Source organism: Pseudorasbora parva, chromosome 5, assembly GCF_024679245.1.
Source record: "Pseudorasbora parva isolate DD20220531a chromosome 5, ASM2467924v1, whole genome shotgun sequence".
Taxonomy (NCBI): Eukaryota; Metazoa; Chordata; class Actinopteri; order Cypriniformes; family Gobionidae; genus Pseudorasbora; species Pseudorasbora parva.
In genome coordinates this window covers 31,570,024-31,641,079 of record NC_090176.1, presented here as the reverse complement: position 1 = coordinate 31,641,079, position 71,056 = coordinate 31,570,024, and the positions used below count along the sequence as shown (strand labels likewise).

The 71,056-nt window shown below is 37.1% G+C and overlaps 6 protein-coding genes and 1 long non-coding RNA gene across 9 annotated transcripts; 5 read left to right on the top strand and 2 right to left on the bottom strand.

Moving 5' to 3' along the window:
- The first annotated feature begins 185 nt into the window (after positions 1-185).
- dbr1 (debranching RNA lariats 1) lies at positions 186-6,654 on the top strand. Of its 2 annotated transcripts, XM_067445025.1 has the most exons (8): positions 186-542; positions 772-896; positions 2,982-3,062; positions 3,134-3,219; positions 3,374-3,598; positions 4,011-4,088; positions 4,220-4,365; positions 5,664-6,654. In XM_067445025.1, the coding sequence occupies exons 1-8, from the start codon at positions 346-348 to the stop codon at positions 6,430-6,432; spliced, it is 1,707 nt and encodes a 568-aa protein (XP_067301126.1). In that variant the 5' UTR covers positions 186-345; the 3' UTR covers positions 6,433-6,654. The 2 variants fall into 2 exon arrangements, with proteins under 2 accessions (XP_067301126.1, XP_067301127.1); XM_067445026.1 differs by lacking the exons at positions 186-542; positions 772-896 and adding an exon at positions 2,373-2,562.
- Positions 6,655-8,616: 1,962 nt separating this feature from the next.
- Positions 8,617-19,783, bottom strand: rab5b (RAB5B, member RAS oncogene family). Its single transcript, XM_067443868.1, has 6 exons — positions 19,682-19,783; positions 16,225-16,515; positions 13,294-13,445; positions 13,077-13,199; positions 10,813-10,906; positions 8,617-10,322 (listed from the first exon to the last, which is right to left on the bottom strand). Exons 2-6 carry the CDS (start codon positions 16,385-16,387, stop codon positions 10,210-10,212), a joined length of 645 nt encoding a protein of 214 aa, XP_067299969.1. The 5' UTR covers positions 16,388-16,515; positions 19,682-19,783; the 3' UTR covers positions 8,617-10,209.
- Positions 19,784-20,373: 590 nt separating this feature from the next.
- tbccd1 (TBCC domain containing 1) lies at positions 20,374-27,825 on the top strand. The gene is made up of 7 exons (XM_067443867.1): positions 20,374-20,760; positions 21,819-22,150; positions 22,232-22,393; positions 24,329-24,695; positions 24,856-25,042; positions 25,591-26,094; positions 26,901-27,825. The coding sequence occupies exons 2-7, from the start codon at positions 21,821-21,823 to the stop codon at positions 27,121-27,123; spliced, it is 1,773 nt and encodes a 590-aa protein (XP_067299968.1). The 5' UTR covers positions 20,374-20,760; positions 21,819-21,820; the 3' UTR covers positions 27,124-27,825.
- A 4,780-nt stretch (positions 27,826-32,605) lies between these two features.
- On the top strand, positions 32,606-35,639 carry LOC137076086 (uncharacterized). The gene is made up of 4 exons (XR_010905193.1): positions 32,606-32,866; positions 32,975-33,032; positions 33,142-33,279; positions 33,456-35,639. It is a non-coding gene; the product is annotated as an uncharacterized lncRNA (long non-coding RNA).
- A 5,143-nt stretch (positions 35,640-40,782) lies between these two features.
- Positions 40,783-42,872, top strand: crygs2 (crystallin, gamma S2). Of its 2 annotated transcripts, none has more exons than XM_067443865.1 (3): positions 40,783-40,818; positions 41,592-41,834; positions 42,600-42,872. In XM_067443865.1, the coding sequence occupies exons 1-3, from the start codon at positions 40,810-40,812 to the stop codon at positions 42,870-42,872; spliced, it is 525 nt and encodes a 174-aa protein (XP_067299966.1). In that variant the 5' UTR covers positions 40,783-40,809. The 2 variants fall into 2 exon arrangements, with proteins under 2 accessions (XP_067299966.1, XP_067299967.1); XM_067443866.1 differs by having other exon boundaries at positions 40,810-40,825; positions 41,587-41,834.
- A 96-nt stretch (positions 42,873-42,968) lies between these two features.
- lcmt2 (leucine carboxyl methyltransferase 2) lies at positions 42,969-50,549 on the bottom strand. The gene is made up of 14 exons (XM_067443864.1): positions 50,373-50,549; positions 49,956-50,080; positions 49,781-49,862; positions 49,508-49,697; positions 49,192-49,345; positions 48,787-48,976; positions 48,032-48,139; positions 47,844-47,931; positions 47,530-47,766; positions 46,833-47,054; positions 46,659-46,756; positions 44,727-44,914; positions 43,836-43,971; positions 42,969-43,142 (listed from the first exon to the last, which is right to left on the bottom strand). Exons 1-14 carry the CDS (start codon positions 50,412-50,414, stop codon positions 42,969-42,971), a joined length of 2,034 nt encoding a protein of 677 aa, XP_067299965.1. The 5' UTR covers positions 50,415-50,549.
- A 209-nt stretch (positions 50,550-50,758) lies between these two features.
- Positions 50,759-68,950, top strand: gtf2e1 (general transcription factor IIE, polypeptide 1, alpha). The gene is made up of 5 exons (XM_067443863.1): positions 50,759-50,857; positions 51,780-52,422; positions 65,601-65,802; positions 66,025-66,254; positions 67,717-68,950. The coding sequence occupies exons 2-5, from the start codon at positions 51,975-51,977 to the stop codon at positions 68,172-68,174; spliced, it is 1,338 nt and encodes a 445-aa protein (XP_067299964.1). The 5' UTR covers positions 50,759-50,857; positions 51,780-51,974; the 3' UTR covers positions 68,175-68,950.
- Positions 68,951-71,056: the final 2,106 nt, after the last annotated feature.

Below are 71,056 nucleotides of genomic sequence, written 5' to 3'. Positions count from 1 at the left end.
ACAAAATTATTTTACATTTTATATCAATGTTCCACATCTATCTCAAAAATGTACTTGTTAACGTGCAACAACAAACGTCCCTGCAACCAAGCTTGTAAAGGTTTTATGTAAAACGAAGCGAACGAAGAACGAATATAATTTACGGAAAGTGTGGATGAGGAATAAAAATGCATTTAGTGCACTGGTCACATGATCGTTCTGCGCATGAGCAGAGTAGCATGTGTGTGCAGGGAGGCAAAGCTACTACTGGAATAATCATGTCAAACTACTAAAATGCTCAGGCTGATCGATGGGTAACGTGTTTTGTCATCTTTGATTGTAACGCTGTAGATCAGAGAAATAAGGATGAAGGTGGCAGTTGAAGGCTGTTGTCATGGAGAGCTAGATAAGATATACGAGAGCATCAGTTACCTGGAGAATAAAGAAGGTGTAAAGGTGGACCTGCTTCTGTGCTGCGGTGACTTCCAGGCTGTCAGAAATGAAGGAGACATGAAGTGCATGGCGGTGCCTGCCAAATACAGACACATGCAAACGTTTTACAAGTAAGGAAACACCTGAAATCGTTCTCTAGATAAACAGATAGATAACGTTAGCTATTATCAATCAGTTCAATGAGAAAAATTAAGTCTACTAAAGAGACACAATATATACAGTGGCTGCATATTTATGGATATGATGAATAAAATATTTTGAGTTGATTAGAAGTTTTATATTGTGTTGGTGATATTGGTCGACGATTGTTTCTCATGTCATGACAATTGGTTTTTCAAGGTACTACTCTGGTGAGAAGAAGGCTCCTGTCCTGACTATTTTCATTGGTGGAAACCATGAAGCATCAAACCATCTGCAGGAGCTTCCGTACGGAGGCTGGGTGGCTCCCAACATCTATTACCTGGGTAAGATCTTCGGCTCATTCGCACAAATGTATATATATATATATATATATATATATATATATATATATATATATATATATATATATATATATATTTACTTTAAAGGAGGCTTTTTATGCCCATTTTTACAAGATGTAAATTAAGCCTCATGTGCCCCCAGAATGTGTCTCTGAAGTTTTAGCTTAAATACCTCACAGACAATTTATAATGCTGCCTTTACTTGCTCTATGAATTATTATAACTACGAGTTTCCCAGGTGAAATTTGCACATGATCAACCCATTATGAAATCGAGTCATAATCACAACTTCAGAAGTGGGAATTAACAAATCTCAGATAGCTAGTTAAGGCAGCATTAACCCATGTTGTAAAAGTCCATTTCTGACTACAGTCAAGAACAGGCTGTTTTCGTGCACGTGCCTTTAAATGCAAATGAGCTGCTGCATGTTAACCAAATACTAAGAATACATCGTGGTTTTGATTAGGGGTCCCCAATAGTGATGTTCGGTTCTTGTACGAATCGTTCTTTTGAGCCGGTTCTCAGCAAGTAACCGGTCGAGCCGGTTCACAGTCGAACTGAATCGAACTGTAGTTCCGTGTTTATGACGCAAGACGCAAAAGCCGAAGTAGCATGCCCGACTGAAAAAGAACAAATTGAGGCGGTTCAAAAATCTGTCGAAGTTTGCCGAGGATTTCCAAGGCGAGCTGATTGATTTGACGACGCAAGTCTTGAGGCACGTAGACTACTGGAAAATGCTTATTATGATGACTATTGTTATTAAATAACATTTTATTAAAACATGCAAAAACCATACATTTTACTGTAATTTCTTATGCATGCAGATTATTGTAAAGCAAAGTGTATAAGTTTATAAGACTGGTTTATTCTTTCTATAGCCTATAGCTACTTTAGACATGTAACATATTCGCATTTGTTGATCAGTGCATGTAAATATAGAGGCTGTTGCGCAATTTTCAGTTGAATCCGACGTGAAGGATAAATTAATGAACTGACCACAACACAAACACCATTAAGTGAATGAAAGGCAATAATCAGAAAACACACTCACGCAAATAACTACTTGATTATTTCAGTATGCATTTATACAGATTATTATTTGAATGTTCCCTTTATATAATATGACACAGAGAAATGTATTAAAAAGCATGAAAAATGCATAGTGTTTCCATGATGAGGTCAGGAACCTATGAATCGGCTTTTTGAATCATTGAGCCAAACTGTCTGAGAAGAACCGGTTAGCGGAAATGAATCGGACTTTGCATCACTAGTCCCCAAACTTTGTCCTGGAGGGCCGCTGTCTTGCAGAGTTTAGCTCCAACCCCAATCAAACACACCTGAAACAGCTAATCAATTCCTTTTTAGGACCTAGTAAGACATTGATTAGCTGTTTCAGGTGTGTTTGATTGGGGTTGGAGCTAAACTCTGGAGGACAGTGGCCCTCCAGGACCGAGTCTGGGGATGCCTGGTTTTGATCATCATCTATAACGTGATCACTCTCACGGATAGCATAGTTCTTCTTTCATCATTAAAGTTTTTTATTTCCAGGCGTTTTAAAGTTATATTAGTTTAAACTTCTAATGGATAGTTTCTAAGCGCACTTATCTGAAGCACACACACGCAGACTGGATGTTGGACGTCAAGTCCCGTTAGTAACTACTTTTACATTTTTTGTTATGTTTAAACTGGAAAATAGACACAAGGGTCTTGTTCACCGTTGTCGATTTTGAAAACAAAAAAAACGTTGCCTCTGTGGGTGGAAACGTGCAGATTAAGGGGCGGTAATATTATAATAAGATCCTCTTCCTATGTCAGAAGGGGAGAGAAATCTGAGCGGCTCATTTTTCCACATGCTTGTAGAGAAAGGCTTACTAAAATAAAGTTACAGGGTTGTCCTTTTTCATGTCTTCTGAGTTGGTAGATGCAATGGGGACCCGATCATAGCACTTAAAAATGGAAAAAGTCAGATTTTCATGATATGTTTCAGTGTTAATATTCTCATGGTTTCTTGAAAGTGCTTTGCTTAAATAGCAATTCTCAATAGATTTATTGTTCCTCATTACACAGGTTATGCTGGCGTCGTACGCTTTAGAGGTGTAAGGATTGGCGGTCTTTCTGGAATATTTAAATCCCACGATTACAAGAAAGGTGAGTTTTAACAATTACAAATCAATTGTGTTATAAGACCCACAATTTTTTAAATTTTTATGCAATTTCAGGACACTTTGAGTTCCCTCCATACAACCCTGAAACCTTGCGAAGCGTTTACCACATACGAAACATTGACATCTTCAAGCTTAAACAGGTAAATCTTTGTCATGTGAAATGCATCCATAGACATCTTATACATTCAGTAATAAGGATGCAGATTCGGGATTTATATGCATCAAGAAAAATTAGGAAATTAATTTTTAGCTAAATAGTATTTGCATGTATATTTTCTCACCTCGCTCCTCAAGATCAAAATGCCCATAGACGTCTTCATGACGCATGATTGGCCGAGAGGCATTTATCACTACGGCGACACAAATCAGCTTCTGCGCAAGAAGAAGTTCCTCAGACAGGAAGTGGAGAGCGGCACCCTGGGCAGCCCTGCTGCTGCAGAGCTTCTAGACCACCTGCAGCCCAGCTATTGGTTCTCAGCTCACCTGCACGTGAAGTTTGCTGCACTGATGCAGCACGAGGTGGGTCAGTGGTTTTGACAGATACAAGCTTCCTCTTACCGTTGTAGAGATGACACTATTGCAGATACTCTAGATTTAAGCCCCTTTCACATATCTTACTAATATATTAACAATCGTTTGCAGGCAATGTAAAATGAATAAGAGCTTGAATATGTTAATGTAATTTGTATTCAATCCACTATATGCAAACAGCTAAACATATTAAGATATCTATTTTATATATCATGATGTATATTTTTATTTTATTTATGACAACAAGTTCAACATGTCTTATGAAAAAACTTCTGGAATATCTCTTATTACTTTTATATATCTTGCAGTTACATGCTACAGACATGGATAGGCCTAAGATAAGATGTAGATATCAGAGTTCATTATTTATTTAAAAGTATTTGTTATTTTGTCACATCAGGCTAAGAGCAATGCTGGCCCGAAGATCACCAAGTTTCTCTCACTTGACAAGTGTCTTCCACATCGAGACTTCCTTCAGGTAATGATCATGCAGTTTCCATCAACAAGCATATTTTAGGATTCACTTTGACCAAATATTGTGGGATCCAAGTAGTGACTCTAGTAGTAGACTAAGTAGATCTCTGTGAGTGAAAGGTTTTGATATTGCAGATCGTGGAGGTAGCAGACAGACCGGGCTCCTCAGAGCACCTTGAGTATGACCCAGAGTGGCTGGCCATCTTGAAAGCGACAGACAGACTTCAGAAACCATCCCACAATTTTTGGAACCCCCCGCAAGACAATGGACTGCACACCCGGTACAGCCCACATTATGATGATAACCACATGCACGTCATTATTTGATTACTTGTTATGGCTTCCTTCTATTTGCATATTCCAGTAATCAGCATATTTCAGAATAAATTCTGATTTTTTTTTTTACCACTAGTCTCCTGTGGAAATTCTGGATATGCGCTTTGATAGGTTGAATTATTATAGCTGCCTGTGTCCCTTATATAGTTCATATTCACCTTTGTCACAATTACCCATACTTTAGTTAATTTAGTTTGAATGTGTAATTGAATATTCCAAAATAAAGGTGTTTACAAGACAGAAGTAATGTTTTTGAAAGACGTCTCTTATGCTCACCAAGGATGCATTTTTCAAAAGTACAGGTAAATATACAATTTAACATTTTATGTATTCCTGTAATGGCAAAGCTGAATTTTCAGCATCATTACTTCTATTAACATTTCCTACATTTGAATTTTTTTCCCCTTGTGATAAGTCATTCCAAAAATCATGGTGACGGATGTCGTTAGGTTTACGTATATCGCAGACCCTGCACTAGTCATTATTTTTATTCAAAGGAGGCGTTAGGTGTGTTTTTCAAGCATTATGGGTAAGGAAAGCCCCTTTATACTTGGGAGCTGCAACATGAGGTTTTTCTATGCAATTTCACAGAGGAACTGTTGATTCATGCCACATGAAATGTAAATTTCATTGCAGTTTTTATTTATATTCCTTTTTCGAATTGCCTGAAAACACCTCATGCAAGTGTAAACTTTGAGTTTTTGTGAAAATGACGTGTTTCCATTGGCTGTACTTTCAATTTGTGCAATTAGAAGGGTAATGGAAATGCAGCTAGTGTCAAATGATCCTGCAGAAATCATTCTAATGTGCTGATTTGGTGCTTATTATTATCACCAATGTTAAAAACAGTTATTGATGTTATTAACAGATATTAAGTGCTGCTTTAATATCTTTCTGAGATCCATGATACATTTTTTTTCCTTCTTTTTTTTTCTTTCTTTTAAGGAAATCTTTTATAACACTATGAATTAACCGTCACTTTTGGTGAATTAAATGCTGAATGAAAGTATTAGTTTACTTTTTTATATATAAAGTTCTGACCCCAAATTTTTGGTGTCAGTTTAGTGTAATTACAGCTAATAATATAGCCATATATCATTTTGAAAACTTGGCATAGCTTGTTTATGACAATCGGTTAACACATTCACATCACATGCATATGTAATCAGAACAATTCCAATATTAATTAGAAATTTGGAGCACATAAATAATATCTAAATATTTTTTATTCTGCTTCTTTCAGGTGGGATTTCAGTGCGTCAGAAGAAGCTATGATGGAGGTTGTGAGCGATTTGAGCGGCGACCTTTGCATCCCTGAAAATTTCAGCCTGACGGTGCCCGCCTATGACCCCAGTCGCCCTCTACCCAATTCCCACCCAGCCTACTCTACCAACCCCCAAACCACAGAGCTGTGTGCCACCCTCGGCCTGACGGACATCTACATCCTGGCTGGGCAAAACGGGCAGGCTTATGGGGAGGAGGGCACCAAAGTTGCGACTGAAGAGGAGGAGGATGAGGACAGCACTGGGAGCATAGATGAACCCAGTGAATACCCCACCGACACCTCCGGTCTCTCCAGCTCCTACAACCCTGATGAAATCACCATCGAGGACGAATGGGAGGAGGAAGAGGACAACGGAGTAGGATGTGCCGAGGAGAAGGGAACAGACGCAGTGGTTCCAGAAGGGCAGATGGGGAGCCAGGACAGCGATAGAGACAGCAGCCCCCAGCGAGAGACAGCTAATAGACTGATCTTACCGCCCCCATGTGCTGCACCTGAGACAGAGGCTCCATTACACTCCTCACGGCCTCTTTCTCTTCCCCCTCCTTCAGCATCCCTCTCTCAGGGTAGTTCAGAAGAGGAGGGGGGGTTCACATTAGCCAGGGTCCCCAAACGCACCAGTGGTGAGACAGCACAGGGGTCCGTTAGTCACACGGGCGGCACACCTCAAATAAAACGGAGAAACCAGAGTATCTACGCAGCAGTAGAGGATGAAGAAAGTGAGGGCTAGATGATTGCAATTCAATTTTTAGATCAGCAAATGACATATACCAATAATGATTGTCCAGATAGTTTGCTGTCTCTTTGATTTTTATTACTATTATTTTTTTATGTGTATAAAGTAATGCCACAGCCATTTATACATTTTATCTTGTATTTGTCATTTTTGATGGGTTTTAATGATTGGTTTCCTTCAGATTTTTTTTAGCCAAATATATCACATCACACTCAATTGTTTGCTCTCTGTCTTGGCTGTTATTTTATTAGTTATGTGGTTGAGCTGGCTTTACTATTATATTTTAAATACATCAATGTTCAAATATAAAGTGATCCTCATTTATTGCATTTTGAAATTGCATTAACTTTCATCAAACAAACAACCTTTCTTTTTTTGCTGACCAGTGTCACCGAGCTCCATTTTTTTCCCTAACGCAACATTCCAGGTGATGTTGGAGCTGGGGATAGAATGCTGCAAGGATGACATTTTTGTTGGCCGGCCCAAAAGTTAGCATTACCCTGGTTTATGCTACAAAATACAATTCAAATTAACATAATGATAACAGATTTTGGGGTTATCAAGATTGTCTTTTGTGAGAAGAAATAGTTGTGAAAACAAAACGTAAACATTTTTAAACGTAAAAACAATTGCCAAAAGTAACAAAGCTATTAGCTATAAACGGACAACAAATTTGGTTGACAAGGCTGTAAAAGCAGACTTGCAAGTAGGTGAGTGTTCATGTTCAGCATGCTTAAAAGTAGATTCAAAAATAAATTCTGTCTTCATTTACTCACCCTCAAGTTGTTCAAAACCTGTATGAATTTCTTCTGTTGAACACAAAAGATATTTTGAAGAATGTTGGTCACCAGACAGTTGACGGTAGTTATTTTTTTTTCCTATTATGGTAGTCAGTGTCTACCGTCAGCTGGTTACCAACATTCTTCAAAATCTCTTCTTTGGTGCTCAACAGAAGAAAAATATTCACACCGGTTTGGAACAACTTAAGGACAAGTATATAACAGAATTCTCCTTTTTGGTTGAACTATCCCTTTAATGCCCCTGTAGTTCCATTTAGCCTCAGCAAACACCTTTTTCCAACACACATAAAAGGTAAATTAGAAAGTGGTTCATTACTGATGTATTTTTCCCCCCAGTTTCACAGAGAAGGCTTAAGTCTTAGACTAAAACTCATGTTTTGTGGTGTTTGAACTGAAAGCACCTTGTACTAACATATCTTAAAATACGTCTGTGTTTTGTCTCAAGATGCACAAGTAATGTTTTTTTCTAAGGCATTTTTGAACTTGTGTCTAATCTTGACTTAATCTAAGCCCTGTCTGTGAAACTAGGCCTTTATGTCAAAGAATGAAATGTTGAAATATCTCTTGTTCGTGTTAAAGACGGACCTTATTTCAAGCGTTTAAAGGGATAGTTCACTTTGAAATGAAAATTCTGTCATCCTTTACTCACCCTCAAGTTGTTTCTAACCTGTATGAATTTCTTTCTTCAGCTGAACACAAGGGAAGATATTTTGAATAATGTCAGAAACCAAACAGTTAACTGGAGCCATTGACTTCCATAGTATTTTTTTTTCCTACTATGGAAGTCAATGGCTCCAGTTAACTTTTTGGTTACTGACATTCTTCAAAATGTCTTCCCTTGTGTTCAGCTGAAGAAAGAATGCATTCAGGTTTGAAATAACTTGAGGGTGAGTAAAGGATGACAGAATTTTCATTTTAAAGTGAACTATCCCTTTAACTTCAGGACAATAGAACCGGAAGTGCAAATATGCGCATTCATTTCTGGGTTTTGGACTCATTCCTGCAAAATATTTTAATCGAAATTTCCCAATTCTGATCGCAAATAATTCCAGTCATGCTGTGCACTCCACACAAATCGTGTTCTCCCATCTCATTGAAAATAACCAATGGACGGCCACTTTAATCATGTATCTTGAGAATTTCAAATCACAATATACCCAAAAGAGCCATTTATTTGCATGCAGCACTAGAAGTGTTTGGGTAAATTTGTTTGGTCATTATTTTGCCATTTTGTTTGGTGCTAGTCTATTTTGAAATTTGACACTGTAACTTTAAGGGTAAATCACATGGGTGCAGATAACAGTTGAATGCCGGTTCCTCATAAATGACTTGACTGAGGTTTAGATTAAGGCTAGTCAAAAAGCCACAGAAACCAAAGTCACATTTCATTCATAGCAGAACAGCACAGCTTTATTTAACATTTCAGTTCACAGAGGTGTTAACAGGAGATCAGATCTATTCCACAAAAAAGGTGGACCTGAAGACACATGACAAATGACTTCTAGCTGTGACATCTTATCATGATACCTAATTCATTCCCTAAATGATTGGTAACCCATTAAATTACTGACTAAAATCAATTTAAATAAAACTTTTTTTTATACACATCAACAAACAGCATCCATAAAACAAAACATCATAAATGACTCCTGTTACTAACAAGCTCAACTGATTTTTTTTTTACAGGTTATTGCCTGTACACTTTGGGCCAACATCTCGAAAACGCTACTTTTCTGGTGGTCTGTCGACCTCGAACAAGCCCAAAACAAAGAACACGGAAAAAACTGAGTAGGCACTTCTGTTTTTTTCCACTTTTCAGGGGCTTTGTGGGCAAAAATTTCCCTTGCTGCTATTTTCCGTCCCACTGTATTGCACAGCATCAGTTGCTAAGTCATTCACGTTGTTGATTTGTGAGTGCTTCAATATTTTTGTTGCTTTTTCTTAACATACTGAGACATTGGCCTGGTATTTCATGACTTCCTGGTTCAAACGAATCAATGTGCGGTGTTCTGCAGTTACTCGTGAAGCGAAATGCTTTCCGACCAGTCATCTGGTTGGTGCCAATACGTTGTAAATGATTTGTCGATAGTTTCTCAAACAGTAGTTTACACAAAGCGACGAGAACGTAGAGAAGGCATCGTAGAGCTTGCTGTTGTTTAGTGAACTTCCAACACTGAACTTCAAGATCAATGGGGTCGGGAGAAGGAAATGGGAAGACAACATGGATGTTCTTCAATACTTTTTGGGTCTAAGATGAATGATGAGCTACGTAAGGGAGACCAGTTCAAAAAAAGCTAATAAATAAAGCTGGAGGCTGAAAAAAAACAAGCTCAGAGTGAATGAATCATTACTGCTTCAGTGTTGCATTCGTAGTTTTAAAAATTTAGTAGATGCGGCTCATGGTTGAATAATTGTAAGGGATAGTTTTGGGGTAAGGTGCTGACTTCCTTCCAGTGTTAGAGTTGGGATCAAAATGGGGGAGCCCAGAGCACACGGAATTACGGATACTTTGTGTAGATTTCGCTTGTAGACTTCCGGATGTTTTATGGGGGCATTATGGATCATCTCGGTTCATTTCAGAACTGAGAATGGGAAGATTTGTTGCTGAAATAATTCTTCAGTTCATCCTGTTTCTTCTGTGTTCCTCTATCTTTTTGGGTGACACCTTAGTGCTTGTAAATCAAAAATAACAAAGGCAAAAATAATTGTTGACTTAAAATAACACAGAATCCATGTATACTGCCAGATATGACAGAGCCCATCGTCCGTTCACTCTCTGCCCAGTCCATCAGAAGTCTTCCTTGAAAAATCTCTTTATGGCATCAGAGGGATTCGCCTCAATCTCTTCCTGTTATTCCTCTCTCTTTCTATCTCTTTCCGTATCCGTTTTGGGAGGTGAAAGGGTGAAGGGTGGGATTTTGGGAAGAAGGAGGTGTCGGTGTTCTCCCGTTTATGGAGTGTTGACAGAACTTTAGTTCCCACAGCAGCTTCGGGTGGACTGTGCATCTGGGTCCTGTAGGTTTACCCCCCTGTGTCGGGCAGCATGCGTGGGGTTTTGGGTGTCTGTTTTTGGCATCTTTTTTGCTATGGATAAATAAAGAAGAGTTATATTAAAAAATAAAATTTTAAAATAATCAGGAGTCTGAAAATTCGTATTATTGTTAATCATTTGTTTAAATTTGTTTAAAAATGAAAATTCACTATTTTCTATTTATTTTTAAAAGATCAATGTTACTGCAAACGGTTCATCCATGCATACATTTTCTTTTTTCTCAATCAAAATGTCTACCTCCATAATTAGATCTACCAGTGAAACAACACTTCTTCTGGTGACAAATGCCGGACTGATGCACTCCAATTATATAGAATCTGTTTAAACCCCACCTTTTAATCTTAGTCGTCCACAGTAAATATATTTTGTTACTAAAATGTTACAACCTGACATTTCTAATCCTTCGATTCCTTATTTTATGACACTTATATACCACTTTTCCCCCACAGTATTGTAGTAACTATTGTAGTAACAATAACAGTGTTCAGAAGAGAACACACTTGTAAGAACTTTAACACTTACCAATGGCCAGGAATAACTCATTTACATTCATTGCAGTCTTGGCAGAAGTTTCCATGAAAAGCAAGCCTGTGTCTTCTGCATATGTCTGGGCTTCCTGTACAGAAATATAAAATTAATGTCTGGGTTACTGCACACAAGACAAAAAAAAAAAAAAAACAGTTCAAATTTTTTTTTTTAATACAGTGCATCCTGGAAGTATCAAAGCGCTTCACTTTTTCCAAACTTTATGTTACAGCATTATTCCAAAATTTATTAGATTAAATTCATTATTTTTCTCAAACAATGCACCATAATGAAAACATGAAAGCAGTTTGTTTGAAATCTTTGTAAATGTATCTATAAAAATTTTTTTTTTAAATCACATTCATAGCCTTTGCAATGAGACTCAAAATTGAGCTCAGGCGCATCCTGTTTCCACTGATCATCCTTGCTGTTTCTAAAACTTGATTGGAGTCCACCTGTGGTGAATTCAGTTGATTGGGCATGATTTAGAAAGGCACACACCTGTCTATATAAGGTCCCATAGTTAACAGTCCATGTCAGAGCAAAAACCAAGCCATGAAGTCCAAGGAATTGACTAGACCGCCAAGACAGGATTGTATTACATCACAGATCTGGGAAAGGGTACAGAAACATTTCTACAGCATTGAATGTCCAAATGAGCACAGTGGCCTCCATCATCCATAAATGGAAGAAGTTTGGAACCAACAGGACTCTTCCTAGAGCTGGACACCCGGCCAAACAGAGCGATCAAGGGAGAAGGGCCTTAGTCAGGGAGATGAACAAGAACTGACGGTCACTCTGACAGAGCTCTAGTGTTTCTCGGTGGAGAGAAGAGAACCTTCCAGAAGAACAACCATCTCTGCAGCACTCCACCAATCAGGCCTGTATGGGAGAGTGGCCAAACAGAAGCCACTCCTCAGTAAAAGGCACATGGCAGCCCTTCTCAGAAGGACTTTCGGGCCATTAGAAAAAAATGTAACTCTTTGGCCTGAATGGCAAGCGTCATGTCAGGAGGAAACAAGGCACCCCATATCACCTGGCTTATACTGTTCTTACAGTGAAGCATGGTGGTGGCAGCATCGTGCTATGGGGATGTTTTCAGTGGCAGGAACTGGGAGACTAGTCAGGGACAAGGGAAAGATGAATACAGCAATGTGCAGACACATCTTTGATGAAAACCTGCTCCATAGTGCTCTGGACCTCAGGCTGGGGTGAAAGTTCAACTTCCAACAGGACAATGACCCTAAGCACACTGCCCAGATAACAAAGGAGTGGCTATCAATGGGACAACTCTGTGAATGTCCTTGAGTGGCCCAACCACAGCCCAGACTTGAACCGATTTAACATCTCTGGAGAGATCTGAAAATGGCTGTGCACCGACGCTCCCCACAAAACCTGATGCAGCTTGAAAAGAAACTGCCCAAATATAGCTGTGCCAAGCTTGTAGCATCATACTCAAAAAGACTTGAGGCTGTATTTGGGGCCAAAGCAGCTTCAACAAAGTATTGAGCAAAGGCTCTTTTATTCAGTTTTTTGTTTTTTAATACATTTTCCAAAGATTTCAAACAAACTTTCACGTTGTCATTATGGGGTACTTTTTGTATGATTTTGCGGAAAATAATGAATTTTAATACATTTTCGAATAAAGCTGTAACATAAATTGTGGAAAACATGAAGCGCTGTGAATGCTTTCCGGATGCACTGTAAATGGGTTAAAAATGCGATTACCACACTTTACATATTGAGTAATCCCTTTCAAATGAGGTCAGTAAAATTGCTTTTTTTAATAAATATGTTTTCATCTAGCTAGGATGCATTAAATGTATCAAAAGTAACAGCAAAGAGATACATAATATTTCGAAAGTTTTCAAATAAATGCTTTTCGTTCTTTTTGAACTTTCTCAATTTTCATCAAAGATTCCTGAAAAGGAGTATCAGCTGTTGATACTATCAATCAGCATTGATAATAATATAAAAGCAATAATAAAATCTTTATATAAGAATGATTTCTGAAGGATCATGTGACACTGAAGACCGGAGTAATGGCTGATAAATTCAGCTTTGACATTACAGTAAGAAATTACATTTTAATATTAAAATGTTGTTATTCAAACTATTGCTGTTTTGATCAAATAAAAGCAACCTTGGTGAGCATAAGAGACTTCTTTTAAATTAGATTCTTTCAACATTAGTGCCACTTCATTGAGAGAAACAACTCTAACACCCCCCATGTCTAGAAATAAAAGAGAGAAAGATATGACCTCATACTCCACAAGTCTCTTGTCTGCTAGGTCGGCCTTGTTTCCTGCAAGAGCAATGACGATATTGGGACTGGCCTGCCGCTGCAGCTCTTTCACCCACGCCTTTGCTCGCTCAAATGTTTCCTATGAACAGATGGCTAAAGACTAAGCAACAAATCTACTGTTTTACCAAATGAAAGTTTGTATCCTTTGTATAAAGGGTGTACTGTTAACTTACAGGCTTGGTGATGTCAAACACTACAATGGCTGCCTGGGCTCCACGGTAGTACATGGGGGCCAAGCTGTGGTAGCGCTCCTGTCCAGCCGTGTCCCAAATCTCAAACTTCACTGTAGTGTCGTCCAGACAAACAGACTGTGCCAAGAACGCAGCTGATGGTGGGCAACAGACAAAAAAAAGATAAGTAATCTAAGCCAGAGATTCAAGTATTAAGAGATTCAATTAATTAAGTATTAAGTTAAAGGTAAATAAAACATTTAAAGCTACACTGTGTGATATTTTCCCCCATCTAGCGGTGAAAAGGTATATGACAATCCAGTGAATAATAGTTTCTGTTCCTCTCAATTCTGATTTCATTTTAACTCCTACGGTGGCCGATTTAGTCCAAGATTAACATTGCAATCCCCCTCCTCACATTCGACACGGTGCCATCGAGTGTTAAAACGTGAAAGGCGAAGCTTGAATTTACGGTTATGTCCCTCTTTGGCTAATGTACTTTCAAGATGGAGGGGCAACATGGCGACCAGCATTCGATCCCCTCACCCGTATGTATTTTCAATAGGTCAATATTTCAATATTATAAACTTACGAGAATACTTTATTACTCGAAAGAAGTAAATATACATTAATGAGCACATATTTTAGAAAGAACTAAGTGTTTTTAGCTAAGAATAAACTAAAAAAGTTACACAGTGTAGCTTTAAATATAAAACAAATTAAAAAGTGCATAAAAATACTAAAACACTTTTTTTAAATTACTATAAAAAAACAATAAAGCGAAGAAAAAAAAATCAGAAAACTGAAAATATACATATAAAACTAATTCTATATTAATTAATACTATTATTACTATATAAAAATTACCAAAATAACACTGCTTTAGAATAGAATAGAATAGAATAGAATAGAATAGAATAGAATAGAATAGAATAGAATAGAATAGAATAGAATAGAATAGAATACCCAAATTTAGTTTTTGATGCATAAAAAAATTGAGGTCAATAATTTATATATATAAATGCTTCAAGGTCAACACTTTCTTAGCAGTAGTATGGTTTACTCTGATGACTATTATTGATATGTTATTTCTTTAAATAATTTTATTTTGATTAATTATTCATTAAACATTGGAGTCTTTAATAATATTGCTGTTGCTGCAGTTTTATAAAAAACAATACACCGTTTAGGACCTCTGCTTCATGACTTAAAATACCCCTTAACCATTGTAAAATCACTGTAATGCATGACCACAAGTATTTAATTAATTTAACAAGAACTCCAGTATAATATTAATGTTGGATTACGTCCATTTTTACACTATCTGTCTGTCTCTGGCCTTATGGGGTCAAAAGTCTATAACAACGTTTGCAAATTCTAGTGTGGAGATTATACACAAAGATAGTGAACTTAGTTTGTCATCATTCTCACAAGTGGTGATATTTTGATATCTTTTATCTACTGACATCTACTGCTATGACTAAGAACAAAAATCAGCTCAGTTTGAAGTCAAATGAACACAATGTTACAGATGACTATAAAAGATCTATAAATGTGTCCTGGCACTGTTGACTGTACTGCTCACACCCACAGATACTTTGAATTTACACCAGACTTTTCCTGGTATTTTCCCACTCTAAAGCAACATAATGTAAGAGCTGAACATAATGTAAAAACTGCACATCATGTAATAAGTATAACATTATTATTATAATTCCATATAAATAATATTTATATATCATTCTCTCAAAATGTAATAAAATCAAGCTCATAATTTTATAACAATGTTTACATTATGAGAAAATAATTACATTATAAATTCAAAAACATGTAATTTTTCATTATTGTAATAGCTTTTAAAACATACATGTTTAAAAATCTAAAGCCAGTCTTAAACTACCTGCAATATGCAACATTTAATTATTCATGCAATTATCTTTTATATTAGTTTTTAAACACAAAACAAAACAAAAAAGCGCTAAAAGGTGGGGTACGTGAAATAAACGTGGTACGTGGGTACGTTTTGAAATAAACTCCGGCCGAGTGCAATAAAAAACTTGTAGCCAATCAGCAGGTGCAGGAAATATTGATGGTCAGAAGAATGCTCAGTGCATGTCATTATTCAAAACACAAGACACACATAACGGACATTAGCCAATAACTAATATATGCTGGCTTTTGCTTGAATATGCTCGTGTGTTATGTTCGCTTGTTTGTCCATTTGCGATCGCATTGTCGCTTACTTCAGCGATGATAAAGAACCGTTCATTTCCACACCGTATGGAGCAGCTAAATTTCCTCACTGTCTGTTTCAAGCGTTAGCTCACAAAATGTGTCCCACAAGTAAAATAGTCCTAATGTATGTTTGTTTCCTCTTTTCATAATCTATATAACCCTTATCCGGTCATAATTGTAATATGTCGTTAATTGGACTATCATGCTCGTGTACTATCGAGTTGTCATGAGAACGGTTTGTGTTTTTGTGATCGCTATAATTCTAATCTTGTAATAATTGTAATATGTTTGTTAGCTAGACTATCATGCTCGTGTACTATCATATCGAGTTGTTATGAGAAAGGTTTTGTGATTTTGTGATCGCTGTAACTCTAATCTTGTCATAATTGTAATGTTCATTAGTTGGATTGTCATGCTTGTGTACTATCAAGTTGTTCATAAGAACGGTATGTGTTTTTGTGATGGAAGGGGTGACTTTTTTATTGAATATTCAACCTGGATTTGTAACGCACAGATCTGCCACAGTCGTTGCCTGGAATACGTATGAGTGGGGAGGAGCTATTAAAATAGAGCAGAGACTCTTTTGGGGGTAGGGGCATGTTTGTTTTGGTGATTTGAAAAAACAACAACGGTTACCAGAAAGCACTTACCCCACCTTTAAACAAACCCAATTTTTCCTAAAGATCAGTTCTATCTCACCTCCAATGGTGGTCTCCTGAAACTCATCAAACTGGCCCTTAACAAAGCGCAGCACCAGGCTGGACTTGCCGACGGCCATATCTCCCAGCAGCACCAGTTTGAACTGGCAGATCTTGGTCTGCGGTAGGCTTCCATTGGTCCTGCCGGTCCCGCGGGTGCTCATGATGTAGGAAGGGTGGCCGTCCTCCCTGATGGCGTCTCTGAAAGTAGCAACTCAAAGCAGTGGACTCAGTTTTTTGAAGTACTGGAGACTTCTTTTTAGGCTGTGACGGCAGCGGTCAGACTGTGACGCTAAAAAACAAACAACAGTGAGAGCAGAACGTAACTGGAATGGGTAGTGGAAGAGGAAGTACAACTAAATGCTCTGGTTATTTAACTCCCTGGAAATTAAAGGTCATTGCAAGAAATAAAATAAAAAATACTGAGATTTGTGTTTTCTTTTAAAGTAAATTATGACAGAATTAAAAAAATTGGTGAACTGTCCCTAAAGTCACCATTCGATTGTTTTATAGGCTATTGCAGTAAATTATTTGTCCATGTATATCATATATGATTATGGCAACTGTAACTATGGCCTAAAAACCTCAATAGTTATAGCAAAACTGAACTAAACAAATAAAGTCAAAATAAAAAAAAGAAGTGAGAGAACAGGTTGTCGTCTCCTTCCGAACACAACTTTATAACAATTTTTTAAGTCAGCAGTCAGGAGGACCACAGATGCTCTACTACAGACATGAGCGGTGAATCAGTTCTCATTAGAAATAGGGAAGCTGAGGAGTAAAGCAACATTTCTTAAGACTGCATTGCCTAACATCCTCATGGCAAGTGCCATACATAATATTTCTAGTTCAACATCTTAAATATGTCTGTAAAAATCAAGGGGGCAAGTATCTAACCTCAAGATTTAACTTCAAGATTAACTTGATGGCCATGACATGAAGTAAATCAACTTTCACCGCCTTTATTTTAGCATCTTAGTGACAATTTCTGGTTTTTGAAATATAGTCTCTGATACATTCCAAATACAGTGTTTTGCCCCAAGTATGAATTTTATTGCACTTTTATTGTTGCACATGGCACTTGGAATGGATGTCAAAAGAAGCAATTATCATTGATCTAGATGTTGAGCAGGTAGGAAACCACCAGAAACTATCTCCTCTTTGTGGTTTCTTGGTCATGTGCTGTTCTTGCTCTCGAAGTTTGCATCAGTATCACTATGCAGTGCAAATATTTATAGCTTAACATTTCAAATACATAGGTTGAAGCATGCCCCAATAGCCAAAGCAGTGGTATCTAAGTATTTATACCAATAAAAAAAAAACTGAATAATATTTTCCTCCAAATACTGGATATGAATATAAAACAGTAAAATTGGATGTTTTATCAGGCTATTATTACTTATTTTTATATTTAGACACTTAGGTGTATGGCACATATAAGGTCTAGTGACTGAGAAAACAAACAGGTGCAAAGCTTACCTCTTAAGAAAAGTATGGACCATTTTTATATTTTGCTCTAAGTAATAAACTACTAAAAACAAACAATGTACACTATATCTAATAATCAAAATTCTCATCATGTGCACAAAAAGTTAACTAAAGTTTTTTTTGTCTATCTCCAAATTCTAACATTGTTTATTATGAAATGTTCTTAATATGCTGATAATACTGCAAAATGTGTGAAAACAAATGTCTAAAAGGCGCAAACTTTCCACAAACTTTGTTTAGTTAAATGCTCAGATAAAAATAACTGCATTTGCTGCTCACCGAGTTTCTGCTGTTACTAAAACAACCGTTACATACATCCCATCAGGGGTTACGCTTTACTTCTTTGGTGCAAGCCGACTTGCATAGGTCATCTACCAGAAGCTAGTTATTTTAGTTTTGAAAGATTTAAATATGGATATTTTTCTTACACAAACGCATCACTTTGCTTCTTTTATGATGGATGGATGCATTTTGGGGGGTTTTCGAAATCCTCTATTCACTTCTATTATAAAGCTTGAAAGAACAAGGACATTATTCAATATAGCTCTAGCTGTATTTGTCTGAAAAAAGAAATACACCTGGCTTGAGGGTGAGTAAATCTCATGTTTTTTTGTGGATGAACTAACCCTTTAATGTGGTGTCTTAAATCTTTAGCGGGAGAGAAAAGCAACAAGCACGGAGTGTTTAAATTATCCAAATTATCACCATAAACAACCCTTAATGCTTGTGATGTAAACCGCTCCATTGTTTTTATGTGCTGCTCACTTTTTAAACTGTACAAACTGTATGGCCCAAATATGTCCCCCGTTTTGGATGGAAACAAGTCAGTCGGCCGTTTTGAATACCACTGTCATACAGCAATATAAAGGCTTTAAACAAAGTGTCAGCTGTGGTCAATGTGAACTTAATAACATACATCTTCTTTGATGAGCTGATTGTAATTACACAGTTATATTGATCATGCGTTTGTAATACATTTTATTTACATATACTTTACATTTACTTAATTGTAAGTTACCATCATTTGCACTAATGTTTATGCACAGATGGATTTTGCATGATGCAAAACCTTTAAATGATGCAAAACCTTTAACTCTCTATCAAAACCTATATTGTTCTAACATGTCTAATACACATCTCATGTATATGTATTGTATCTAATTAATAACTCTAATAATTTGGTTGTGCGTCTATTGATCTGATTAAAGGAATAGTTCACTCAAAAACTTAAATGATCCCATAATTTATTCACACTCAAGCCATCCTAAGTTTATATGACTGAACACAATCAGAATATATTTTTTTATTATTAAATTGTACCCTGGCTCTTCCCAGCTTTGTAATGGCATTGAATAGTACCTGTGGTTTTTTTTTTTTGAAGCATCTGTACACGAGAGAGTTGGGTTTCAAGATATTATAGACATATTTTGTAGGCCTAATATAACTGACTATTCAGCTGAAAGAAGAAGTCATAAACATCTGGGGTGGCTTAAGGTTGATTAAATTATGGGATCATTTTAATTTTGAGGTGAACTTTTTCTTTATTTACTCTAATACGAAGGTGAATGTATATTGATCTGATTAATACAATTATTAGTCAGGCCTATGTCAATTGATCTGATTAAAAACTCTAACCATCAGGTTAAGTCTATTGAACTGATTAATAACATTAATGTACGCATACTGATGTAACGCATAACTGTAATAATCAGGTGTATGTCTACTGATCTAATTCATAACGGTATTAATAAGGTGTATGTGTACGTGATCTAATCCATAACTCTGACTGTCAGGTGAATGAGCCTGATGTGATGCATTAGAGGCGCAGTATAGACTCTGACCATTAACGTGACTCGTCTCGATCCAGGCGAAGCGGGCCAAGAGGGGCCATGAACATCAATTTACAAAATAATTACATATCTTTTAGACACATAGAGTGATATAAAATTACCGACATTAGTGATATGTACCTGTTGTTGCCAGTCGCGGCTGTTTTAGAGGTGGCTGTTCGGTTGTTGATCTATCAGCTGGTTATCGGTCTGCGAGCACTTCCTGCACATCTGCGCATGCGCAGTGAGCCATACAAAAAATAGAACCTCAAACTGGAGGGATATATTTCTGTTTAAATTCCTGTACGTATAAGTAATAATGTATGGGCCATCTTAAAATAATGTTAACATTGTTTCTCGTTTGCAATGACTACACTTGATGTAAAACTGTATGAAAGTCCATACTTTCTTATATAGTTCTTATGTAGGCATTTACCGTTTATTTCGTTTATAAGAAAATATTTCGAAATGTAAACATGTATTTAGGTTACAGTTATTTAGGCTATTTAGGCCTAAAACAAATAAGATAAATAGTTGAATGTCTCTTAAATTAAACTAAATTGATTAACTCTTATTTTGAAATTTGGAGATGGACATCTAACTGAAGGCTTACTTTGTACTTTGGTCAGAAATATTTCATATTATTAACAAATAATTCAAGATTAATCAATGACACCAAATATTGTTTGATCGTCGTAATCAATAATACCAAGTAATTATATTCTATAATCCTTACACGGTGCTAGCAAAAAAGTTCAGTTTTTTTTAAATACATCAAATGACTTTTACATTGAAATGCAGTCGGACTCCCAAACAGAACTATTTGTGTTACGTCACGTGGTGACGCAGACATGGCAACCGCTCAGGAAGAGTTTTTCTGTTTTATCGTTGTTTGTTTTCTAAGAGATAATATTGCTGTAGAGGTGTTACATGTTTATTAGACTTGAACTAATTCATTATCCTAAAATGACGGATTGGGGAGCGTCTAGACATCAAATAATGGTGGAGTAAATAAAAAGATGAAAACAATTACGTTTTGAGCGGCACAGGAGCGCGCGTTCGCGAGGCTCCTCCGTTTGGTATCGGGTCGCGCGCGCGACACTGTCGACAGCATCGGAGAGCATTTCACTTTAAATATATATTTAGATATGTTTATGTATATTTTACCCGTTGAAACAAAGATGACCGATTTTTGAAGCCGTAAAACGTTCAATGGTCAGGTAAGGAGAGTGAAAGCGAAGTCGATTGTCACTGTGTTGGTGTAAGTTAGTTTTGAAAAAGAGGTTCCTAAACTTTTCTTCAAGTTGGCTTGCTTCAAACTTCTGTTTGGTCCGAATATTGACATCAAGAGTAAAGTTTATATTACAAAGAGTATTACTGGTAATGCACGTATTTGTATTAATATTTGTACGGTTACATGTGCTGTGAGTGACGTTTTAAACTAAATATTGATTAGTGAGGAAAACCTTTTTTCTATTGTATAAATTATCATTTAACGTTAATTAAGAAGAATATTGCTTTAAGTGGATTTGATATAATAATACACTAAAATCACAATAGAATTGATAAAAGATAAGGCATCTCTTATTACACTTGTTAATGTTAATGAGACCGTTTCCCATTCATACAATAAAATGACATTAAATAAGTTACTCTAAATCAAATATTTGTCACTTTACATTATTTTAAGTTTTATTGTAATGGTTTACACAATAGTAAACTCATTTTAAAAAGTGATTAGAGCCTACAGCATACTGTAAAAAATATATTGTTGGTTTAACTAAGTAACCTGCTTGCCTTAATTTCGAGTAATACTGAATTTTGAGTTGATACAATGAAGGAAATGAGTTTAATAAATAGAAACCACAAATCTGAGCCACATAAAAGATGTGATAAATAATGAAAATATCACAATTTGCCATGTTTCACTGCATCATAAATAAAACACAATTACCCAAATATACTTACAAAATAGTTTAATAATATCTTAATAAATGTTGTTGATTCTTTAAAATGTTCATTGTATTAACTCAAATTTTTAATTTCAATGAACTAAACATTCATTCATATACCAACCAGGTAACTTATTTTTAAAATATTTTTTTACAGTGTATAGGCAAACATACATTACCTTCTATAGATCTATCAGAGTGGTTAGGACATTTCTACCTTGACTTTTAAGTTGTATCGTTACCAACTCTAAACAACTTTGATTATCTCTTAACATTCAGATTATTATTGGCATTAACATGTGCTATTTGTACATTTTCTTCTATAGCAATGGAAAAATACACAGCATGTGTATGGCCACGTCTGGAGCCCTTCATGATCGGGGTGCTTCCCACCACACCTCCGAGCAAATTCAGCATGCATTATCTGCGCAAGATGGCGAGTTACGTCCGGACACGGGATGGTTGTTTCCCCAGACTCGGCTGGCACATGTGGCGACACATTGCTTGTGGCAAACTGCAGCTGGCAGAGGAGCTTGCCTGGCTGTATTTTGAAACTTTTGATCTGTTGATGCTTCGTTCTGCAGAGCAGAGATTAGAGTGGGCAGAAGCTCTATCTCAATGCCACAGTCCTAAGGAACTTGACAGACAGCGTTGTAAGGTAATAACAAAGTGTTGTAGTGCTGTTAGACAGTATTGCAGATTTGCTGTACCTAATGCTTTTCTCTTTGTCTTTCTTTAGCTGTCGGTAGACACTCTGCAGTTTCTACTCTTCCTGTATCTACAGCAACTGAACCGAATCTCTCTACGCACATCACTGATCGGGGAAGAGTGGCCAAGTCCTAGATCGCGATCTCCCTCTTCCTCCTCTGAGAGAGAGACCAAAATAAGCTCCCAAAATAAGGTGTGTGGGTGAATTGTAGGAAAACATTAATCATATTTCACCATAAGTAAAAAATAAATAAAAAAGAGAAAGAAAGAAAGAAGGAAGGGAGGAAGGAAGGAAATTCTTATTTTAAAAGCATTAATGTATTATTTAAATTGGCATTATTTTAAGGACAGAATTTTGTTCACTACCATTTAGCATATTAGTTTAAGTAATTTTTAATACATTCTTTTATTCAGCAAGGATGCATTAAATTGATCAAAAGTGAAAGTAAAGATATACTCCTAATATTGTGTTGGTGCCCCTTTTGCTGCTAAAACAGCCCTGACCCGTCAAGGCAAGGACTGACAGTGTGCTGTGGTATCTGACACCAAAATGTTAGCATCAGACCCTTTAAGTCCTGTAAGTTGCAAGGGGCCTCCATGGATTGGGCTTGTTTGTTCAGGACATCCCACAGATACTTGATTTGATTGAGATCAGGGGAATTTGGAGCCCAAGTCAACACCTCAAACTCATTGTTGTGCTCCTCAAACCATTCCTGAACTAGTTTTGTTTTGTGGCAGGGCACATTATCCTGCTGAAAGAGGCCACAGCCACCATACCGTTTCAATGAAAGGTTGTACATGGTACACAACAGTGCTTAGATAGGTGGTACATGTCAAAGTAACAGACACATGGATGGCAGGACCCAAGGTTTTTTCAGCAGAACATTGCCCAAAGCATCACACTGCGTCCACCGACTTGGCTTCTTCCCATAGTAGTGCATCCTGGTGCCATGTGTTCCCCAGGTAAGTGATGCACACGGATGCTTACATTTCCACTGTTGCCGCTATAGGCGGTGGACAGGGGTCAGCATGGGCACCCTTACTGGTCTGTGGTTATGCAGTCCCATACGCAACAAATTGCGATGCACTGTGTAATCTGATACATTTATATCAGAACTGGAATTAACTTCTTGAGCTATTTGAACTACAGTAGCTCTTTGTTTGGACCACATGGGTCAGCCTTTGCTCCCTACATGCATCAATCAGCCTTGGCCGCCCATGACCCTGTTGCTGGTTCATCACTGTTCCTTCCTTGGATGACTTTTGATAGATTCTGACCACTACTGGCCAGGAACTCTCCACAAGAGCTGCAGTTTTGGAGATGCTCTGACCCAGTCATCTGATGGGTGTATATAAATGCTGTTCTTTTCAGGGTTATTCTGAACATGTAATGTATCTTACTTCAATTTGACTTTTTGAAATTTAAGGCCTGGAAAACCCTTAAAAATAGCAATATTCCTGAAAAAGCACTTGTTGAATTATTGGAAGACAATGTCATATAAAATGTGTTAACATTTTTTTAATAAACATAAAATATTTTTATGTTGTCTTGTGTCTTCCGATTTGTATCTCCATAGTAATTATGAATGAACTGCTTGTTTTAAAATCTTTCCGGTCTACTGACATTTAAGACATCTGTTTTAAACATTACAATGCTCATGATAACTTCATGTCCATGAAAAAAACAAGTCCATTTCACCAACTAATTACTTTTCAACAATGATGGCATAAGCCCTATTTGATTTTTAAACCTCCTGTTTAAAAATGGGAAATAGTTGTAGTTGAAATGGTTTTCTGTCTTGCATTTTATCTCAATTTGAGTCAAATGGGTATATCAGCAGGAATATGTTAATACACCCTCTTATTTACATGATGTAAGCATAAAGCTGGCTGGTTTATTTTTTTAATAATTTATACAATGGGCTATATAATACATATCTTTAAATGGTATTGCACAACTGTTGCTTCCAGAATAATGACCAATTTTTGTAATGTGCTTTATTTATTTCTTCTTTTTATTCTTAACAGCTTTCAGCATCTTCTTTTCCAACATTTCCATAATACATGTATCTTAAATGTTTTTGGTGTAATTTTTGCAATTTTTAATTTATTCATTCTGTTTTATCAGAACTGGGACGACCAGGCTCATCTTACTTTCATCCAGACACACTTGGCTGAGCTCTTGGAGTTGCTAGTGGAGCCAGGGCAGCTGAGCAGTTCGGGACAGGTTCTGCGTGACAGCCAGCTCACTTCAGAGGCCATAGAGAGCCTCAGTCTGCTGCTGGAAGGTTCTGTGAGCAACAGCCGTACAGTGCATCCAATCCACAAGCTCCTCAGCCGCTCAGCGCTGCAGTCCCAGGCGGGATTCTCCAAATTTAGCCGCTGCTACTCTTTGCAGCAGTTCCAGGGGTTTCTTCATCATTCTCTCTGCCTCAACCCATTTGGCATCTCCACCTTCTCACAGTCAGCCAAGAAACTGGCATGGGCTGTGCAAGGTAAACTTGAAGATGTCTTTTACACAGAAATGCTAAAGGCACAGTAGCAAAAAAACAAAACAAATCAAAAACAGCCTGACTTTAGCTTGAAATTATGGATTATTACAATTGAATGAACATAATGAGTAGCATCACTAAATCTTCATATTTTGTTTTATAGTAGAGGGCACCTTGAAGAAAGCCAAAATATTAAGAAACACCCACATGGCTCCTCTAGGAAGTCGACTGATGCTCATGTCGCAGGTTTGCAAACAGACGTTGGCCAAAGACTCTGAAAAGCTGAATGATGCCAACATCAAACTCCACCGCTGCAGTGAGGCTTTCATCTACCTTCTTTCTCCTCTGCGGTGAGGAATCACTTTATTAAAATAAAAAAGCACTAATACAGTAATTAGTTCACTGTCTATATAGTTAATGTTTATGTATGTAATGCATTTATTTTTTGAACTCATAAACTGCTTGGAGTTATTACCTTTCAGCACAGATTTTTTCCAATATATTTATTTATTTTATTTATTAACTTTTTATTTTTATTTTTTAAAGATAGTTCAAGTCAAGCACTATTAATATGGATTTGAAGTGTTAATGTAACTTCTTAATAAACACCTAGGTACGATGTTTTGCAGACCATTTGCAGTACCCTATGTCTCCTTTAAAATATGGTTATTTATTTGTTTGTTTATATAGGCCAAAAAAATATCAGGCCTTAGATGCTGACATGGAATAAAACATCCAAATAAAAATCAGTTGTTGTACAACTTCTCAAACTCTTTACCTAACCTGGACTTACAGTAAAAAAAAAATGCTGATCAGTCTGATGTCAATTAGTCGTTTTTGTTGTGTTTTAGTACTGTGTCAACAACATCCGTACAAAAACCAAGTCTTTATCTTACAGGTCTGTGACCTTGGATAAGTGCAGAAACAGTACAGTGGTGCTTGGCCCTGTGGGGACCAGTGTCCACATTCAGAGCTGCGAGAACGTTCGTGTGGTGTGTGTGGCCGGCCGTCTGACTATAGGCGGCTCCTTTCACTGCACAATCCATGCCCTCACCCCCACACGACCCCTTCTCCTTCCTGGAAATGTGTCTCTCACTCTGGGTCCCTTCCACACACATTACCCCACTTTAGAGGACCACATGGCTAGTGTGGGCCTAGCAGTAGTTCCCAATTTATGGGACCAGCCACTGCTGTTTGGAGCGGAGGGTTCCACTTCAGACACGAGCTGTTACCGCATCCAGCCTTCCTCTGAGTTTTATCCGCTGGTGATACCCTTCCAAATGGAGGGGGATAACTGTGAGTTTCCTTGGGACCTGCCAGCAGACTACCAGAAGGCTGTGGAGGGCAGAGAGAAGGTGATAGAGGAATGGCAGAAGACTGTGAAGGAAGCACACTTGAACAAGTGAGTCCACTTTTCTTTTCCTTTTAAGGCTAGAAGTAGAAGTAGAGTACACATGGGCATAGGATTTATGATCAGTGTTGCCACAGTTACTTTGAAAAAGTAATCTGATTACTCCTCTAAAAAGTAACTTGGTTATGTCACAGATTACTTGATTTTAAAAGTGACTAAGATTACAAGTTACTTTATTAGTTACATTCAGCAGTTGCCATCAACACCCCTGCCGCCTCAACATAGAAATGACAACCGTTTTTGCCAACACTGTTTTTTGGAAGTGCATTTTTAACAGTAACGTCAATAATGTATCTCCTGAAATTTTAAATTAAAATTAAAAATTATTTCCTGAAAAAATACTCTTGCCGAGATGCAAGAAGGAAGGATGGCTAAAATAGTAACTCACAATGACTTGGATAAGTTAATTTAATCTGACTACTGGTTTGGAAATAGTAATGCATTAATTGTTACTGGAAAAAAGTAGTCAGATTAAAGTAACGCATTACTAAGTAACACTTTACTGGCATCACTGTTTGTGATAAACCCACATTTTGGGCAGAAACAGACATTGTGGTACATGCCATGTAAACAGATTTGTCAAATTTTAATGCATTCTAGATCTGTGGCATCACGCTAGTCAATATTTATTTTGATTAATATATTAATCATAGTTCAAGATAAGTCCTAGCATTATTAGCATTTTTAAATCGGACATGAAATTGTAATGTAACCCCATAATAATAACCTGGCCAATAAGTTTGTACTTTTGAGACATTCAGTAGTGCTGCAATTGTTGCTGCTTTGTTGTCTTGAAGGATTCAGAGGCGGCAGTTTCAGGCCTTAGTGGAGCAGAAGTTTCATGAGTGGTTGCTTGAGACGGGACAAAGACAAGAGCTGGACAGTCTCCTCCCTTCTGCCCTCAGCCTCTCCACCTCTGTGGACCACTGGCCTCCAAGCCACACTTCCAACTCTGGTCTAAACGTACTAAAAGATCAACCACCTGAACAACCAAAGGGACAGGCGCCAACAGTTTGCTAAGAGAACAGCTAAAGAATCAAAACTGATTCTCAAATATTAGTGCTCTTCTGGTACGAAGGCTGTCAAAAAATTAAATTTATAGAAACAATGCTGTATTTTGAAAAGAACGTTGTGTCATACTGTTGAAGTCTAGAGAAATCTATGCTGGATTAGTTTGTTGATTTGCTGTAGTGTGTATTATTGCTGCAGGTGTCTGATAGTTTAAGCATTATGTTACTTTCCGTTAAAAGACACCAGTTATTCTAGAGCTTGATATGTATAAAATGTCACCATAAAAGAGACCTTATTTAATTTAAATCTGAAAAGGGAACGATTACTGTCCTTATATGAATTTAGAGGGAACAAGGAATGAGAATCGTTGTGTACTGTAGTTATTGGCATGACATATGCTCAACTGGTACATGGTGTAGCGCATACATTCACTGAATAGTTAGTCTCCTGAAATCTCACGGCCAGTATGAATGTGTATATTTCTCTTTTGCTGTATGTATGTCCACAATGCCACACTGTAATTGCACTATTACTGTATGTTCGCAATACAGATTCTAACAACGCTGTCACTTAAAATGTCTCTTGGATGTATTCATGTCATATGTGAACATTTTAAATGTTTATATGAGCATTTTATTTGTACTAGCAAGTCAGTTGATCAAAGATGAAATGTTTTGGGTGTTTAATAAACAAGCCCTATTTTTATATTCAGCTACAGTACAGTAGACTTTAGACTCCATGAAAACTGAACATTGTGACAAAAGCAACACCTGCCTTTATTTTAAGCAATATGGCCATATTGAATCAATAGCATTTGGCTTTGGCATTATGAATGGAATATTTGTGAAATCTGTTGTCATTGAAGTCATTATTTTTCATATTTCCTCCAATTATGGTAGTGTGTGCAGTGTAGTACTTTAATAGTTCTGAATTTAGCTATGTAACTTCAAGTATTGGTAAAGTACATTCTCTTTGTATACAGCAGGGCTATCTTGGTATTAATAATGCACACACACACACACATATATATACACACTCACTTAAAGGATTTTTAGGAAACTCCACCAATCATTATGCTATGTGGGATGCACATCTAGGGCATGAAGCTCCCGTTCCACCACATCCCAAATATGCTCTATTGGGTTGAGATCTGGCGATTGTGGTGGCCATTTTAGTACAGTGAACTCATGTTCAAGAAACCAATTTGAAATGATTCAAGCTTTGTGACATGGTGTATTATCCTGCTGGAAGTAGGGGTGTGTGATATTGACACAAAATAATATCTCGATATTTTCTGGGATTTTCTAACGATAACGATGATTAGACAATATTTTGCTGAGTGTGTTATTGTAATGCTACCTTGGTGCTGGTGATCAGCTAACTCCTAAAGTTTTTGATATTCTTCATATTCTGTGTGGTGGTCAGTTGACAGCAGTGACAGATATCATCTTTTCCAAAAAGTTTAAATGTATTTTTATTACTTAATTATATGGATGCATCATCTTTTGTGTTAATTTCATAAATATAATCAGATTCAATTGTAATAAGACACAATAGGTACAACACACTGTTACCAATCAAATTAAGTGAGTATCAACAAAATTAATCTTTGCAATGGAGAGGAAACAAGCTGCATTTGAAGTGGCATTTACACAGACTGTTTAATGAGCTTAGAGGTGACAAATAACCTGTAGTAATGCATAAATAATGTTTTGATGCACATTCTCTGGGTGTGTGTGTGTGAGGAATACTTGATAATGTCAGATCGCACATTGTAAAAACCACAATTAAAATATTATCGCAGACGATATATATTGCACACCCATAGCTGGAAGTAGCCATCAGAGGATGATGGTTATAAAGGAATGGACATGGTCAGAAACAATGCTCAGGTAAGCTGTGGCATTTTAACGATGCCCAATTGGCACTAAGGGACCTAAAATGTGCCAAGAAAACATCCCCCACACCATTACACCACCACCACCAGCCTGCACAATGGTAACAAGGAATGATGGATCCATTTTCTCATTCTGTTCACCAAATTCTGACTCTACCATCTGAATGTCTCAACAGATATCGAGACTCATCAGACCAGGCAACATTTGTCCAGTCTTCAACTTCAACTCAATTTTGGTGAGCTCGTGCAAATTGTAGCTTCTTTTTAAGATGAGTGGTACCCGGTGGGGTCTTCTGCTGTTGAAGCCCATCCGCCTCAAGGTTGTGCGTGTTGTGGCTTCACAAATGCTTTGCTGCATACCTCGGTTGTAACGGGTTATTTCAGTCTTGATAGTTCTTGATATTTATCAAACTCATGCTGGTTAAGCCCCCTTCTCTCACTCCAACTTCGCTTCCTTCCAACATGTCGTATCATTATAAAAGTTAAATAAATCTTTAAACCGATGCTGGTTAAGCTCCATACACACTGAATAGAATCAGTATATTTAAAGCTACATTAACATCTTTCATCCTGGGGAGGGGAAACATTCCCCCCATATTTCTTACACAATGAGGTTCTAATATTTACAAAACTGATTATGGCAGGTCTTCCCGCGATAGCTTTGTGGACATCACACTGACATATAGTGTTGTTGCACTTTGGGCGACTTGAGTTTTGAGTCCTATCTTGTTAACCTTTCCTGATCCAATCTCCCTCTCTCTCCAGCATTGCTTCCTCATGAAATCCCTCTTTTGAATGAAATTCCAGTCCCCCAGCCCTATCGCCAGATTCACCCTTCACTATATGAGGTAGTGAGAGCTCACATTAAATAACTGTTAGATAGCCAAATAATTAGGGAAAGTAGTAGCCTTATTTGTCTCAAACCGTAGTACAGAAGAAAGATGGGGGTCTTTGAATGTGCATGGATTATCGGCAGTTAATTACAAAAACCAGAAAAGATGCTTTTCTATTGCCACAGATTGAAAAGTAATTGGAGCATATGTTTGGATGTCCAACGTGGACATAGTGTGTATATTGTGTTGCACACGCAGCCATGTGATGTAAAATAAAACATGATTCATCAGACCGTGCAGACCACCTTCTTTCATTGCTCTGTGGTGCAGTACTGATGCTCACGTGCCTGCACTGCGTGCACTTTTGGTGGACAGGGGTCAGCATGGGCACCCTGACTGGTCTGAAGCTATGCAGTCCCATACACAACAAACTGTGATGCACTGTGTCTATCAGAACCAGCTTTAACTTCTTGAACAATTTGAGTTACAGTTGCTTATCTGTTTGATCAGACCACACGGGCTAGCTTTCGCTCCCCACGTGCATCACTGAGCCTTGGCTGCCCATGACCCTGACGCCGGTTCAACACTGTTCCTTGGAACACTTTTGATAGATATTGACCACTGCCATCACAATTTAGCCCTTGTCAAACTTGCTCAAATCCTTACGCTTACCCATTTTTCCTGCTTAACACATTAGTGGACAAACTTTGAGGACAAAATGTTCACTTGCTGCCTAATATATCCCACCCACTAATGGGTGCCATAATGATGAGATACTCAGTGTTATTACTTCACCTGTCAGTCATAATAATGTTATGCCTGATCGCTGTATATTTATATGGTATATATTTGTAATATATGGAATTGTTCCAATTTCTAATAGATTTCATATATGTTTTTACTTTATATGAACATATTCAATATATTGATATTTAATGTAAGGCAAGGTAGTCTGAATCTGGCCCCCCACCTTTAGTTTATTTTAAATTTTAAGTATTTTTCCCCCTTAAACATTTATATTCTATTTTATTTCATTAACTGAAAAACATTTTAAATATCTTTAGTTTTAGCTAACAATAACAACTCTGGTACGCAATATAATATAACAATATAAATACACAGTGCACCATGTTGGCATTGTTGTACTGTTAAGCGAAAAAACTATGGTTTTAGTAACTATGGTTATATAACATTTCAAAAGAACTGATCACAGTGCTCAAAACGTTTTGTTAGATCACTTCTTATTTCTCTCTGCATTACATTATGAATTACTTCACAATTAAGAATCTTACCAAAGAGTTCACAACTGTACACTGAATACTGAGTATTTATACATTTAAATCACCACACATACTGCTTGTTGCTTATTTTGTAGGGAAGTGTGCATATTCTGACACAGGGTATGTTTACCAGGTTAATTTATTAAAAACAATATTTCACTGTACACTGTAAAAAAATTTTTTGCGATTTTGTTATTTCAACAAATTTTTTTCAGTAGAGATAACTAGATTGTCCAGACAACAAGGCATTTTAAGTTTTCTTGTCCTCAACTAGACTGAAAGTTAAGTGAACAAGTATAATTGTTGTTTTAACTCAAAAACATATGTTGAAATAACTAAACTAGTTTTTCTGTTGAATGAACAAGTATAATTGTTGTTTTAACTTAAAAACATAAGTTGAACTGTTCTGGATTTTACTCCAATTATACTTTAGTCTATTTATTTAACTACAGTAAACTAAACTTAATCTACTATGTGCAGCTGATTTATATACAACACTCTAATTATATAGATATGAGCACATTTATTTAACTTACCGTATTTAATACGTACCATTCCACACCATATAAACCAATGCTGCGTCCCAATTCGCCTACTTATACTACGTCCTAAAAGTATGTACTCTTTTTGTGAAGAAAAAGTATATACTTTTGAGTGTGTAGCAGAAAAGTATGCAAGCTTCGGGACATACTACTTCGCCATCTTTAACAGACTCTGTCGCTTAGTTACGTGCATCCCGTCACCGTTTATCTGCCCTGTCAATCATCGTCAGATTCGTCACAATTCAAATCCTCCACATTCAGTTTAATCTCCTACCGTATCGGAGAGAAATGTAGCCGCTCGTTAATCTGCCATTTGTGGGTCTTTAATGCAGAGACTCTCCTCATGTGTTTGCAGTTTGAATATAATGATGCATTTAAAAGTTAATGGCCAAACATGTCATTACAAAAGTTCACAATGCTGCTGCAGGTGAAATATAATGTGGACAACACTGAATAAATATATTTTTGTCAGGTTAAATATTGATAGGGTCACTCAAACCCCTTTATCTAAACTTCTCTACTTAACCGTCGAACTCGCACATCCGTCATGTTTGTAGTTTTTTAACGCTTTTTATCCGCGTTTGTAGTTCTAATCGAATCCTCGTCCAACTCGCAATGGGTTGTGGGCAATATCAGCCGTTAGAGTGCCCATCGATCCATACTGTGAATTCGGACCGGAAATAGTAAACCATCCGGGAATCTTTGGAATACTCTTTTCACCATACTACGATTTGGGACATACTAATTCTATTTTCGTATACTATTTAGGATGGATAGTATGCGAATTGGGACGCAGGGCAAGTCTTAATTCAAGGAGTCAATGAGTAAAGAGTTTTTGTATTAACACGGCTAGTGAAAACAGCGCCATCTGGCGGAGAGGATAATTATGTTAATCCAGGAAATGCACGTGCTGTATGCGCGCGCCCCCGTATCCCCTCCCCCACCGACTGACAGACCAGACGCCATTTCCCTTCAATCGCAATGCTGAGCAAATGAGTAGTGTTTACACCGGCATAGTGTTTTATCTCATTAACAGTATGAAGTTTATAACATTATATTGTGGTAGGATGGTATGTGTGTGTGTGTGTGTGTCCGTGCGCACCTAAACTTAGAGATATCTTCTTTGACTCGCGGTGCAGAGCGGTGGATAGAAACAGGCGACTGAGGCGAGAGAACTTTTTTACAGGGAAATATTATAAAGTAAGTGTTTTATCTCATTTACCATTTGTTTTTCATAATTTATTGATTTATACCAATATGTAACTTATATGCTGTGCGCGTTTAAACGAGCCAACATTTTTCTCTCAGGGGACATGACTCACCGTGCAGTGCAGACATGGAGTTTACTTTTAACCAAGATAACAAAGTAAGTTACGTGTTTAACCTCATCTACAAAGTGTATTTATGACATTATATTGTTTTATAATTATATTTGTGTGTGTGTGTGTGTGTGTGTGTGTGTGTTGTGCTCCCAGAGCCGTTGAAATACAGAGTTCCTAACGTTACACGCTTTTACCTCGCGGGGTTCATGGAGCTCTCAACAACTCGCGCCGTCTATTTGTTCGAATGGTTGGAGGTGGACAGCAGTTTCACTATATTTGCTGCAATTTCTGGTAAATATTAACTTTATGAATTTAAATAATATCAAATTGTGAAATGAAGTATTCAGCCCTAATTAAATCACATTGAGTCATTGTACAGTGTAAACATTGCAACATGTTGTCAATAAGCCTATAAAATGTTTTTATTTTATTTTTTTTAATGTTTTTATCTATTGCTCCTTGACAAGAAACTGAACTGGTTTATGGATCGGATGAAACTACATCTCGCTTCACTGCATGGTCTCTCTCTCAGATCGCCATCAGATACAGATAAGTTTCATGAAACTCCTTGAAAATTATTAAATGTGTGTTTGAATCGATACAGGTAAAATAAATAACTATTAAAGGGTAAGTTCACCCAAAAAGGAAAATTACCTCATGATTTACTCACCCTCAAGCCATACTAGGTGTATTCCAGACTAATACAATCGGAGTTATATTTAAAAAAAAATCTAAAGCATTATAAATGGCAGTGAATGGCAGTCCAAATTTTTAAGCCCAGAAAAAAGTGCATCCATCCATTGTAAAAGTAATCCACATGGCTCCAGGGGGGTTAATAAAGACATTCTGATGTGAATCGATGGGTTTGTAATGTAAAAAGTTATAATGTAAAATATGTAGCTTCTGGCGCGACGGCCTTCCGTATTAAAGTTACGGAAAAAGTGTAACTGGCACGGCGATGTCGTCGGATGTAGAGGGAAAGAAAAACGCAACTGGCGCAGCGACGGCATCGGACATGGTGTAAAAAAAACGTAATTGCCGCGACGATGACGTCGGACGTGGCGTAAACCTTTTGAACTTCGAGAGGCATTACACTTATTTCGTAAATTGAGGGCGGTCCGCCAGAAGCCTTTATTATTTAAATAATATTTTATTATTCTTCTGGATTATTTTTTATAATGGATACAGGGCTTGACATTAAGCATATGAACATATGCTTGTCCGGAAAAAAGTTTGATATTTTGTGTGTGTGTGTGTGTGTGTGTGTGTGTTTTAAATATAATTTATTCTGAAGCAATATGCTGACCAGTATTCAATCAGCTTTGACATATTTAAATCTGCATATTTGTGAATTTTTTAATTATTATTTTTTACTTTATATAAAGGGCATTTCCCCTCTAATCTTATTAAATTTAGGCTATGCTTCAGGTTTCATTTTATATTGTAAAATTTGATCAATACATTAATTTAAAATAAGACACTATAAGGGCTGTTACCAATCACATTAAATAATTTACACTGAAAAGTTTAATTTGCATTAAATAATGTTTTGAAATTTGTATTTTTGGATAGACCAATAATGTTTAAACATCAAACCAAACCTCCAGTAGGTGGTAGCAGGTGGCCGTTTTAATGAGTGAGTCATTGAGTCGTTCATTCAAACGATTCATTCAAACGCTGAATCGTTCAGTAACACACATGTTGCTGTGACTTGTTGCGGTTCTGCTGTGAATGATTTTCACTGCTGAAATAGAACAAAACATTAAATATTGCTTCTTAAATGTAAGTGACTTTAAGGGAATGTTAATTTAAGTGAATGTTAATTAATTGTTTTGCTATGAACTGTCATGTGAAGTCAGTGTCATTTTCAGTCGTGGTGGTATTCAGGAAAACAGGTCAAGTGTTGTAATGTCTTCTCTAGAGGCTGCACAAGTGTCAACAGCGCGACCTTGTTATCGTCAGTTCATTATATATTATTATCCACTATCAATCGCCACTTACACTAAATTAATGCAATCATTCTTGCATTTTGGTGATTCGCTAGCTATTTTTTGTTTTAATCAGGTCCATCGGGCAAGTAAAATTCTCTTTCACTTGTCCCTTCGAAAAATCCACAAGCGTTAATGTCGAGCCCTGGGATAGATGCACTTTTTTCTGGGCTTCAAAATTTGGGCAGCCATTCACTGCCATTTATAATTTTTGGATTAGCCAGAACTTTTTTTAATATAACTGATTCAGGGCTCGACATTAACGCTTGTCTGGGACAAGTGAAAGAGAATTTTACTTGCCCGATGGACAAGGGCCTGATTAAAACAAAAAATAAACTAACGTTAGCGAATCACCAAAATGCAAGAATGATTGTGCATTAATTTAGTGTAAGTGGCGATCGATAGTGGATAATAATATATGATGAAATGACGATAACAAGTTTGCGCTGTAGACACTCGTGCAGCCTCTCGAGGAGAAATTACAACACTAGAGCCATTTAAGCTGTTTCCTGAATACAATCACGACAGAAAGTGACTCTGATTTCATATAACGGTTCCATAAACATTACATTAACATTCACTTAGTCACTTACATTTTAGATGCCATATTGAGTGTGTTTGTTCTATTTCAGCAGCGAAAATCGTTCACAGCAGAACCGTAACGCGTCTCACAGCAACTGAACGATTCAGTGTTTGAATGAATCGTTTGAATGAGGCCATCCTTAAAAATATTCTTGTTTGCCGTAACCCGACCGACCCTGTCAGTTTAGGGCCGACTCAAATTATTTTATTTTTTTCCTTTTAGTCCGACCGACTTGCCGGTTGTAAATTTGCATTAAGACCGACCAATTTCTTTTTTTACTCTTCAAACAACTAATACAAAAGTAATAAAATAATATGAAATATATTTTAGTAAGTATTATAAATATATAAACTGCTTGGGTCTACATACGAAGGCTGCGTTCTTTCTTTTATAGAAAAACCCGTGACGTCATCTATGTTTACACTAATGTTAACGGATGTCTATGGCCTGCACGTGCATTTGTTTCGGCTCATACTCTCATTCACTGTAACGTTAGACTATTAAAGCCCTGTTGGAGATTTCGCCGCATTGTGTGACAGGAGTCAGTACCATGGCATGGACACGTTACACACACCAGGCAAGTGCACTGCAGAGGGGAGGGCTTTGGGGGTTTGAGCCCGTGCTCTTTTTGAAAATTAATCAAAAGTGCCCCTCTCAACATTAATCATTACTATATTGTGGCCAATAAAACAGAATTTGAATTATAATTAATATAACAACGTGTACAAAACAGTAACAAATGGCGGAAAAACCATATTTATCTTGTCTCTGTCAGTCTGAAATATCGTTGTCATAACGCGTTGCTATGGGTAGCGTGTGGTCTATGGTTTTGCTCGACTACGCGCAGCGCGTGGTGGGAGCGGCGGCACTGGTTGTAACTTGAAAAATAATGCTTTATGTAAGGTTCTGTCGATGGATACACGTGCTGGCTCCTCAGTGATAGGCTACACTACAACAGCGATAATAAAAGAAAAACGTGGGCAAAACGATCTATCTTTGTAAACTGTGTTCAATGCATGCGAGTGCTGCCGTATGACCAGTCATTTTCGCCATCATCACCCATGGGTATATTATACCCATGCAGTATCACCCATGCAGTATATTCGCCAGAAGACGCGAATGAGAACTGCAGTGTGAGAAGCTGTCTCTGTGCGCTCGTCCAAAAGCGCGCGCACGTCTATCAGCGCGCAAATATTGAGTTATTTTAAGTCTTGCGCTTGAACGGACAAACTCACACAAAAAGTATATCAACATGTCGATCTTGATGAGTATCCAAGCAGACATAGTCTGATGCCTTAAGTGAACTGTATACAGTCGAGAAAGACGAGCATATCCCTGTATAAGGTCTTAAAGGGGCAGTAGCCTTTACTGCTGTCTGTCAAACAAAAGATAAGGACATCACTCACTGCTCTTGATTGAATAGCTTTTGTAATTTTATAAAGGATTGATCTTTAATTTAAACAGTTGCATGTGCAGTTATTTTACATTTGATTTATTAATTCAATTGCTCTACCTAAAAACTAATGTTAGACCTACCTGAAAAAATCTGAAAAGCATTGTTTATTTTATTAGTATCTTTGCTCAATAGTATTTATTTGTGCTGCTGCTTGTATTTAAGTTTTTTGTTCTTATTTTCTTTATTTTTATTTGACAGTAGTTCTTTCTTTCCCTGAGCATGGCAAATAACAATAATTCATTACATTTTTATAGCGCTTTTCTAGACACCCAAAGCGCTTTACATATAGAAGGGGGGAATCTCCTCGGCCACCACCACCAAATACCAAACCGTACTGAAACCGTGAACCTAAAACCGTGATACAAACCGAGCCGTGAGCAATTACACCCCTAGTGTAACATATGTATGGGGGTGTCACAAAATTAGAACATTTTCAAAGGGTGCCATGACTGAAAAAAGGTTGGTAAACACTGATTTAGTGAATGGCTGTGGCTCGACAGCAGGAAAAACAATCCAAACAATAACGATTTTTTAACCTTTTTCATCATTAATGTTAATCAAATCTATTATTCTAAATGTAGGCTGCCAAGAAGGAGGAAAGAGGGGCAGTGTCTCTTTAAAAAAACTGAGAGACGATACATATTACAAAAAATTTAACGTCTGAAAAAAATGGTCTGCCATTGTCTGTGATGTTTGTTTACTGTAATATTTACCAGTAAAGAGTAGGTTATAGCTACTTAATTAATTTAATTCATAAAAAAAAATATTTTTAATATTCAAATACACTAGTCTATATCAACAGATGTGTTGGTTTAGCAACAAGTGCAAGCCACTTCAGAGACACAGAGAGTTGCGTGTTCTGAGTCAACACAATCGAGCGTAAAAATACGAATACATATACATATCATATCACTGGAAAATACTAAAATGGGAAGATAGCGTGAAAAGAGCTAAAATACCTGAGAAACCCAGGAAAAAAAGGGAGGGTTGACAGCTATGAGTCAATGACAGCTAGCGGTGGTAGGAACCTTTTCTTAATGAATGCACCTGAAATTTATGCAATAAACATGTTTTTGACAAATATTTCAATTTGTTTGTGGTCTATATATCCTGCAATTAGCCTATGCGCCCGAAGGCACGGCTTGAAGACCCAGTCAGTTTAAATTCATACCTACGTAATCACCATCACCAAAAATGTACTTTTTTTTTTTACATTAAAATTTGAAAAAAAAAATTTTTACCTACCTACCGACCCTTTTTTAATTTTTTTTTACTGTTACTGCAAACCAAAATATTTTTAAGGATGGCCTGAACGACTCAATGGCTCACTCATTAAGACGGCCACCTGCTGCCACCTACTGGAGGTTTAGTTTCATGTTTAAACATACTTTCTAACATTTGTACTTGTCTATTCAAAACTACAAATCTCAAAACATTATTTAATGTAGTTGTGATTTTTCAGTGTAAATTATTTTATTTGATTGGTAACCGCCCTTATCTTGTCTTATTTTAATTTAATGTATTGATCAAATTTAACAATATAGAATGAAACCTGAAGCAGAGCCTTTATTTAATAAGATTAGGGGGAAAATTCCCTTTATAAAAGGTAAAAATATCCTACATTTCAAATGATTCAATATTTTTTTTATATCACAAATATCCATATTTAAATATGTCAAAGCTGATTGAACACTGGGGAGAATATTGCTTCAGAATAAATTATATTTACAACGCACACACGCACGGAAAAACAAAAAAATATCGAACTTTTTTCCGGACAAGCACATTTTTTATTTGGCCAAGTGAATGAACGATATGAAACAAGAATGTAATACACCTAGGATGGCTTGAGGGTGAGTAAATCATGGGCTAATTCTCACTTTTGGGTGAACTAACCCTTTAATATGACAGTGGTTTTAAATGTTGTTTTTGTTGCTTTTTTGCATTTGAATATTGCACTTTACTAGTAGATACAGCATGAAATAAACATGTATGAACATCAGAGAATATGTTTAAAGATACAGTACAATGTATGAAATCTGTATTGTCTCATGTAATCGCAGTGTTTCAACTGCGCAAACGTTAATAAACGTCAATAAATAGCTTTTAAGCAATGTCATGTCACATTTACCTCAGAAAAAATATTCTGTCAGCTAGAAAAAGTATATTTACTATATTGCATAGTTATTGTATTGCTGTTCTTTAGTATTTAATGTATGTTTGAATAAATATTTTATGACAGCACCACTTAAAATTTGTATCTGTGTCTCATTTTTTTCCAGCCAGATGATGATGAGAGAGACATTGTTCATGGGGTTAATGTAGGGCATCTTGACCATGAGTGAGGACATCAGACATGATAGTGCCTTCCCAGATGATGTTGTGGATGTGGATGTCATACTGGACGGAGATTGTGGTCATGGATCTAGAAGATGCCCTAAATGCCTTTGCCACACTGTTTGGGCTCGAGCTATGAGGTTATCCAACTTTTTATTTTATTTTTATTTTTAATCTAGGTTTAATGGTTGGGGAGAGCTGCAAAGCTGAAAAAAATGCAGTGAGGTAACACTGGTGCATATGTGCTGTTTATGCTCATTGATAAATGTACTGAAGCTTGAGAGCTTACACATTGTTAATTAAAATGAACTTAAATTAAGTTTAAATTAAAATGGTATAAAGCCAAATCAGAGGTGTTTAACAGTCTGTGCCGTTTCTTTTTGCAATTTTCTGAAGAAAGGACATTTCAGACCTTTTGTGTGGTTGTTTTTGGTGTTTGTTTTTGCAATAAATATAAATGTGTACTTATATGTGTTGCTGTGATTTTAATTTGCTATAGGTTTTATTCTAAATCAAATGTAATTTACAAATCAATATAGTAATGCAATTAATACTTATTAAAGCAGCTTTGCAACCAACTAAAGTGAAGTTATGATGACTAGAACATTTAAGTTCAGAAAACTAAAGTGAAGTTATGATGACTAGAACATTTAAGTTCAGAAAACTAAAGTGAAGTTATGATGACTAGAACATTTAAGTTCAGAAAACTAAAGTGAAGTTATGATGACTAGAACATTTAAGTTCAGAAAACTGAAGTGAAGTTATGATGACTAGAACATTTAAGTTCAGAAAACTGAAGGGGAAGTTTTTATTACTAAATGGAATTAGTTCAGATAACTTATCCAAATAAGTAAGAGAAACTTAAAAAAACCAATGCAAAAAGATAACAAAATATATTAAGTTAAGTCAACAAATAATTTTTTACAGTGTAGATTTGTCATTTAAAACCTTAATGATCTTGTTGCCTGTTCATGAGTCTAAATGCAAACCACTATTTTCTCCAGATTTAATTTAGTTAGTTGGTTCATTTGCCAGTGGCTGTGCTGTTGAAAAGAGCTGAGCCAGGGTAATGGGTGCTATTCAGCATGGCATGACAATCCAATGAGTCTGGGCTCTTTATTTGGCAGTGCTCTTGGCATCAGGTGCTGGCCACTGTGCTGCGTTTGTTGTGGTTCAGGTTGGTCCAGTTGTGGGATGCAGTGGTGTTCCAGGGTGAATGAATACCCGTGCCAGGCTAGTCATTATCCTTTAATCCCCATTTGCTTTTCTGGAAAAAACCTGAATAGTGCTAGAATCACTGACTCGATTTTTGGATCTCATTTTCATGACAAAGTGAATATCTGGCCCTCCCCTCCACCTCATTTTGACGTTGGGAGCTGCATATTTAAACAGCCCCATAAACATTCAGTCTGGACTTCTGAACACTTCTCCAGACAAGCTTTAAAACAATATTCAAGATGGGCAGGGTGAGTAGGAAATCACTTGAATTTAATAGAAGAGAGGCTGAAAATCTAGCAGAATTAATATTTATTTATTTAGATTGTCATTTTCTTTTTTGATGGATTTATATATTTTTCTTCTTTTTTTCTCAGCAGATTTTAAGTTGTGTAGCACATTTATGGATATAAGCATAGTTCCATCACATTTTTACATTCGCTATATATATTGAATGTAGAATCTATATATCTTTTTTATTTTTTATTAATAATATATACCTAGCAAATAGTGATACTGCTACATTGTTGATATCTCATGACATAATCAGGAATTCAAATGTGTAATTTTTTCTACTTGAATGTGATGCCTAAATGATGACACTGCGTTTTAAAACTATTTTGATACTACATTTTCTAAATGTCTTGGCTTTTTTATTTGTTATAAAATTTATTTGTTTTATTTTTTGTAAAGTTTTTAAATAGACAGATTTATTTTCTTATGGATGGATAATATTGGTTTGTTGCTGGCACACCAGACTATTAGCTGGTTAAGCTTGTTAATGTTGCAGGTAAACCAGCTGATAAATACTATAACATATTTTAATATAGACATCTTGAATATTCTCAAGAGCAAATCAGTGGATACCAAAAACTGGGTAAACAAGATAAAAATGTACATTGAATTTTAGGCAACCAGCCAAAACCAGTATGAACAAGGCCAAAAACATGCTTAAAAAAAAAAAAAAAGATGCTAGGTTGGCTGTTACAACAATGCCCTTTAACGTCATCTTAATGTCTCTCAGATTGTGTTTTTTGAGGACAAGAACTTTCAGGGCCGCCGTTACGAGTGTGACAGCGACTGCTCCGACTTCCATACCTACCTTAGCCGCTGCAACTCTATCCGTGTGGACAGCGGGGCCTGGGTGGTTTACGAGCGGCCCAACTACACGGGTAACCGGTATTTGCTAACCAGGGGGGAGTATCCCGAGTACCTGGGCTGGATGGGCCTCAATGACTGTCTCAGTTCCTGCAAGATTATTCGCTTCGTAAGTTCAACTACAACTTTTTCAAATACTTAATTTCTGTATACAGAGTGGAACAAATATGATTTGTTAATGATTGAAATATATGATTTTTAGACTGCATAATAATCAAGCTGTTTCACAATGCTATGCTAGAATTGATTTTATTTTACTGGGTTAAAGCACAATAAAACCATGGGACAGTAGTGGAAGGTCAGACATAGACTTTTTCTGACCGTTACGTCCTGTTAACTAATTAGGCCACAAGGCTTTTGCCAATAGATCGATTCCCATATGGCCTGCTGTATTTGTTAAAAGACCAAACTTGTATGTGTAACGTAAGCAAACGTTCAGCTTGTTTTAATCAATGGACCACATACAGGACTAAATTACATTTCAGGTCAATATTTATCTTTAATTTAGTTTGTTTTGACATTACAGGCCATCTTCTCCAACACTGACACAACTCCATATAGAAAAAAGTATGACATGTTGAATCTATAAAATAGCAGAACAGTTTCTGCCATTAAAACCTATATGAAGGCATCAATGCTATAATATATTTGAATATATATATATATCTTACATTTTCTGTAGCAAATCAGTAGATAATAAAAAAAAAACGGTCAAATTAGGCAAACAAAATGAAATGTTCATTCATCTAGAAAACATGCTTATGAAGGTCTTCAAGTTTTATATGTTGTTTACTGACATTCACAAAACTGGTGTCATTTATCCTAACCCCAACCCTTGTACGCATATATTCCCAAACCCACCTAACCCATGCAGACGAGTGGAATGCAGTACAAGGTTCAGTTGTACGACAAGCCCGACTTCACAGGCCAGGCCATAGAGTCCATTGAAGACTGTCCATCTGTGGTGGAGAGGTTCCGTCTGAGAGAGGTCCATTCCTGCAAAGTTCTGGACGGATACTGGATCTTCTACGAGCATCCCAACTATCGTGGCCACCAGTACTTCCTGGAGAAGGGCAACTACCGCAAACCAGTGGACTGGGGTGCAGTCTGTCCCACTGTACAGTCTTTCCGTCGCTTCACAGAGTGATGTTCCAATGTCACAATACTTCGGCTATTTGGCTGTGACAAAAATCGGTTTTGGCTAAAATAAAGATTGGCTGGAGACCCACTAATTGTGATCTGACTAATTTGAATAGCAAAGTATTGGTCTTAGATCCACAGTCACAGGGTGGAGATTGAGGTGAGTTCCAAATGAGAAACAGTTTCCTCCTCCACCAATGAGCACCATCTCAGTCCCCTCCGAGTCCAGCAGCTCAGAGCAGAATGAATGCAGCATAAGAGGCCAAGGCACAGACGACTGAAATACAAAACAAGAAACAATGATACATTGATACATTGTTTCTTGGGGAACAAATATTTACGGAGGTTAATGAAAATTGCTATGCATTTTAAAACTATGGGTTTCCCATTGTGTACTAGTTTATTTTTAAAATAGGAAAACTGGGGATCATTGAAAATTACTTTTAAATGAATTAGTCAGCTACAGGAATTACAAAGATACAATATGTATGTCTTCAGGTGGTTTAATTCATCAAACAATTAATTCATCAAGTAATATAGTTCATAAGTCTAAAGGCCTGATAGCCATAACCATTAAAGATTTAAAACTTGTAAATCGTAAAAAAAAAAAAAAAATTTTTTTTGAATATCAGAGACTTTCAGAGCGTTTTCCTTCCAGCTGATGAATGACAAAATCATAGATATCCAATCAAAATCCATCCAGCTTGAAAACATGCGAACACAGTGCAGATCATACTTAGAATAAACAACTATGTTATTGTCTATTGGTGTGGATAGCATTGCAGCATCCTGCATTATAACAGAATATGCATATGTGTTCTTCGAAACAGTAGAGAACAATCAGAATTTATTCGAAAATATCTGTTTTATTATGCCTGTTGAGTAGCTCATCCAATTACATTTAAGTGCCCAAATTGTCAATTTTATTATAAGCCATTAACCACAGCTAGAGTCCATGAGAGTAACTTACGGTTTCCAGACGGATCTCCACACAACCCCCAGTGTTCAGATTTATTACAGCAACTCCTGGAACTCCATCAGCCTGAAGCCAAACTCCACCAACCACAACCAACTTCTCATTAATTACATGAGCTGAGTGGGAATATCTGAAAGTAGAGGCCAAGACTGTGATTTCAATCACTGAAGTGGCACATATCTTTCTTATGTCACATTCTTTAAATTTCTCAAACCCCAAAAAAGTTTTAGCCTGCAACAAAAAAAAAGTGCAAGCACTAACTGATTTTCCTACAAATATATATCAAGTTGTGTCATGAAAATCTAGATGCAGACTGATCCTTAACTCTTTTGGTAGTGATTGCATTGTCATCTACATCATCTGCATCAGCGGCCAATGAGCTGCGGCTCAACATCTAAACAAACACGGTAGTCTGCAGCGTGATTTCAGAAACTCTCCAGAGCTTCACCGCTATAGATCTGCTATAGGGGTTATTTCATGTATTTAACATGTGCAGCAGCAGCATGTCTTACATGCTCACAGCAATGTCTGTAAATGTATTGGCAGTAGCAAGTCTTGGTACTTGCTCTGCAGCAGCAGCAGCAGCAGCAGCGCAGCAGATCTTTTCCACCAAGAACAAATACATTAACATTGCCATATCCATTACCATGCCGATCTCTCTGAGGGTTGTCATGACAGAGCTTTGGGAAGTACATTTTTAAACATTTTAAAAAACAAACAAACTGGGAGTGAATATGGTCTTCCTAGAAATACATACGAATAAGTAATTCATTATGTATTTAATTGAAAGAAAGAAAGAAAGAAAGAAAGAAAGAAAGAAAGAAAGAAAGAAAGAAAAAAAGAAAGAAAGAAAGAAAGAAAGAAAGAAAGAAAGAAGTTTTGAACCTGGGTACTGGAGGTGGATGTAAATTCTTTGTCTCCCAGCAGAAACCTGATGATGTAGGTCTCAGGTAAAAAGCGTCACCAAGAGGTCTTCCTCCTTTCCCTAAACCTCCAAAGATTACAAGCCCCCCTCCATAGTGACAAGCTGAATGGGAATGACGGGCTTCTGGTGCGATCCCAACAACTGAAATCTAATTGAAACGCACAAAAGATTCTCTTAACAATCACCCTCCAGATATGAAGGCTAGTTCAAAACATAGGTTGGAACATTATGCTGCTATTACAAGATAACTTAGCCAAAATATAGGCATGGCATTGACACTATCATTCAAAGTTTTAGGTAAGTTTTTCAGTTTATACTTTTCAGCAAAGATGCATTAAATTGGCCAAAGGACCAGTAAAGACATCTGTAATGTTTCAAAAGATTTTGGTTTCATATAAATGAAAAGGACAGCAATTTTGTTCTTCCTATTCATCAAAGATTCATGACAAAAATGATCATGGTTTCCAACAGAATTTTAAGAAATACAACGGTTAAACATTGATAATAATAAGAAATGTTTCTTGATCACAAAATCAGCATATTTTATGTATATAAGAATCATTTATGAAGGATGTGTGACATTGAAGACGAGTTAAAGGGTTAGTTCACCCAAAAATTAAATTTATGTCATTAATGACTCACCCTAATGTTGTTCCACATCCGTAAGACCTCTGTTCATCTTCGGAACACAGTTTAAGATATTTTATATTTAGTCTGAGAGCGTATCCAAGTGTATGCACACTTATACTGTCCATGTCCACAAAGGGAATTAAAAACATCATCAAAGTAGTCCATACGTGACATCAGTTAGTTAATTAGAATCTCTTGAAGCATCAAAAATACATTTTGGTCCAAAAATATAAAAAACTACGACTTTATTCAGCATTGTCTTCTCTTCCGCGTTTGTTTTCAAACCTCAAATAAAGATTAAAACCGTCATGAATCAGCGTATCGATTCACGATTTGGATCACGTGTCAAACTGCAAAACTGCTGAGATCACGTGACATTGGCGATCCGAATCATGAATCAATCCACTGATTCATGACCATTTAAATCTTTAATTGAGGTTTGAAAACAAACGCGGAAGAGAAGACAATGCTGAATAAAGTCGTAGTTTTTGATATTTTTGGGCCAAAATGTATTTTCAATGTTTCAAGAGATTCTAATTAACTAACTGATTTCACATATGGAATACTTTGATTATTTTTTTATTCCCTTTCTGGAAATGGACAGTAAAGTGTGCCTACACTTAGATACGCTGTCGGACTAAATATAAAATATCTTAAACTGTGTTCCGAAGATGAATGGAGGTGAATTAGGGTGAGTCATTAATGACATATATTTCATTTTTGGGTGAACTAACCCTTTAAGGCTGCTGATAAAGAATATTAAAATATAATTGCTGGTTAATTACTGAGGTGAGGATTTACGGGCTAATAAGTGGTTTTACTGTATTTTACCAAGTAAAATACAGTAAAATAATTGTGAATACTTGGTGAGCATAAGACTTTCTTTTGAACATAAATTATATTATTATTATTTATTTATGCCATGTCAGCAAAAAGGCTTTTTCATGGCGAAAACAGAATAAACAACATAATTCATAATTTTCAAACATAAAAATACCCAACTGTAAAACAGTACTACACCCTTTCACAGAGGGGGCAATCCCTGTATGCACTGCTCAGTAAAAAATGGAAACAAGTTTTCAGAATTTTTTAACACAACAAAGTACTGCTAATACTAAAATTACAAATGCCCAACTTCACCCAATTGAGTTATTTATTGTTTTGCTTGTATTTTTATTTACTGTTATTTAGTGTACTGTGGAATTCATTTGTGAACACCAGACTCATCGTCCAATTGTATGCATGTTTTCATTAATACGTGCCTCAGTCCAGTGCTTGTCCTCCAAACACAGGAAATGTGCGTCACCTAGAACTGGATCCATCTCTGTACGTCCTCCAAACACAAATAGAAATGTCCTATCTGCAATGATACGTTAAAAAGAAGTAAATGTTTTGCTCCTTACAATGCAAATTAAAAACTAAAAAAATAAACTTACCATTAAAGCATATTAGGGTTGATGTGTGTCTCCATCGTGGCTTTGGAGCAGTGCCGGTACAAACCATGTTCTTAAATGACAGCTGTATAGCACTTTGCTGATCACTGAGGTCAAAGGTCACACACACAATGCTGCCTGTTGGATTGAGTGGAGACGTTCTGCCGCCAAATAGGACCACTCCACCACCAGGGATAGAGGTCAACGTCTGATAAAGACTCACCACTAAGGAGAGGAAATGTGAAACAAAAATATGCATACATATACATAATAAGCTTATCACTACACCAGACTGTTATAAATTGAACAGAAATTTTAAACCTTACAGATTTCCATATCACCTCACAATGTATTAATAAAAGCAACTTGCAACTGCTATAAATATGTCCAGTGATATCTGCATAAATACAGTGCACTCACATAAAGCGATACATACTACTATACAGCAAAGCTAACATCAACTGTTTGATTGTTTATATCATTACCATATGCAAACCATCCTGTTGCCCAGCTATAAACGGCTAAATATGTGCATTAAGGTATTATAAACATTAACATTATGAATATCTGTAAAGCTACTTTGAAACACAATGCGGTTGTGAAAAGGGCTATACAAATAAAATCTACTTAACCTGACCAAATTAGTTGTTTACTAATCTGCAAATCAAACAGTTTATTTAGGAAAACCATTAGCACTCACCTCTGTCTCCATGAGCCTCCACACAGGCACATTTCCAGCCACCCTGCTGTTTGATCAGAACCCTTGCTACGGTGTCTCTTCCGCTTCTCCCACAGCCTCCGGTGAGAAGGATGCTTTCAGGGGCAAGTACGGCAGAGGCCATACCGACAGCTTCTATACACGGAGACCCACACAAGGGCTGAATGACTAGAGGTGGATTCTCAGCCCATTGAGGAGTCATTTTTGGGATGGAGGGCACTAGATGTGGAAAAAAAACACATTTATCTACCACCTTACCTAGTGATACGCAACAAAAATATCTCACCAATACTTACACTTCGGTAGCATAAGAAGGGCTTGGTCAGTCACAGAGCCGTTGGAGGCTGAAAGGATGAAGTAATGAGAACATTTCTGGTGCCATTCCTGGTATTATAAAGATAAATACAGATCTGGGATTAGGCATCATTTTGGATGACCACATCCCAGCAAAACTCTTTGCTGGGAATGGGAATTGTTTCCTCACCTCAAACTCATCAAAAGGCTCCAGTCCCTCGACTCTCTGCCTCTCATCCTCAGGAAGAAGGTCAAAGTAAAACTGATTCATATCTAGACAGACACATTTTTCCCAGCCCTGTGGCAAAAAAAGATCAGTTACCTTACTGTTGTCTTACTGAATATCGGGTGAGATCTATCTTCACTACTGTTTAAAAGTTGGTAAGATATATTCATGTTTTTAAAAGAAAGGTGTCCTTGTTATTGTGAAACAAGTAACAAATAAAATAACTTAAAAATACGTAGAAAATACTTGTAAGTACAGAGTAATATTAACAATATACTTACTGTAGAGTTATGGTTAGGATTAGGCTATATTTTAGGCTTAGTTGCATGTAATTATGCATAATTTACTGGTAAAAAAACAACAACACACCTATCTTTTTTAACCGTAGTATATGTAGGATCTCTTTCTTTGCATCTCTTCAACTCTCTTCAATCTTCAGCATTAAACATATATTATTATGGCAATACCTCAAAATATAGCCAAAAGCTTTTTAAAATATTTTAATTTATGTTTACAAAATGTATGTAAAAATATCTATGAAGTCATTATATACAGCGAACCAGTCATTATCATAAAATACACCTGACACTTCAGTTCAGGTCTACTCTGAAGATGTTTATGCTGAATAATAACTGGTGACATTATCCCACTTATTACATGGCTACATACTAAAATACATAAATAAATAAATCGGCATGAAACATTAGTTTGAGGTATACCTTCTGTTTGAATCTCTGTGTCTGAGACACAGTGTGTGGATATTGTTTGAGAGCATGTATGGTAGAGTTGAGCTTCAGGAAGTGGTTCTGCATGACCCTGCCAAATGGGTCATCTGGGTGGATCTGTTCATACATCACAAACATAGACTGTGGGAGGAGTTTGGCAGTCCAGCCAATAACAGCGTCAGACCTAGAGAAAACTCACCAAAATAAAGAGAACTTCAAGTTAAAAATGCACCAACCAATTTGCTCAAAAGTTAATATGGCTTCTTTTTTGTGAGATATTTTAGGCAGAATAGCACTGAGATCAGGACATGTTGCAGTTGGGACTCGAACCTGCCTCTACGGAATAAGCACCAAGTTTCAGGCGCTAATTGTTGCACCATGTTGAATTCACATCCTCACCATTGTGTTTCCATATAAGTCAGCACCACCTCTGACAAGACAAGTGTGGGAGCGTCCCACTGCAGCCCAGCTCCACTTAGAGCTGCCTCCACCTTCTGCTCCTTCCTCACATCAACACCAATGAGATTATAATGACCGCTTCTGATGAACACATCTACACATGGGTAAGAAACAAGTCCTAACTAAACTCTATAACATTTTAGGACAAAATACAGAGTTGCAGAAGTTCACTTGGAAGATTTGCTCATATCTCTATGATAACCCAGGTTATATGCAAGTGTTTATATGTTTTGTTATTATACAGTGAATGTCTTACTAGTCTGCTGATTTGAGACAGTCTCCCAATCTGGCAATGTGTCCTTCAGACAAGCATGGTTCTTGATCAAGTCTGCCTTGCGTCTGGCAACTTCTGGAAAGTCAACCTCAAAAACTGTGACACCTCCTAGGGCACCCTGTGCATGCAGCCGGAAGTACAGGGAGTCAAACCCGGCTCCTAGTGACAGAATCTGAGATTAAGAGAAGGATATGATCAGGACATTCTTTTTTCCATAGGAACAGGTAAACACAAAACAAAAATATTTCCTCCCACCTGTCTCTTCAAGCAGGATTTTGTAGCATGGAAAAACTGATTCATGCAATGATCCACTGCTTTCCAGCGCACATAATATCCTCTGAAAAAGGAAGATACACGCATATGATTACACAGATCTGTTTAATGAGAATATAATCACCGAAAGAGCAAGAATTGTCTGCAAAACATTTACCTATTAATCAGTGGAGCTCTTCTTGACACCTTGCACACAAAATGCTTGAGGAAGTCATCGTGGAAGTAGCCCTGTGCCGCTGCTGACACCTTACTGACCACACTGCTGTCATTGGTCCCCTGCACCTGAGAATAAAGTCATAGAATAGAATGAATAAAACATTTAATAAAGTAATGGGAGCTTGGAGCAATAATGACAGGATTTTCCTTTTTGGGTGATAATATATAACTTTAGGTTTATCATAATTTTTTTTGTTTTGAATTACAGACTTCAAAGCACAACGTTACATGACCAAAAACATGGCATGCCCTTTTAGTTAGTGGTATAACACTATTAGACCGTCGAATTAAAGTTAACGGATCTGAGCGGATCATGTTTAAATGGACCCCAACAGAATATAAACACTGGAAAACTCACAGCAGCATCTTTTCCTTGATCTCTCTTGCTGTTTATTGGCATCTCTCTGAACACACGTGGAAGTCACCGGAGAAACAACAAGGAAGCTCCACACAGCGGAAGCGGGTGCGCATAACAAGAGTGTTTCAAATGTAACCTCACATAATGCTAAGATATGAACGTGTGTAGATTGCATGCACCCCCTGGTCGGTATACTAAAGTATACTAAAGAGTGGTACTGAGACAGCGTTTTTTGTTGTTGTTTTTTATTTCAATTTTTTATTTAATATTTTTCGAGCTAAAATTTCAAAATGTATTTGAAATATTTAACCATTAACTTATTTCAATAATTAATACATGATAATAAAATGTTATGTAATTTTTATAAAAACAATTGTATTGTTTCTGGACTTTTCAGCAACATCCCGTGCGTCATTTCCGCTGAACGTTAGCATGATGTTAAACTAAACAAACTTGGTCTGTTCTAAACAGGAGGACAATTTAAGGTTTGAGCTGTTTTTTTTTTTTTCTATCGTTCAGCTTTTTATGTTATTTGTTTTACTGGCGGTATTAATATAACGTCATATTCCCCTATGCCGAGTCCCGATATTCTAATATTAAACTGTAGTGAGCTATCTTACACTGTCAAATTGTTTTAGTTAGATTCAGCGCATTTATTTCATACATACAGATTATTATGCACTTGTAGATAAAGTCTATGACTAATTCATATTGAGTGTCTCTTCTTTCTTAAACTGCAGTGGCTGAGGATGGGTAAATATTTGAATCTTAAAATGAGCTTCCTCACATTTGTATACAAGCTATCTTTTAACCCCTGTTTTATGTGAAAACTCAGCTCAAATCAGCTTCTGGTTCTTTACATGGTTTCTAGCTGGGCCAAACTGGTCGTTTATGATTCTTTTCTTTCTGTATGGTCAGCCAGACGATCATCTTGGTCCAGCATGGCATGTTGGACCAGCAACAAACGGCCTCCCAGAAAAAGAAAAAAAAACTTTCTGTAATAAGTTAAAATTGTGAATCTATTTGAATGTTATTAAGGTAATATCTAGTTGGCTAACATAGATTGGTCATATAGATTAAAATTGTGAGAATGACTTCTTGTAATTAAACAGTTAAATAATAATGGATATTATTAATAAATCAATATTTTATTGCATTAATAATTTAATTGTTACAGAATAAAATGTTTATTAATTTATATCCCCCCCCCCTCTCCATTTTACTTTTATTTTATTTTTACTAGTAGCTATTTATTTTTATTATTTGTGGCAGGGCAACTTATTTCTGTAAAGTGCTACCATTTTTCTCTAACAAGTAGAACTGTTGACATTTGGATGCAATTATACAGTTTGTGGATCATATGTACAGCTGATCTCTCTTTTTTTTCTGTTCTTCCACTTTCAACAGACCTCCCTCCTGGTATCCCAAAGGCTTCCACCTGCTCACTGTCTTGCATACCAGCAGAACTGACCCTTCCAATGATAATCCACTTCCGTTCTTCCTAAGTACAAATTCTTTGTCTTGAAATACCTCCACCTGTCCTGCTTTTGCTGTCTCTCCATCCCTCCCTCTTTTAGTCCTACTCATTCCCTTGCCTCCATCATGACTGAGCCAGAGCTGCTCACAGAGGTCCCTGCCTCTCTTAAACGTCTTGCCAAGCAAGTTGTCCGGGGTTTCTACGGCATTGAGCATGCTCTTGCGCTAGACGTGCTGATCAGAAACCCTTGCGTACGGGAAGAGGACATGCTGGAGCTGCTCAAGTTCGACCGCAAGCAGCTGCGCTCAGTTTTGAACACTCTCAAGGCCGACAAGTTCGTCAAATGCCGTATGCGCGTGGAGACAGCGCCTGACGGCAAGACAACGAGACATAATTACTACTTCATTAACTACCGGCTGCTGGTTAATGTGGTGAAGTACAAGCTGGACCACATGCGCAGACGCATTGAGACGGATGAACGGGACTCGACCAACAGAGCCTCCTTCCGCTGCCCCTGCTGCACGAATACGTTCACTGACCTTGAGGCCAATCAGCTGTTTGACCCCATGACTGGTGAGTATGAGAGGGAAACTGTAAGACAGAGTTGGGAAGTGGTTTTCCTGTTGGTTTTCCTGTTGTTTGAATGTTGTAAACATGTATGCCAAAGCTGTCCTTCAGGGATGTTTAATTAAAATACTTAATTTGGCATTAGGGTGGGACTTCATGATGGTACAAATATGTACGGTATAGGAAAAACTACAGCTATATAAGTGGGCAGGACTGTGTTACTTTTTTTGCACATATACTAGTACCATTCAAAAGTGTGGATCCTGTACAATTAATATTTTTTAAAAACATTAATGTTTTTTTTTATTTAAGAGAACAGATTATGTTCTGTTAGGGGTTACAGTTTTGACCCATAGACCAGATATGCGAAATGAAGACCAGGAGTCAGGATGTTCAATCATCGGAGAGAATTTTACTGAAGAATAGTTTGCAGTTTCATCAGTAGAGTCAGCTTTAGAGTCTCTCAGGGCGGTGTCAGGCCAGACTCTACTCTACACAAAATTACCACACCAGTTATACCAATTTCAAGGGCATGATTTACATCATTACAAACACGTGGAATATTACTGATTGGCATAAAGTCTAAACAATGTGTCACATGAGAATAGATAGGAGATGTTGTTGTTGTTAATCAGGATGTATACATCAGACAATCCCAAGATTGGGGTAGTGTTGACTTCAGGGGAGTCCTAGAAAGACGCAAAGAGGTCTAGGGTGTGAGAAAAGCGGTCCAATCCATTCCATAGACCTGCACAGAACATGTAACACACACACACAAGACTCTAGGGCACATCTCTCCTCCAAGGCTAGTGCAGCAGTGAGCTTATCAACAGAACAAGATATCAACACCACATGACAAACACATCTCCAGAAAGAAAAGTATGACTAATGTCATCTACCTCATTCTATAAAGAAATATAAAGACAAAAAATGTACTTCTATCAATGGGAAAAATCACACTATATAGATGGGAAGAAAATCACAATTGGGAGACTCAAATCCTCCCACCCCATCCTGTCCTGGGGTTACTAACAACAGGCAGGATTCACCTCTTGGAAGTTCTAACTTTCTCTCCAAGGCCCTGTTGGTCAGGACCCAGATATAGAGGTCAGGCTATCTATGTCAGGGCACATAGATAGGGGTCAGACTGTCTTTGTCAGACCGTCTCTGGAAAGCAAATTAGACACCATACAGCAGACATAGAGTCAAAATCATATTAAATAATAGTTAAATGTATTAATGATCAAATAAAATTGATTTTCAATATAATTCATTATTTTGAAAGGATAATAACTGATTATTAAATTCATGAGGTTATTAAAAATCATTCAAAAGGATAAGATGCATATGATGAAGATGCATATGATGAAGAGGCAAGGGTGTCGGCCCACTCCCCCCTTCAGTTCGAGCCATCAAAAGTTCTAGTGAAGACATTTTTAATGTTTCAAGAGATTTATTTTTTTAAATTCATCACAAAATCCTAAAAATAAATAAATAATGGTTTCGACAAAATATTATAGGGATAGTTCACCCAAAAATGAAAATTACCCCATGATTTACTCACCCTCAAGCCATCCTAGGTGTATATGCCATTCTTATTTTAGATGAATACAATCAGAGTAAAAAAATAATGTCATGGTTCTTCCAAGCTTTATAACGGCAGTGTTTCGGCTGATCCCTTCAGGGGTCGCCACAGCGAATCATCTGCCTCCATCTAGCCCTATCACCTGCATCCTCTTTTCTCAGACCGACTACCTTCATGTCCTCCTTCACTACATCCATAAACTTCCTCTTTAGTCTATTTTTATAATGGCAAAATATATTAAAAATGTCTTGAAAAGAGTTAACTGAACCTTGTGTCATTCTGGAATGGCCTATTCTGCAACAGTTATACACAATCTGGTGATTTGAGATTTGATAGAAAATTCTTCCAGAATTAACGTTAATTAATAGTTAATTTGCATATTTAGCTGATAATGCCTCTTTTGCATAAAGAAAAGCAGTAAAAACTTTAATTCTGGAAGAATTTTCTATCAAATCTCAAACTGATGGGACCAGATTGTGTATAACTGTTGCAGAATAGGCCATTCCAGAATGACACAAGGTTCAGTTAACTCTTTTGAAGACATTTTTAACAAAGATTAACTAAATATAGTTTTTAGCCAAAAATATATTTATAGTTTTACCATAATTTTCTTGCAAAGAAAATAGCCACAGAAGCTGGCATGGTGTTAAAAAATTAACAAACTTAATTTTTGATCAAATAAATGCAGCCTTGGTGAGCACTGCCCACAGTGCCCAGACAAAAAAAGCCACTGTTTGAATTTAAATAGACAAATACTAAAGTCAATTATTGGATCTTTATTGCAGTGATTTTCATGTTTCTGTTTCTAACATGTTATATGTTTGGTAATCAGTTCCCAAAGACACATATTGGCCATATTCCAGGATGACAAGATTCATCAGGTTCAAATTGTGAAAGAATGATTAGGGAGGGGGAGCATGAATAATCATTTGCACACTTGAATTGGCACCTCTGAGTCCAGACTTTGAATTAATTGAAAGTATTTTATATATGCTGGACTTTACAGAGTGCTGTCAATACAAGATCTTAAAAAAAAGTATCCACCTCTTGATGGAAATAAGTAACATTTATCTTTCCAAACATATGACATGCTAGAAACATAATAATCACTGCAATAATGTTCCAAGCATAGACTCTTAAACATTTGCCTATTTAAATCCAAATTGCAATTTATTTATTTTGGCTGGGCAGTGTGTACTGTGTATACAGAATTTCATGGAGCAAAAATATTGTTTGTAGTGGTCAATGAGGAGTTGGTGTAAACGTCATTATTGTACAACAACAACAAATGCATGTTTTCATGTAGACATTATATCTATATATCTATATAAAGATATAAGCTTATAATGGGTATTTTAATTGCATATTTGAAGTGTGGTTTTGTTAGAATGTTTTGTTAGAATTTCCTAATAATCTCACATTTGTGGGTTTGTGTAAGTTATTCTAAACCCATGTACATTAGGAAATGAAATGATGTTTCTAATATAGGTCTGTGTTTGATCTCTGATATCTTTTTGCCCACTTATGTGGTATTCCCTAAATGAGTGCTTAAAGCTGCACTGTGTGATATTTTCCCCTATCTAGCGGTGAAAAGGTATATGACCATCCAGTGAATATTAGTTTCTGTTCCTCTCAATTCTGATTTCATTTGAACTCCTACGGTGGCCGATTTAGTCCAAGATTAACATGGCAATCCCCCTCTTCACATTCGACACGGTGCCATCGAGTGTTAAAACGCGAAAGGCGAAGCTTGAATGTATGTCCCTTCAATGTATGATTGTATGTCCCTCTTTGGCTAATGTAATTTCAAGATGGAGGGGCAACATGGCGACCGGCATTCGATCCCCTCACCCTTATGTATTTTCAATGGCATATTATAAACTTACGAGAATACTTTATTACTTGAAAGAAGTAAATATACATTAATGAGCACATATATTTTTGAAAGAACTAAGTGTTTTTAGCTAAGAATAAACTAAAAAAGTTACACAGTGTAGCTTTAATTTGCTTGATCCACACTGTGGCAGAACTGTTTGCAGACACATGATGGCAGCAGAGGTCAAAAGTTATAATGCATTCAACACACTTGAATGAATCTCTCTTGGAGAGTGATGCTGAATTGCATCAGTTTGCAGACAGTAATAACAGACAGAAAAGAAAATTAAACTATTTTCATAGGTTTAAATATAAACAGGCTGTAATCTCGTTGAGGCGGCTGTAAGGATTAGCATAACACATTGACATCATCATCATGTCTTTCTGCTTCCGTGCATACTGTTTTACAATTCTGACTTCAACAGCTGCTGATTTATGTACTTAGTGAAGTATACACACACACAAGCACTGCTCTTGACGTGACTTGTGTTATAATGGTTTCAGAGATGGAGTATTTGTGAAGCTTATTGCACTGCTAGTAGTCCCTGTTTAAGCTTTTATTATGGACTGAACCCAGGAAAACCAAAGTCTGCATTCAGGTGTGTGTGTTTGAGGTCCATTCCAGCAGTCTCGAGTATTGATCTAACCTGTGTTTGTTCTCAGAAGGGAAATATATGAGAAGAAAGTCTGAAGCACTGAACAGACTCAACACCACTGAACACTAAAGACTCGTCTGCAGGGTTTCAATAACATCTGACACACTGGGACTTGCCTTCATGCTCTTCAAATGCATCTTTTTTAATGCACTTGAAGCGTGTGCGTACATTCGTAAAACCTTTAAAAACCCTGAAATTAGATTTTGAACAGTGTCCGTAAGGAATTGACTCAGAATATTTACCCCTAATGAAAAATCAATCAATGAATTCATCAATTAAAGGAATATTCTGGGTTGTTTTCAAACCTCAGTGTATACAAACGAACAGGAAATGTTTACAGTAATGGAAGGCTGGCGGACAAGACAACCAAACGTCTTTAACAAAGATCTGCAGCAATTATTAAGAAATATTTAAGCAATTCTTAAGCAATTAATGTGGTTATGTTACAATGTATTCCCAGGCTTATATGCTTGTTTCTTTTCCTTTTTCTGGTATCCACAGTCTGCACGCAGTTGTCAAACAGAAGTTGCTAGGTTTACTTTTTTAGCTGGTCATTTTTCATTTTCAGTTTAATGTGCACTATAAAATTATTCTATATTTTAAATGATGCCATGAATAGGAGTCCTGAGGAACTGAACAAATGGAACACTGTGTTTCCTTCAGTATTATTCAGCGCAATTACTGAATGTTCAGCCCGATCAATGTAGTCCAATTTTGACAAACGGTGATTCCTAAATGAAATACAGCTATGAGCCAGTTCTTCTCAGCGAATCAAAACCATACAGTGCAACCAGTACAGTTTGATTCCTGAACCAATGATTTCTATGGGCTGATCATTTTCAGTGTGTCAATCATACAATGCAAAATGTTTCATCCGATTCCCAAATAAATGAGTACATATCAAGCATATAGCATTAGTTCTTGCAGGGCTCGTTAGTCAAGCTTGCATCAGTTGACTGTCAGCTGATCACATCTACCAATAGTTATATGATGCCTATGATAGCCTAAGCTCCTTCAGTATTGTCAGATGCTATCGTGTTTTTCTAGAACTAATTACTCTCCTCCATCCCCAGCTCCTCCTCTCATCAGTCAGGATTTGGCCTCTCATTCCTCCTGAATCAGACTAAATTCACAAATTAGGTTGTACATTTTAATATTGACATTAATGTAATCTGCAGTACATATTTTCTTCTGTTCTGGGTACCCTAAGGGGGGTTTATCACTGCTCTCCCTGCTCTTATGCATGCTAGGCGACATGGATGCCCAGGGAGTTCCTGCTCAGAACAGAATCATACCGCCAATCTAAAACTATATGCTAATTGTCTATCTTTTCAGATAGTGATCCTAAGAGAAGTGTTGGTTGGCCATTACACTGCTTGCTATGCTTCCATTGTATGTGTATTTATAAAGTTGAAATTAATATCAACAGCATGGCACAGATGATGTACAAAGAACATTTTGCCCTTAGTATTACTCTAACTATGAAAAGTATCTTTCTATTCTGTCTCTCTCCGACTTCGTCAGTCCTTTCATGTGTGAGCTCTTCCTGCATTTGTAATGTGTGTGTGTGTGTGTATATGTTATTGCATGGGGGATAGGAAAAGCGTCTTGTATCCGATAGACAGAAGGAGCTCTTATATAGAAAGGATGCGTTTCAGAGAGTGATGGACACATGAGAGGAAAGAACAGGAATAAGAGAGAGAGTTGGAGGGCTGAGAGCAATGCCAGAGGTGAGTGATGAGTGTTAGAGGAATAGAAAGGCAGGTAAAGACCGCGTGGCACGTGTTCGCCCTCACCTCTGCTGAAAGCAAACTGGCAGTCAGGGAGGCAAAACTGTTGCTAGGATACACATCAGGAGGATTGGCGAGGATAGAGCAGAAGAACGGAATGGCCAATGATAGCACCTAACCCTGTGTAGACCCTGCCATTATACACATACTCGTTCCCCATGTTCTCTCCTGGACTAGTATACCTGAATGGATTTTATAAACATGAGTTTCACGATGCACAGTATTTTTTTTCTCCTCCGAGTGGGCTTAAATGGGGATGTTTTGGAATTGGCCGTTCACCCTGTGCTGCTGCATTTTTATGCCTAGGTGGCTTAGTTGCGTCTTAGAACACGAGAGTGTATTGATCTGATTGGTCAAGCGCATCCAGGTCCCCCCTCGTTGAGCAAAACAAATTGATCTATGAAAATCTCTTTGATTGGTGAGGTGTTAAGGGAGATAAGGAGATCCGACAGGGTCAGGCTTGCACAGTAATAAGTCACTCGCTGATCCTATCTCGCCATGTCTTCGCTCGCTCTCGTTTCTGTTATCTCCCTGTAGTCCTTCTTCCTTCTGATCTGCACGTGTGCATATAGCAGGGCCGTAACCACTCAATTTTCAGATTAGAGGTTAAACGGTATGGGTATATCAATTTCTCATTAGTATTACGTTTGGCATCAATTTTAATGCTATCAATAATCAGTAAAAGCACAAAGCAGGTGGATCATCTCATGTCCAGCCTGTAAGTCAATTAAATGTAGTTTCTTTAGTTCTGAAGTTTATGTTGGTCAAAGGAAGGAGAAGACCAGGATATTAAAAGATAAACTTCTCAACAGAGATATATTTTTTTTCAGTGAGCATTTTATTTAAAAATGCCTGTTATACCATGAACCTATACATATTATTTTGTTTATTTAGAATTATTGAAAATAGCAAAAATGCATCCAATTTATTTTTAAGTTGGTAAAATGATTTTATTCAGCAAAGATGGATTAAAAGGGACACCTCAATTTTAAATAAATGCTGTTATTTTACAAATATATATATTCATCAAAAAATCCTATCATGTGTCATGATTTTTGCAGAATTGATAATAAGATGGTTGTTTTCCATCTTACCAAATCAGGGGCCTGATTCACAAAACATTCTTAAGAATAAAATTCTTAATAACTGCCAATGTATTCTTTTTTTCTAACTTAAGGAAAAAAGATAAGAATATTTTGTATTTCCAAAAACTATAATATAAAATGTAAGAATTCATATTCGCAAAAAGAATGTTCTTAACAATCTTCGTAAATAACTTCTTAAAGTGAACACAGTTGGGTTGACATTACATATTACAAATGCAGTAATTTTAATCAATTTATTAGGTTGTTTCAAATATTGAGCTATACAGCATAACACTAGCTAGATAAATAATGCATATTATTTGCCTACTACTAGAACCATATGTGGACGAGTACTCTGAAGTGACACTGATCGATCATTCGTGCGTATACATGATGCGTTCACTCAAGCTAGAGCTTGCAAGGCAGTGCACAGATATTGTTGTTTATTGAATAGGGACAGATACAAAAGCGACAGATTATTACATAAAGAACAATCCGCTGCATGTATCACAGGACGCATTCATTCTAAAGGAAGCACAAATTAATGGGATATCCGCTGTATCATCTTGAGACAGGCTCTTTTAAAATAACTTTTAAATTGACATTGCGCATTAAAAACGTGACCTTGAGTGATTAACTCCTGTCAAGCCACTCATGACGAAAATACTCTGCATTCTTATGAAAACTATAGCGATCTGAAGGCAGCGCGAAAAGACAAGTTTTTAGGGTTTTTTTCATTCAACAGGTCTTTCTTAATAAAAAATTTAAAACTTTTTCAAGATTTACACTTTTTTTTGGGAATTTTTATGACCTTAGAATTTATCTTAAGATTTTCGTGAATCTGGCCTATCAGAATAATTTCTGAAGGATCATGAGACACTGGAGATGCTGAAAATTCAGCTATGCCATCGCAGGAAGAAATCACATCTTAAGATATATTCAAATAGAAAATCATTTAAATTTTAATCATATTTCACCATAATACTGTATTTTTGATATAAAAAATGCAGCCTTGTTGAACATAAGAGACTTGTTTAAAAAAATTCTCAACTGTAAACTTTTGAATGATACATACATGGTTAATACTTAAGTTTAGTGATTAGTCAGTAATTTCCAAAGGCTTTGCATAAATGCTATAGATGCGCCCATCTGGGCATTTACTACAGATATTGCTTATCCAGTGTGTATTGCTGATGATCATCAGATGTTCTGTCCAGAAAACCAATCCTTTATCAGTGGGGTTTAGGTGTTTTTTTTAGAGCTTAACTTGAATTGAATCCAGAACATTTCTCCATATATACAGTCATCTATACACACTCCTTCAAATAAGAAAAAAAATCTGTGTTTTTATTTTAATTATTATTATTGCTTTTGCTCTGTTGTAATTGGAATCAATGTGGTGCATTTGTCACAGTTGCACAGACTCATAAGAAAACTTTATCCTCCCTCAAATGCTGAAATGATGCTGTATTTATCTTTTAAGGGCTGATCACAAAAGTCCTTTTGTTCTTTGGGGTAGACAACTGAACAAAGCGCCGTCCTACTTTCAAAAGAGCTCTGAATCACTGGCAAGAGCGCTATGTAATTTAAACCAGACCTATTCATATCTCATAGATAATACAAAAAACTATCAACACAAAGAACCAACCCACTTCTCTCTGACAGAAGACTTAATGTATGCCTGCACGCTAACAGCGCTGCGCCATGTTCCTTTAGATCACTGCAACAATGTGTGTATGTGCCGCTGATGCACACTTTGCCTGAAAACAGAGATGACAACCAGAATGTGTGAATTTGTCATATTACTAAATTGTGTCCCAGCTTTTAGATTTGATCTACAGATTTAATTAGCCTGGGGAGCCTCCAATGACTCCAATTAATTTAGTTTTATATACTAGTATTTTGTATACCGGTACTATTATTTAACTATACATTCCCTTTATCTGCAGCTGTGGGTCAGTGATTATTATTATGTAAAATAAAATGTCTCCTTCAATTTAAAATGCTTTCATAATTACTAAAGTTTGGTACATACTCTGCAAGAACAAAGAAATTTGTTCATTTTCTCGAGGTAACAAGAACAAAGTTCGTTCTGGCCAGTACATTCCATACTTCAAAAAAAAAAAAAAGCATGCAGGTACTGAACATCTGTTTCTCCGTATTAACCCAGGCCAATTTAAATTCCTGACCAATCACACAATAGTTCTCAGACACCCACAAGAAAAAAAGTTCTGCTCAGATGATGTGTCGAGAACAAGCTGCGAGAACCAAACCAGGGCTGCGAGAACACAGTGACGAAATTTTGTTCTTGCAGCCCTGGGAGCAGGACTTTTTTTCTTCTGTGTTCTTGTGGAGTATGAAATGGCCTTTACAGCAGTGCAAACACTACATGTGAATAAGATATTCATTGTGCACTGTGTAGTGTAGACAGCTTCATTGATTATAACAGTTTTTTGGCAGCTTCAGTGATTATAAAGGGAGGGTTTTTGATCGATTTCTTTATATCACAATTTAAATACTTTTAGTTCATATTTTGTCACTGGTTTGATTTATTGATGCATATCGGTAATAAACGATTTTGAGACTGAACATCTGACTGTACATTAATAATTACACGTATCACAGATTAGGCGTTCAAATGAACAGGTTTAGTGCATTTGCAGGTTGTGGCATGTAACAAATAATGCTCTACTGAGACATTCACATAGTTGAAAATAAAGAACCACTTTTCTAGCATTAGGATCCCTTTGAAAGGTAATGTTATTTTTGTCCAGTGATCCTGTATTTCTCTAATGTCCATCTCATCTGACTAACATGCCAGTGAGCGGGGGACTTAGATGTGATGATGTAGAAAGTAGGTTGATCTTATTCTGCAGAGGTGGTCTTTCGTCGCACTGTTACATCATAATGTGACACAATCTGAAACAAGTAGCTTTCCGGAAATTTAAAATGAACATTACGATACCGATATATTGTGCATCCCTACTGTTTGGTTCAAATAAAACAAACCATGGTCCGATTGCTTTGTTAGTGCGGTTCATTTGAACACTGCCATCTGAACGCTGCCATCTGAACCCTGGTGAGCACCAAACAAGAGGACCAAGACCGCTGAAAAGATGCGTCTTGGCACACTTCCAAATTAACTCTGGTGCGGTTGGAATAAAATATGAACGCAACTCAGACCTATGTTTAAGCATACCTTTTCTTTCTTTCTTATCATAGTCACGCCGCTGCCCATCACAGTTCGGTGTACAAGCATCAGTACCGCATCTCCTCTCAGCAGATCTTCATTTTTTTGTGCAATGGAGTTGATTCCTACCTGCTGTTTTGACTCCTTACACATTTTTTAAACTCTTCACGAGTTCTCAGCTAGTCAAAAGCACATTTAACCCAACACACAACATTGTTTTGGATGTTCTGTAAGTTCTGTTGCACAATGTATGAAAATATGACCATATCCCTACGCCTTTAGGTTTGCGTGTTAACATGCCATTGTGAACACTAAGCGGACCAGGACAAATTTTTTTTTGCCCAAACCAAGCAAACAAATTGAACCGAACTAGTGTGAACTCCCCTTAAAAGTTGATCTTCTGTAGACTTGTTCACTGCGTTTTTAGAATCTCTTGTGCAAGATGCTGAAAAAGTGAGCACAATGGTCAAACACATCAATCTAGTGCAAATTGTGTTAATGGGCCCCAAATATGTCTGCTGTTTTAAGCCCTTATTCTTTCACTACTTGATGTTTGCATGTTTTTATAAATGTGTCTTGATATTGCCTTTATTTAGACCTTCAAAATGCAGCCTGTTATTTCTGCATTCTTTATCGCTTGTGCTTTTTCATTCCATTTCTGTGTGTGTGTGTGAGAACAGGCAGACTGACTGACTGACCAGGAGGGCTGCGGTAAAATTTTCCCTGTGCACAGGGCTTGTCGATATTTCCTCTGGAGCTGTGTCAAATATGATGAAGACTTTTTTTTATCTTCCCTTCACCTGAATGTTATTTCTTTTCTTTTTACAGCCTCTCTCTCTCTCTTTGTGCTTGTCAAATTGTTTTCTTTTTTCACCCTCCACTCCTGCATTGGCAGAGAAGACATCTGTAGTAAAAGGGCCTAGCTGGAGGTGATTGTTTTTCAGTAGCGCTTTCACAGATTTTGTCAACTTTCCAGCAAAGCTTTTAAAATGGAAATTGCGGCGAATCGTTTACTCGTTTGATTCCCCTCAAGGCCAGAAACTCGGAAGCCGTCATGCACTCAGCACAACAACAAGAGATTATTTCAACGTAAAAAAAACATATTGCTAGTGTGTGTTTGTGACATCTAAACATGAACATGTTTAGAGTGACATTCTAGATAAAAAGCTACAATTAAAGGTAGGTCGCAATATCAGCACCATCTGTGACTGACCATTAAATGCTAAGTACACACATATGTAAAATGTAAGGCGTGTATTTTATATTCAGCTAGTAGCCGGTGTGCACCACACACTCATACACAGGGCCCTGCTGTGTGTGTTCTTGTCAGAAGGCTGTAAATAACTTCAGCAGCAGATGGCAAACCAGACCAGCTTCGCTTGCTGTGGAACCGCTAGTGAATGCTAGGGCTAAGTGTGTGTTTGTGAATGTTTGTCCTTGTGTCTGTGATTGTTTTTCCTCTTTCCTATTTCAATCATTTTAGATGGTCAGCAGTGGTTTTGGCTCCATCCTCTAGATGGAATTGAGTTGTAACTGTAATTATTATGCCGCAACCTGTTACTTGAATATATAAATTCCTGATTTTGCCTGACGCAAAGCAGAGGGTGGTTGCCTCCATGAAGTGCATTAAAATAATTTTTAAATCATTTTAATGCACAGTTAGCCATGTATTATCCTGCGCATACCATAGTAATTTGCCGACCATGAAAATTTAAAGGTGCTACTGTATTTGAAGCCCAATATTTTACAGGAAGGTTAAAACTGACAGTTATTTTCATCAGTTACAGCTCGTTAAATCTAGCATTCTGCCCACTTTGAATCAGAAACAGTGATAAAGTAAGATTACATTTATTTGAATAAATTGATTTATAGCATTTATTTTAATTAATGAGAGGGAGAGAGATCTTATCTGCATCTGTTCAGCGTCTCTATTAACAACAAAGCTCTGTGAATTTTTATTACTTTAAAGTAGTGATGTAACACCCTCGTTGCTGGGAAATATAATGTAGTCGATTTAGTAGTCATTACTAAAATTACGGGACAGTGTTGATAAGTTTCTGAGTGTGAGCACTGCAGCATGATCTCGTGTGTGTGTGTGTGTAAACATTGCAATAATATAGAACAGTGATTAAACTGACTTGGAACTACCTGTGCATTAAACGGTTTTATTGCACACCATCTAGCCAATCAGACAGACCATGGTATAACTATAAAAAAAACTACATTTCAACTAGCTCTCACAGTTGACCGTTAGGTTAGGGTTAGTAGAATTGCAAAATTAATTATTGTTGTTAATGTCTATTAGGGGACCATCAAAATAAAGCATTAGTAGATATAAGCAGACGGTCTACTAATACTCTGACTGGTAGTTGGCATGTAGTTAGAATGTCTAAAGGACCAGCGAAATAAACTGTTAACTTACTATTTTTTTCAGTTTTTCAAAAAATCAAATAAATTCATAGGAGACTTCTTTCAAACATCCCAAAAGTATTTTTTTTTATTTTTTAAATTGACCAATTACAGCTATTCAATTAAAATGGGAGTGATTAGCTTGTTTAGCCAGCTATAACAAATTTTTCATTTGTTAAAAAATTTGGTATGGTGACGACACGTTCTCACCCCCCTGGCCACTGACATGAGTGGTTCCTGGTTTGAGACCAAGCAGGTTTGAAAGGCAGAGGCAAATTTTCTGGTCCTGACCTGGAAACGGTATAGGATAGGAACAGATTGGGCCAGCTCTGCAATTGGCTGTGCAAATGTCTGTGGGAAAGGGGACATGGAATCCCAGAATTTGGACCCCCTGGCTAACCGGGAACTGAAGATATGGAGCCCCTTGAGAGGCAAAGATTTTCTGGGCTCCTTTTCCAAACTGAGTGACCCAGAGGCACCAAACATCATGGATGGGGTCGAAGTGGTGTAGTGTTAAAGCTCAGAGAGAATGAGCACTGTTACTGTTTCAACACTTGATATTTTGTATTTAAGAGCTTCTCTTCTCAAACACAGGAACATTCCGCTGTACCTTCTGTCAAACAGAAGTAGAGGAAGATGAATCGGCTGTGCCAAAGAAAGATGCCCGCACACTGGTGGCACGATTTAATGAGCAGATCGAGCCCATCTATGTATTGCTACGAGAGACGGAGGACATCAACTTGTCCCATGACCTTCTGGAGCCTGAACCCTCAGAAATCCCAGCACTAAAACAGAGGTCAGCACAGCGTTCAGTTATATACAGATTTTTGTTACAGTTAACTAAAACTATGCAAAGTAAGTAATTTATTTTAATTGTTTTTTTTTTTAAATTTTATTTATAAAGCTGAATATATCAATATTGGATACTAACGTTAGTGGATAAAGGATGCCCAATATAAGTCAGGTTTATGTTATATAAGCATAACTCTTTAGTAATCACCTATGCTATTTTTCACAGTCGGGAACGGGCCGCCCAGTCCGCAGCAGCAGCAGGGGCAGCTGGTCGAGAATGGAAAACCAAAGGCTCGTCGTATGACCTCTACACGCAGAATGTGGTCATCAGCATGGATGACCAGGAGTCTCAGCCTGGTCAGACCACTGAGGGCAAAGCCCCCAAAGAGAGGCCCGTATGGCTGACGGAAAGCACGGTGCAGGGGGCGTACAGCGACACAGATGCTCTGAAGAACCGTGAGTCACATCAACTATATTGTGTTATCAATATTATATCACTATGAAAGCATTCTTTGTGGTCATGGCTGCATATTATGCATTTTTTTTTATTTAAATTTACTTATGCAGTTTTGATGCATTTCATGATTTGCCTGCTTATTTATTGTTCATATTCCTTGGTCTAAATGCAGTGTCAAACTAGGTATAAGGGTAAGGACTTGGAAAGGGATATTTCACACTATTGTCACTACAAACATCTTCGATTTTATGTGGAACACAAAAAGAAATGTATAGTGGATTAGCAAAGCTTTTTAATACACTGACTGTCAATAGAGGTCTGCTCAGGATGTTTTTTTTAGTCCCACTCCCACAAGATTCTGCCCCACTCCTGCAAAAAATACATCGTCCCTTTTCCATCTGCAACTTTTTTCCTGTTCCCACTTGCAAAAGCCCACAGGTATAGGTCTGCATATATTTTCCTGTAAGACTCTGATAAGATTCTGTCTATTTTTCCACTCCCCATACACACATACAATGCTTCAGACTTCACCTTTTTGCATTTATCTTGGCATGCAAAAGGAAGGTGCTTTTCCTTGTTGCCTTGCTGTCAAAAAACAACTGTGCTTTTTTTTTTTGTTTTTTTTTTTTGCTCAAACAAATAACAATCTGTACATTAAAACCATCTTGGGCCACACTCTGTTGCATACCATCCTACAGTTCCTGCAGTAATCTCGTGGGAGTGCAGACCGCTACTGCCAAGCTACAAAAATGACAGAAAAGTACCAGAAATAGTTTGTTTGGCTTGCATTTCTGTTACAACAGCACACAAGTGCTGCAACGCAACATGACAAAAGTAAATACAACCCATTATTGTCAATGATGCTGGATACACTGGACATGACAAATTCCGGACAGTAAACTAAAGCGGTTCTATTTCTGCTGTACTCCCAAGAGCTTGCGCTACTTCTGACATGAAGATCAAATAGATTTGCATCAGTCCGCTTTGTCACATCCAGTGTAGACGCTAGACAGCCTCAAGCTGTTGCTGCATGACATACGTCAAGTTTTCAATAGGCATAAATAACTTTGTGTGAGAAATATACAAATTTAAAGTTAAGAAAGTCTTGACTTCCACCCGTTCAAATCATGATATGGTCCAAAACTTTTAGTTTGAATATTCAACACTATTAAAGAAGGCAGAAAAGAAACCCAATGTAAACTTCAATGATTCCCGATTTTATAATCATTAATGAAAGTGTGAGTGGAGTTTGAGAACTATAGGATGGAAAGAAAGATTATCATAAAAAAAGAAACACTTAAATGACGGCCTGTTTCTTACACAAAACTATAGTATGGCTTCAGAAAGGACTTGGCTTTAGAAAGAATAGCACATTTATGGTAAAAATAAATAAATGTAGAAAAGTAAAAAAAAATAGCATCTGAATTTACTGTTTTTTTTGCTTTGTTTTTTACACACTAGCTGACGAGGACCCTATAGTAACCCAGGAGGTTATGGCTGGAAGAGGACCTGCACAGGATGAGAATGAGGAGGTTATGCAGGCTCTACTCATTCACGAGAAGAGGAGCGGTGCCGGTCCAGGAGGTGCTATCGTCCCCAGACCAACCGCTCCAGTGGCCAACGCCAGCGACTCTGACAGCGACACCAGCGAATCGGATGAGGAGTCTTTGCCCCAGGCTCCGACCCACATGATGCACAACGCTACAGCTCTGCGGCCAGGTAGACAAGTGGATGAGGACGAGGATGAGGACGACGAGTTCGAGGAGGTCGGGGATGACCCTGTGGTTATGGTAGGGGGAAGACCCTTCTCTTACAGGGAAGTGAGCCAGAGACCCGACCTGGTGGAACAGATGAGCGCTCAAGAGAAAGAGGCGTACATTGAGATGGGCCAGAATCTCTTCCAGGACATGTACTTCTGAGATCATGGTGTCTGTCAGCATAGCATTCCTTCTTTCTGTATTTCGCTTGTGCCCGTTTTTCCACAGGATCCAGTTTCGATTTGTCTCCTTTGCACACTTTTCTCAAACGATTGTGCAGCGTGCCAGAGCTGAGAAACGTAGTGTTATACCTTTTCACTGTTCTTTTTACTTAACCCTCGGCCATATTCACATATACAAATTCTCTGGTGCCAATTATACCGAAGTGTCACGGTTGTAAACAAGAGTATCACATTGGCAAACATGCTCACACTGTTACTTTTTTCAGTATGTTTGTGGTCTCGCCACATTCAGAGACTTCCAAACTAATAAGTGTTGCTGCAGTGACCTGTAGGACGGTTTTACTTAAAAGAAAACCCCAAACCGAAGGGTTCTGAGGCTTTTCTGATATGATTAACTTTTGAACGACAGAAAGTGGCATGCATACTCTTTTTTGCTCAAAGCTACAGAGACATTTCTGCATCTTCTTGCTTTCACATCTTTTTCCACGGTTCTTTTTTTTTCTCCAACAGTATTTAGCAGGGTTTGCATTTTCAAAGATGAGCGATTGTCTTGCGACTGACTGCCTTGGCGTGATATTAAATGGGTTTTGATGAGATATGTTTGTTTAGAGTGTGAATGCTTTCCTTTCTCTGATCTCTGCCTCAGTGGATATTATTCACTTTAGTTTGTTTACCCATAAATGGAAAAGTTATGCTTTTTTCAAGTTTCTTAGACCTTTTACAGTAATAAAAAATAAACTGAGTGTAAAAATGGAAGTTTGTGTATTTATGAATGTGTCTTTGTGCATGCAACAAACTCAAACCCAAAGATGAATATGAATGAAAAGACGAGCTTCCTAAACGACAATCCTGCGGTTATATTACATTTCACTGTGTTTATTTTGTCTGGAACAGCAGGTTGGTTTTGCAGTGACTTTTTCCCAAAAATGTTTGAATTGACCTCTTATGTGTGATCATGTAATTGAATTGGGAACAGAGTCTCCGGGGATGTACTTTGGTGCAGCTGCGGATGAAATGATGCTCGGATGAGACGATGCGGGAGATAAAATCTGTGGTGCGTAGATGCGCAGCCAGAGAGAAAACGGCAGTGCTGCTGTCACGTCACATTATAGGTGCAGCACTGTGGGGTCGAGTATGGGTATCTGCAGCTCAGAGGAGAGGGTGTGTCTAAATGAAGGGGTTGTGTTTGAAGGTTTATGACCTAGAAATTATGGCTTTCAAAATCTAATTAAATCTTTAAAAGAAAAAGTTTTAAAAAACTAAAGAAGAAAAGTGAAGTTATGATAAAAAGTGAATACAAATATTTAAGCTTTTGCACTATTTCTGGGTAACTCAAATGTAAAAAAATGTACCGGTTATAAAAGGTCAGATGCTGTTGCCTCCATTGAAGCGCAAGATGCTCCTTGAATCATGCTCAATTCCTTCTGGAAAACATGATATTATTTTTATTATATTTTGAACTGTTCATGCAGCTTGAGTTCTTCAAGGCATGTTCTTTTTATCACCTTTTCACTCAAGGCGTTGACCATACTTTTTGGCACTGTTTAATTAAATACTTTTTGCAACCTCCTTTTGCTAGGATAACAGCTCTTCTGTTGTTAAGAAGAGTGATTATAGAAGAGTCTTCTTCTATAATGCCTGATAAGTCTGGAGAACACCTGGCAACAGATCAGAGACCATTCCTCCATACTGAATCTATCCAGATTCCCAGATCCATGTTGGTGCATCTTCTCTTCATTCTCCCCACTCATTTTCTATTGGGTTCAGGTCAGAGAAATGGAATGGTCATGGCAGAAGCTTAATTTTGTTCTTGTGACACATTTTTGTGTTGATTTTGATGTTTGTTTTGGATCCTTGTTCTGATAGAAAATCCAGCCACAGCCCATTATAAGTTTTCTAGCAGAAGCGGCCAGGTTTTGATTTTTTGTCTGTTGGTATTTGCTAGAATTCATGATACCATGTGTCTGAACAAGATGTCCAGGACCTCCAGCAAAAACAATCGACCCACAACATTAAAGATCCAGCTGTATATTTAACCATGGACATGAGGTACTTTTTATTCATGTTTGCACAAACCCATCTGGTGGGTTTGCTGCCAAAAAGCTTGTTTTTATTTTCCCCTGAATATAGAACCAGGTCTCTTTTGAAGTTCCATTCGTGTCTGACAACTCAATATGCTGCTGTTTGTTTTTAGATGAGTGAGGAGGATTTTTCTTGAAACCCTCCAAAACAACATGTGGTGATGTAGGTACTGTTTGGTATTTTTTTTAGGCTTTCCGACCTCAAGAATCAACTAATCTCTGCGATTCTCCATCTGTGATTTTGGAGAGTCTTTGGCCACTCAAACTATCCTCCTCACTGTGCATTAAGACAATATATATATATATATATATATATATATATATATATAAATATTGTATATTATATATATTATATATTATTTTATATATATATATATATATATATATATATATATATATATATATATATATATATATATATATATATATATATATATATATATATATATATATACACACATATATATATATATATACACACATATATATATATACACACACACACACACACACACACACACACACACACACACACACACACACACATATACATACATACTCTTCCTGGCAGATTTTTAACATCTTTAGTTGATTGAAACTCAATTATTGCCCTGATTGCCCTTTTGTTGCACATCAGAACTATACACTATGGTTTTACTCATTGTGTTAGATGATTAAAGACATTTGGCTAATGTGTTTCCTCATATCTATACTCTTGTGATACAATTTCATGTTCCTAGACACCCTGTTGTGCTAAAAAAATGGAAATATGATTGGAAAT

Excerpts from the sequence above, each read along its gene's own strand:
- dbr1 (XM_067445025.1), top strand. The coding sequence starts at position 346 with ATGAAGGTGGCAGTTGAAGGCTGTTGTCATGGAGAGCTAGATAAGATA. Across the intron at positions 543-771 it reads CACATGCAAACGTTTTACAA|GTACTACTCTGGTGAGAAGA; the intron begins GTAAGGAAACAC and ends TGGTTTTTCAAG. Across the intron at positions 3,063-3,133 it reads ATCCCACGATTACAAGAAAG|GACACTTTGAGTTCCCTCCA; the intron begins GTGAGTTTTAAC and ends ATGCAATTTCAG.
- rab5b (XM_067443868.1), bottom strand. The coding sequence starts at position 16,387 with ATGAGCACCCGCGGGACCGGCAGGACCAATGGAAGCCTACCGCAGACC. Across the intron at positions 10,907-13,076 it reads AGAGACTTGTGGAGTATGAG|GAAGCCCAGACATATGCAGA; the intron begins GTCATATCTTTC and ends ATTTCTGTACAG. Across the intron at positions 10,323-10,812 it reads TGAGTTATTCCTGGCCATTG|CAAAAAAGATGCCAAAAACA; the intron begins GTAAGTGTTAAA and ends ATTTATCCATAG.
- tbccd1 (XM_067443867.1), top strand. The coding sequence starts at position 21,821 with ATGGAAAAATACACAGCATGTGTATGGCCACGTCTGGAGCCCTTCATG. Across the intron at positions 22,151-22,231 it reads TTGACAGACAGCGTTGTAAG|CTGTCGGTAGACACTCTGCA; the intron begins GTAATAACAAAG and ends GTCTTTCTTTAG. Across the intron at positions 24,696-24,855 it reads ACTGGCATGGGCTGTGCAAG|TAGAGGGCACCTTGAAGAAA; the intron begins GTAAACTTGAAG and ends TTTGTTTTATAG.
- crygs2 (XM_067443866.1), top strand. Across the intron at positions 41,835-42,599 it reads CCTGCAAGATTATTCGCTTC|ACGAGTGGAATGCAGTACAA; the intron begins GTAAGTTCAACT and ends TAACCCATGCAG.
- lcmt2 (XM_067443864.1), bottom strand. The coding sequence starts at position 50,414 with ATGCCAATAAACAGCAAGAGAGATCAAGGAAAAGATGCTGCT. Across the intron at positions 49,863-49,955 it reads AGAGCTCCACTGATTAATAG|AGGATATTATGTGCGCTGGA; the intron begins GTAAATGTTTTG and ends TTCCTTTTTCAG. Across the intron at positions 43,143-43,835 it reads TGGAGATCCGTCTGGAAACC|TCGTCTGTGCCTTGGCCTCT; the intron begins GTAAGTTACTCT and ends TTTGTATTTCAG.
- gtf2e1 (XM_067443863.1), top strand. The coding sequence starts at position 51,975 with ATGACTGAGCCAGAGCTGCTCACAGAGGTCCCTGCCTCTCTTAAACGT. Across the intron at positions 52,423-65,600 it reads GCTGTTTGACCCCATGACTG|GAACATTCCGCTGTACCTTC; the intron begins GTGAGTATGAGA and ends TCTCAAACACAG. Across the intron at positions 65,803-66,024 it reads ATCCCAGCACTAAAACAGAG|TCGGGAACGGGCCGCCCAGT; the intron begins GTCAGCACAGCG and ends TATTTTTCACAG.